The sequence below is a fragment of the Ranitomeya imitator genome, chromosome 2 (assembly GCF_032444005.1).
Source record: "Ranitomeya imitator isolate aRanImi1 chromosome 2, aRanImi1.pri, whole genome shotgun sequence".
NCBI classification, from domain to species: Eukaryota; Metazoa; Chordata; class Amphibia; order Anura; family Dendrobatidae; genus Ranitomeya; species Ranitomeya imitator.
The window spans coordinates 518,608,104-518,680,192 of record NC_091283.1 but is presented as its reverse complement, the minus strand read 5'-3'; positions in this window follow the sequence as shown (position 1 = coordinate 518,680,192).

Sequence of the window (72,089 nt, the reverse complement as noted above, 5' to 3'; positions counted from 1 at the left end):
ATAAGTAAGTGTCCCCCCGTCCTGAGTGTGATAAGTGCCCCCATTCTGTGTGTAATAACTAAGTGCCCCCCGTCCTGTGTGTAATAAGTAAGTGCCTCCCATCCTCTGTGTGACAAGTAAGTGCCCCCCCGTCCTGTGTGTGAAAAGTAAGTGCCCCCCGGTCCTATGTGGGAAAAGTAAGTGCCCCCCGGTCCTATGTGTGAAAAATAAGTGCCCCCCTGTCCTGTGTGTGAAAAGTAAGTGCCCCCCATCCTGTGTGTGATAAGTAAGTGTCCCCCCGTCCTGAGTGTGATAAGTGCCCCCATTCTGTGTGTAATAAGTAAGTGCCCCCCATCCTGTGTGTGATAAGTAAGTGCCCCCCGTCCTGTGTGTGATAAGTAAGTTCCCCCCATTCTGTGTGTGACAAGTAAGTGCACCCCCATTCTGTGTGTGAAAAGTAAGTGCCCCCCGGTCCTGTGTGTGAAAAATAAGTGCCCCCCGTCCTGTGTGTGAAAAGTAAGTGCCCCCCGTCCTGTGTGTGATAAGTGCCTCCCATCCTCTGTGTGACAAGTAAGTGCCCCCCGTCCTGTGTGTGAAAAGTAAGTGCCCCCCGGTCCTATGTGGGAAAAGTAAGTGCCCCCCGGTCCTGTGAGTGAAAAATAAGTGCCCCCCGTCCTGTGTGTGAAAAGTAAGTGCCCCCATCCTGTGTGTGACAAGTAAGTGCCCCCCGTCCTGTATGTAATAAGTGCCCCCCATCCTGTGTGTGACAAGTAAGTGCCCCCCATCCTGTGTGTGAAAAGTAAGTGCCCCCCGGTCCTGTGTGTGAAAAGTAAGTGCCCCCCGATCCTGTGTGTGAAAAGTAAGTGCTCTCCCGGTCCTGTGTGTGAAAAGTAAGTGCTCTCCCGGTCTTATGTGTGAAAATTAAGCGCCCCCCGGTCCTGTGTGTGAAAAGTAAGTGCCCCCCGATCCTGTGTGTGAAAAGTAAGTGCCCCCATCCTGTGTGTGAAAAATAAGTGCCCCCAGTCCTGTGTGTGAAAAGTAAGTGCCCCCGTCCTGTGTGTGATAAGTGCCCCCGTCCTGTGTGTGATAAGTAAGTGCCCCCCGTCCTGTGTGTGATAAGTAAGTGCCCCCCGTCCTGTGTGTGATAAGTGCCCCCCATCCTGTGTGTGATAAGTGACCCCCGTCCTGTGTGTGATAAGTAAGTGTCCCCCTGTCCTGTGTGTGTTAAGTGCCCCCCGTCCTGTGTGTGATAAGTAAGTGACCCCTCATCCTGTGTGTGGTAAGTGCCCTCCGGTCCTGTGTGTGATAAGTAAGTGCCCCCCTGTCCTGTGTGTGTTAAGTAAGTGCCCCCCATCCTGTGTGATAAGTAAGTGCCCCCGTCTTGAGTGTGATAAGTGCCCTCCAGTCCTGTGTGTGAAAAGTAAGTGCCCCCCGTCCTGAGTGTGATAAGTGCCCCCGTTCTGTGTGTGCTAAGTAAGTGCCCCCCGTCCTGTGTGTGATAAGTAAGTGTCCTCCGGTCCTATGTGTGAAATGTAAGTGCCCCACCAGTCCTGTGTGTGAAAAGTAAGTGCCCCCATCCTGTGTGTGAAAAGTAAGTGCCCCCCATCCTGTGTGTGAAAAGCAAGTGCCCCCGGTCCTGTGTGTGAAAAGTAAGCGCCCCCTGGTCCTGTGTGTGAAAAGTAAGTGCCCCCCGGTCCTGTGTGTGAAAAGTAAGTGCCCCCCGTCCTGTGTATGAAAAGTAAGTGTCCCCCGTCCTGTGTGTGAAAAGTAAGTGCCCCCCGTCCTGTGTGTGATAATTAAGTGTCCCCCTGTCCTGTGTGTGTTAAGTGCCCCCGTCCTGTGTGTGATAAGTAAGTGACCCCTCGTCCTGTGTGTGATAAGTGCCCTCCAGTCCTGTGTGTGATAAGTAAGTGCCCCCCGTCCTGTGTGTGAAAAGTAAGTGCCCTCCGGTCCTATGTGTGAAATGTAAGTGCCCCACCAGTCCTGTGTGTGAAAAGTAAGTGCCCCCATCCTGTGTGTGAAAAGTAAGTGCCCCCCCATCCTGTGTGTGAAAAACAAGTGCCCCCGGTCCTGTGTGTGAAAAGTAAGCGCCCCCCGGTCCTGTGTGTGAAAAGTAAGCGCCCCCGGTCCTGTGTGTGAAAAGTAAGTGCCCCCCGGTCCTGTGTGTGAAAAGTAAGTGCCCCCCGTCCTGTGTGTGAAAAGTAAGTGTCCCCCGTCCTGTGTGTGAAAAGTAAGTGTCCCCCGTCCTGAGTGTGAAAAGTAAGTGCCCCCCGTCCTGTGTGTGAAAAATAAGTGCCCCCCGTCCTGTGTGTGAAAAGTGCTGCTATAGCTGGCAGCGCTGTTCAAGCACCATGTATTTGCTTCAGGAAATGCCCATCTAGTTGAAAAGTGAGATCCAAGGTGGAATTTGGATTGCAAGTGTCTGTACTGGTCTTACATTGAGAATGTCACCTGAAGAGACAAGGTAGCACAGTGCTTTCCTAAATCTTCTTCATGGCTGCCTCTTGATTCAGACCAATGACCTTTCACTTGGGAATCAACCTAATAACCAACTGTGCTGTTAGGGAATGTGAGAAAGGTTGTGTTTTGTAGTATTCAGGAAGAAACGTATTTTTTCCACCACCAGGAGCAGAACAGTAACAATGCAATGACATGACAAGACTCTACAGAACTAGTCATATACTAAATAGTTGTAAGTCAAATTTATGTATAATTGTCTATAAAATGATGGCAGTTTCACATTGAAGCAGCAGTGGATGGTGAGATATGGAGCCTGAAAGTAAAAAGTTCAAAATATTGTTATCCGTTTGCTCCTCAGTACACATGACATCTCATGACATCCTGGGGCCTTAAGACAACCCCTTGAAACACTTTGGGTTAATCTGCATTGGTTTTTTTTTCTTGATTTTTCCATAATACAATGCTTAATCTCTCTGTTATTATAAGATGCTCTAGTGTCACAGTCAGGACATCGCTTAATGTATATTATGCCTGAATCCTATAAGAAGTTCTTGTATTTACCAAATGTAGTGTTTTTTTTTTGCAAAAGAAACCCTCTTCTATCAATATCAGGACACTGGTTACATAACCTTTGCTCTCTTGAAAATCCATCTGCCAGCGAGTGTTTGTAACTTAGAGGAAGCCTTTCTCTGAATTCTCCTCTCAGTTTAAGGTTTGAAGAAAGGCATCTTTGTAATACATTATATCAGGGTTATGTCCATGTGTGAATCTCCTCAACACAACTCCAGGAATTCCAAAAATGAATAGATAAAGAGTAGAATTGTCAGGGAGCTAAAATCCCAGTGTCTCCTACCTCCAGCCAGTGTTGAAAAATAATAATATATATAATCCAAACTGTTAGTAGACCTTACCAAGGTTAGTAAAAGGAGTGAGTGAGTGAACATACAAGGTGGTGCAATAATAAAGGCACCAGTTTATTGGATATTAAGGTATTTTAGCTATTCAGAGAGTGTATATTTTATTTTACACACTAGACTAATAATTACTAATGTACATATTTTCAGCTTCTCCCAAGTGAGCTGCCAAAATGTGTAAATGTGTAGGCTGTTTTATGATGTATATTATTCATGGAGATTATACACATGCATGGCATCCAAAATAAAGTGCAATAAGTATTGAACTCATAATGGAGCATTTCAGGTACTTGTAAGCACTGCTATTGGGTGGGTCCTCAGAACAGTGATGGGCCCATGGCATACTAATCTGACCAACTGGGAATTCTGAAGAGACAAGGTGAGCATCACTCTCTATCCAGGATCCAAAGTCGCTCTTGAAGAATGGAAAAAAATAGATGTTGCAATATGAACATGAAAGCGGTCATACAAGGTGCATTCATTTTTACATCAACTAATTTCAGTAAAACTAAAGATTTGGTAATGAAAGTCTTTATTAACCTTACTTTCATGCTATGGGTTACATGGTTATATAGGTTGAAAGAAGACCTACTGTAGGTCCATCAAGTTCAACCTTTCTCCACCAATTATACATTTCGTCACCAAGGCTGGTTTCACATTTGCGTTTTTTGCCGCTGCGTTTGTACCGCATATAAACGCATGCGTCGTGTTTTCCTATATTTAACATTAAAAACGCATGCGTTTTGTTTGTTCGCGTTTGGCCGCGTTTGACGACGCGTGTGTCGTTTCAATGCTTGCGTCTTGGCACGGAAATGCAACATGTAGTAATTTCTAGAGGCATCTATTTGCCGCCAGGAAACGCATGCGTTCGATTGCGCAAGGTTTGCGTAAAAAAAACGCATTGCTGTCTTTGTAAACGCATGCGTTTTTAAGCACATGCGGTTGGTTGCGTTTTTGAACGCATGCGTTTCAATTGAGAAAACCATGTCTAGACACTGATAAGCCACCCCCCACCATCAAGGTGATAAAAGGGAGGGTGTGGACAGTTGCAGGTCACTTCTCACCAGACTCTGAGACACAGACAGGCTACATCTTGGAGGATAACAAGACCCTGAACAATGTGAGTATATCCTAGCCAATGCCTTTATTTTCTATTTTCTGTCTCTACATGTCCTAATTTCTGCCATTTCTTTCTTTCTACATGCATCAGAATGTCTTCTTCGGATTCTTCATCTGGTGAGAAGTTTTGGCCACGACAGTCAGAAGTGGAGCATGTCAGTGAGGTGAGTATTTGCCTCGTCAGATTGGTAAGTATTCACTGTCACATCGACACATGTGACAATTTGATTTTTCCTTTTTTTTAGAGCTCTTCTACTGAGGCACAGACAGGGCAGGAGCAGTGGAGTCAAGGTCCGGTGGGAAGACGGCAGCGGGTACGTATACAAGGCTGACTGTCCTCAGTGTAATATTCTTGAATCTTCCTTTCTTTCCACTCATATTTCTTAACTTTTTTCTTCTGGAATCCTTTTGTATGTTGACTTTCCTATTCATGCCATTTCTCAGCATCTTTTTTCTTTCTTTTCCTTATGTAATTGAGCAAACTTTAATGACTTTCTTTAATTTTTAGGTTTCACAACGGGACGATGACCTGATAGACAATCACCTCCTTATCACCCTGGTCCAGGAGCGAGTCCCATTGTGGAACAGCAGGGATCCACTGCACTCGAACAACACCACGATCTGGCGGTTATGGAATGAGGTGGCCCAAGCGATGTGGGATGGCTGGGACAACACCCCGACACGGGTCCGAAGTGCATTTGGTAAGTATTGCACTGCAGTGTGAAGCAGCAGAGACCTTGGCCGTGCTCACTCGACTGTGTGTGATGAAAGAAACTCTCCGGAGTTTCAACAAAGGTCAACAAAGACCTGCGTCAAGAGAGTCGTGTTCCCAGTGGTTCAGGAGCAAGGATCCGAACGTACAAATACCATCGCGTTCTGGCATTTTTAAGACCGGTCCTTGCCCAGAGAACGTAAGTATTTATCACATGCTTTAGGTTGTATTGTATTGCCATAATCTGTATTTTTAAATTCCACAGGATCTTGCGTCTGGTAAATTTTTGATAATAATTTTATTTTTCCTTTTTTCCCAGCACATACAGCATGACTATCGGCCCAGGTTCTGGAGCGGTCCTTCACCCGACAGCCATGGACCCGTCCCAGCCATCCAGCAGCGCAGCAGCAAGTGGGCCTTCCACACTAACTGGAGACCAGGGAGCTGGTCCATCAGGTCTTCCCCATTCGCAGTCCTCTTCCACTGCCTCCTTTTTTTTGGGCTCATCCCGGCAGCGGCAGAGGGCTTCGGACAGGTCACTCATGCCCGAGTTTTTGCACTTGAGCACGGTTTTACACGAAGCAATCAAGGCTTTAGGTGACCGAATGGATGTTTCACATAACCTCTTGAATGCACGTATCCAGGAGGTCACCAAAAGCCTTGATCAAGTGAAAGCCGACCTCCAGAGGCCAGCTCATCATATTTTTAACCAAATTGAGCAGGGCATGTCGGAACACCTTACTCCTGATCTCCACCTGAGTGTCATGCAGGCCTGCAATGCTGCTTACGTGCAGGCTATGCAGCAGAGTTGGTATTTCCAGCAGACAGTGGGGGCATATCCACCTGTGCCTTCACTGTCACGATGGTCCTCAATGCTGACCTCTGCTGCATCCCACTGCACGGCCACCTCAATTCCTTCCACAGCCGGACACCACTACAGCACCACCATGCCGAGTGCAGTTGGACATCCCACCGCCACCACCATGACATCCGCTGCTCCTGCTTGGACCTCCTCCACTGACACCACGATGCAGCAGGACCCTGGCATGGCCTTCCGTACCGCCACCTCCACGATACAGCAGGACCCTGGCATGGCCTTCCGTACCGCCACCACCACGATGCAGCAGGACCCTGGCATGGCCTTCCGTACCGCCACCTCCACGATGCAGCAGGACCCTGGCATGGCCTTCCGTACCACCACCACCACGATGCAGCAGGACCCTGGCATGGCCTTCGGCTCTACAAGCGCTATGGACTCTGGCATGGTTGCACGCTCTACGAGCACTATGGACTCTGGCATAGCTGCACGCTCTACGAGCACTATGGACTCTGACACAGTGCAGCTGGACCCTGACAGGTCACCCGCCACCACGCCACGGCATATGAGCCCATCAAGACCTCCCCCAACCAGGCAAACAAAAAAAAAAAACAGAAAAAAAACCCAGAAAAAAAAACAGAGGACTCTTAGCATTCCTCCCCCTTCACCTACCAATGTGGTCAGTCAGTCTGTAGTTAAAGATCCTTCTAGTGTGGTTCAAGTCCCGACTGGAATATGGCTTCAGTAGGTTTTCACACATCTGGAAGGCCTCATCCCCAACCATAACAAATGGCATCGGTGGACCTTGAGTGTTGGGGAGAGGTTGTGGAAAATTGAAATTGTTGCCATACACACGTGGCCTATATCTGAGTTCTTGAAAGTCTGGGAATCGTTGCCACGGCCAAAAGCTCCAATGTCCACGGCGATGAAGCGACAGTTCGCATCGGCTATTGCCATGAGCACCACAGAAAAATATTTTTTGTAATTGAAGTACTCCGATCCTGTCCTGGCTGGTTTGATAATGCGAATGTGCTTTCCATCCACCGCTCCTAAACAGTTGGGGAAATCACACACATTCCAGAATTTTTCCGCAATTTCAAGCTACATGTCCAAGGTGGGTAGGGGTATAAACTCATCCCGGAGTACATTCCACAAAGCCCGGCAGGTGTCCACAACTATTCCGGACAGGGTGGATATTCCAAGCCGGTATTGGAAGTGGAGGGATGATAAACTCTCTACGGTAGCCAGAAATCTGGAAGAAAAACAAACACAAAAAAATTAATCTATTCTTTTTATGGTAAAGAAAGAAAGGAAAATACCCCAAAAATACATGTCAGAAAACACTAAATTTGGACTGTCATTGGTTTAGATTTTGAACGTACCTTAATGTAACCAGCAGACGTTCCTCGGGTGGAATCGCTCTCTGGAGCTGGGTGTCCTGTCGCTGTATGGCTCCTTGGACACGAGAAAGCAAATCCCAGAACGAGTCTTGTGACATTCGTGTGTATTCCTGGAATTTCTCCGGGTTGGCATTAAGCTCGGCATAGAGCGTGTGATAGGCTCCACGGCTCTCATGTAGCTCGATAATGGGGTGCCTCCAAAAACGCATACATTATCTCCTTCGCCATCTTTCGCGATTTCTGTCTTGCTCCCAAGCAAAAGCCCAGGCAAGAAGCAGCTTGAAGCTGAAATCCAGGTTGAAATAAAAGCTCTTCATGCGAAGATCCATGACACAGGATACAGTAGCAAACTGTTAACATTTCAGTAGCCCTAGGGTCTATATATAGAGATCCCATCATACACGCCCTCTGTAGTCCCATTGGCGGTGTCTGGTTATCTTGATTTTTCTCTTGTGAAATTTCTCATCATGCCCACCAAAAACGCAAACGCAGGAAAAAATGCATGTAAACGCATACAAACGCGGCATTTTTTAACCGCATGCGACAAAGCATGCGTTTTCCACAACTTGCGGATGCGTTTTAAACGCTGCGGATTTAAACGCAAATGTGAAACCAGCCTAAATTAACTATAACCCACAATGGCTAAAGAAACATTCTATGTCGTTCTTGTCAACATTTTGGGAAATTGTTCTTGTGTTCAGGGGGATATTGCTTAAAATCTTACTTTATAAAGGGGGTGTACACATTTATGTCTCCACTAGTGATGAGCGAATGTGCTCAGATAACGCTGGTTTCACACTTGTGTAGGGCAGAGCTGCGGAGGGTTGCGTAGTTCATCCGTTAAGCCCCGCCCACTGCCACACCTCTTCCATTCAGCTTCACCTACGTCGGCATGCATTCTGCGTACCTATCTTTAACATTGGGTGCGCAGGCCATGCGAATGTATGCGGATGCCTCTGTCAAAACTATGCATGCAAAGGCATCCGCATGCATTCTCATGGCTTGCGTACCCAATGTTAAAGATAGGTACGCAGGATGCATGCCGACGTAGGTGGAGCTGAATGGAAGAGGTGCAGCAGTAGATGGGGCTTAATGGAGGAACTACGCAGCCCTCCCCTACGTAAGTGTGAAACCACCCTAACATGTTATCTGAGCATGCCCAAGTGTTATCCGAGTATCTTGGGCATGTTCAGATAATATATTTGTGTCCCTACAGCATATTACATCACTGCCATGCACACTGAGGTCAGCTGCTGGCCAGTGGCCATTTTAACTGTGGTGCAGGAAGCTGGTGAAGCCAGTGCAGTTACTGGTGGGCCCCACTCTACATAGCTCCGCCTACTGCAAAGGATTCTGGGTAAACCTGCTATTCTTTGTATTATGCTGCTTGCAAGTACTTTCCGTTTCAGGAAAGCATCCACTATGTATTTCCTTTAAGTAGAGGGCTTTTCGGTCTCTTTCGTCCAGCTACATTTAGCCCAACTTGGGTCTCTCCCTAAGGTGGCTAGCATATATGTATTGGTGTATTCCAGTGCCTTCACTCCTGCATTCCAAAGATTCCTTCCAGGACAGTTTCAAGGACTTCCACGACAGTTTCAAGGACACAATCGCCTTCTTGCTACACCATATTTGAACTGACTTATATAATGTTTAATAATTGATTTCATTAGCCATTCTCTAAGGGGAATGAGGAAAATGCACCCCATGGTACCCGCATTGCAGGCAGGGGTTGCCATAATGGCACTGGCTGGAGAGGCCAAAGATTCAGTGATGTTGAGACCCCTCTGACAGTGTGACATGTTTGACAAGGTCCTGCTTATATTAGAGGAGACATATGGGGACACCACAGATGTAGGAGAGTTGAGGTCACGTCTGTTCAGTCGAATGCAAAGGGAGAAAGAGACAGTGAGTCAATACATGAATGTGTTGCAGGAAATCTACACGGCCGTGACCAAAAAAGCGGGGTGGGAATAGGCCCAATTGACGTAGTACTCTGAGATCAGTTGCTTACTAGACTGAGAGATGCCCTACAAGAGCGCTTGCGAGTGAACCTAAACATGACTTTTGCTGACATTGGGGCAGAGGCATGCATAGGCGAGCAGGAGCAGGGGGTTACAGCCTTGATGGGGATGGTTCGGTGTTGCAGAGTACCCACCACCAATGAGGAAGAGCCCAAGTAGTCCTGCAAACTGCATCAAGGAATGCAAGAAATGAGAGAAGAAGTTGACAGCCTGAGGAGAGCCTTTGCTGCCGTCTTGAGGCCCAACATCATACCTCGAGGTACTTCACGGTGGAGGAAGGAAGAAGTTAGTGGCGAGGTGCAGAGCATCAGAGGTACCCAGCGGTTGCTCCAAAATTTGCTTCCAGGTCGAGGAGTAAAGAAAATTCGCAGATAGGATACGCTTCCCGCAGAGGCCGAAGATCCGTACGAAAGCATCCACCAGACAGATGCAGATGTGAGTGCTGGCCATGCGGAAGAGTGGGACACCTGTCCAGAAATTGCCCTACCTGAGTGAAACAATGGCAAAGATTTGCTCAACCCTCTGAAGGTCCTGGTAATTGGAGGGAACATCACCCCTGGAGAGAATGGTACGGCGTGTGGAGAGGAGCCCCACTCAGAGCAAGACAGTGGCACGACATAGGATGCTGAGAAGAGATAGAGAGTGTGTCATCTGCCTATGGTAAAATGTCTGCGCAGTCCCAACGTGTGGAGGCAAGTCTGGCAGTACTCCAAACTGGGTCTAGAGGTCCCGACGGTAAGATTCGACCCGAAGAGGAGAAAGGGATAACTGCCCGAGCGGTTCATCTGAGTAAATTGCCATCATGCTTACCACAAGCTCTCGACAAAGGGGAGAAGGTGACAAGTGTTTCCGAGACGCCCGCTCCTACGGTTCTTATCGATGAGATGGAAGAGCCACTGGTATAGTCCCCTGAGGAGGAAAGTTTGCCAGCCGTCAACTCACAAGATCCTGCCTGCTACAGCGGGGATGACGATTCCAGTCCTGTCGGGAATGCACCTGTCAAAGAGAGAGGGGAGTTATGGAGCTGAGGAGCTCGAGCAAGAAGTCCCTGCAGTTTCCGCTGATAATGGAGGGAAAGGCGAACCATTGGCTCAAACGTCTGCTAGCAGCAAAGCTAAGAAGAAGAAAAAGAAGAAGACAGTAGATTCTGTTGGAAAATTTATTGTAACAACCCAAAATTCATCTGAGGAATTTTCTTCTACGGCTGCCATTGAAGAAGAGGAAGAATTTCTCAACCTGGCTGATGAGCAACTCTTAGACCGTTTCTTTTGGCAGATGGTAGAAGAAGGAAGGCAAGAGAGGACATGAAAATTGTGGGGATCTGTTCCTCCTGAGAAGGGCAAAGAGGAACACGAAGAGTCCTCACTCGTGGAATGGTGAGATAAAAGAGAGATCACATATAGGACTGACACTCGCACCCTGACGTGGAGACACAAGAGTTGTCCTGACCATCTGACAGCTAAAATTGTTAAAGAGCCACGTTGGGCTTGCACCGGACTGTAGCCCATGCCTATAAAAGCCACATTAGTATATGGACAAGGGGCAGTGGGAGGTACCGGAGACCGACCACTGCCACCAGAAGATGGAATCAGCAACTACAATACCATCTAAGAGGAGGCACTACGCCCACCATTGCCAGTGCTATTTAATGTGCAGCAGGAGCTGCAGTGTGAGGGCTACCTTATACTCTTGCCATTTAATTATTACACAACATTTCGTGTACCTGCTTGATACCTTTCACACCCCTGAATACAATCATACTTGGTTTTGGTCACCAATGGTGGTTTGTTGCTTCTCCATATTTTACAATGAAATGATTCTAGCCACATGGGTGCAGCAGGGTTATAGCATCCATAAAAAAAGACTATTATTTACAGTGGTAATATAACATATGTAACTGTGATCAAAAGATTGCATATTAATACCCCTGATGCAGGAGAGACAAAGAATCCCATACAGTACAGAACAAGAGTCTATTTCACAGACTTCCTCCCCAGAGGTCAGGATTTTCAATTAGCAGCTTGAGGCTGACCATGTCACAGGCAGTGTTTTGTAGATTGGTGTGCACAGAGATGAATAATAAGAAAATCGCTTATAAAGAAATAATAAAATGTATTGTGAAATTAGAACATATTTGACACTAAAAATAAAAACAAATATGACATTCAAAATATGTAAGCAGACTAATTTTAATATAGCTTTCAAGCCCTTGTAAAAAGTCTTGCTTAAAAACATTCTACCGTTTGTTATACAGCTCCTATGCAGCTCTATGTGTTTCAATGGTTACAGAGTAGGCACAAACTTTGAGCAACACATGACTCCAGAACCTGAGTGCACAGACAGGGCATGTTTGCTCTGTATCCATGAAGACACATAGATCTACAAAGGATCACAAAAAGGGAATCTGTCACGTGAAAAAAATTCTGTCAATCTGCAGATATGGGCTTAATCTGCAGGTTAATAGCATTAATACCCTGCTTGGTGCCTGCACATAGACCCCAGCTGCCAGAAGGAGATGAACTTTATTTGTCCCGGTAGTGTTCCAGTTTCAGTCATAGGTGTGGCGCCGGTGCAGGTCAATCACCGCTCTGTGTATAGAGAGCAGCGGCTGCAACTACGCCCCTGGCACTGACTGACAGTTTGCTCAGCATTAGATCTGGTTGGCAGTCAGTGTCGGGGCGCAATTAGAGCCGCCATTTTCTATACACAGAGCGGAGAGGTGCCTGAACCTGTGACGGCGCCACACCTATGACTGAAACCGAAATGTTACCGGGAGGAATAAAGTTCATATTTAGTGATGAGCGAATATACTCGTTACTTGAGATTTCTCCAGCATGCTCGGGGGTCCTCCGAGTAGTTTTTAGTGCTCAGTGATTTAGTTTTTCTTGCCGCAGCTGAATGATTTACATCTGTTAGCCAGCATAAGTACATGTGGGGATTGGCTGGTTGCTAGGGAATCCCCACATGTACTTATGCTGGCTAACAGATGTAAATCATTCAGTTGCGGCAAGAAAAACTAAATCTCCGAGCACTAAAAAATACTCGGAGGACCCCCGAGCATGCTCGAGAAATCTCGAGTAACGAGTATATTTGCTCATCACTATTCATATTCTTTCGATAGTGGAAGTCTAAGGGCCAGCGCTGAGCAGGTTCATAATGCTATTAATCTACAGATTGACCCATATCTGCAGGCTAATAGAGATTTTTCATGTTACCGCTTCTCTTTAAACACAAAGTGGTAGGATATTTTCAAAACTAATATCAGGGAAAGTGGCTACAATTTTTTTTGCTTTGTTTTGTTTTTCCTTTTCAATGATTTTACAAAAGAAAAAAATTCTAGACACTAGTCTAAACATGGCAAGAAAACTAAACATGTAGGAACACTTGGCAAAGGTATAATACAATTATATTGAATGAAAGCTGGAAAAACCATGCAAAGAGCAATTTTTTTTATATCATTTATTTTCTTACACGGCATTCTATTTCCTATGGTTAGCCACTAACATATAATACATAATACACACAGCACTGCTGTGGTATTGCAGCATAAAGAACCCAAAAACAAAAAGAGTTACAAAATGAGAATGAAAATAATGAAAGAAGATAAATGTAGTTGGTCAACGGTCTCAACTTTACCGTAGCCCCCCTCCTATCACACACTTACTGGTCATTTACTCACATTCTTGTTATGGAAACTCTGACTTGACTTATATACACTGCTTAAAAAAATAAAGGGAACACTAAAATACCACATCCTAGGTATCACTGAATGAAATATTTCAGTTGCAAATCTTTATTCATTACATAGTGGAATGTGTTGAGAACAATAAAACATAAAAATGATCAATGTAAATCAAAATGAATGTCCCATGGAGGTCTAGATTTGGAATGATACTCAAAATCAGAGTGGGAAATCAAATTACAGGCTGGTCCAACATCAGTGGAAATGCCTCAAGACAAGGAAATTATGTTCTGTTGTGTGTGTGGCCTCCACGTGCCTGTATGACTTCCCTACAACACCTGGGCATGCTCCTGATGAGGCAGCGGATAGTCTCCTGAGGGATCTCCTCCCAGACCTGGACTAAAGCATCCGCCAACTCCTGGACAGTCTGTGGTGCAAAGTGACGTTGGTGGATGGTGCGAGACATGATGTCCCAGATATGCTCAATTGGATTCCGGTCTGGGGAACGGGAGGGCCAGTCCATAGCTTAATTGCCTTCATCTTGCAGGAACTGCTGACACACTCCAGCCACATGAGGTCTGGCATTGCCCTGCATTAGGAGGAACCCAGGGCCAACCGCACCAGCTTATGGTCTCACAATGGGTCTGAGAATCTCATCTTGGTACCTAATAGCAGTCAGGCTACCTATGGCGAGCACATTGAGGGCTGTGCGGCCCTCCAAAGAAATGCCACCCCACACCGTTACTGACCCACTGCCAAATCAGTCATGCTGAAGAATGTTGCAGGCAGCAGATCGCTCTCCACGGCGTCTCCAGACTCTGTCACGTCTGTCACATGTGCTCAGTGTGAACCTGCTTTCATCTGTGAAGAGCACAGGGCGCCAGTGGCGAATTTGCCAATCCTGATGTTCTGTGGCAAATGCCAAGCATCCTGCACGGTGTTGGCAGAAAGAGAGAAAACTAATTATAATTGAGTAAAGGAAAAAAAACTAATTAAAGAAAGGGAAGTAAGAGAGAGATCTAGGCACTGTGTCTCTGGTGTTCAGTGATGAATATTGGGGTTTTCATCAATCTGATATTTATGGGAGATATATTTTCGCTATCGTTGAGTAGGGACGGAAGGAAAGCGTTCGCTCAGATCACTTTAACCCCTTCATGACCCAGCCAATTTGGACCTTAATAACCTGGCCATTTTTTGCAATTCTGACCAGTGTCCCTTTATGAGGTAATCACTCAAGAACGCTTCAATAAATCCTAGCGATTCTGAGATTTTTTTTTCGTGACATATTGAGCTTCATGTTAGTGATAAATTTAGGTCGATAATTTTTGCATTTATTTGTGAAAAAAATGGAAATTTGGTGAAAATTTTGCAATTTTCAAATTTTGAATTTTTATTCTGTTAAACCACAGTTATGTGACACAAAATAGTTAATAAATAACATTTATCACATGTCTATTTTACATCAGCATAATTTTGGAAACAAATTTTTTTTTTTTGCTAGGAAGTTATAAGGGTTAAAATTTGACCAGCGAGTTCACATTTTTACATCAAAATTTTTTTAGGGACCACCTCACATTTGAAGTCACTTTGAGGGGTCTATATGACTGAAAATACCCAAAAGTGACACCATTCTAAAAACTGCACCCCTCAAGGTGCTCAAAACCACATTCAAGAAGTTTATTAACCCTTCAGATGCTTCACAGCAGCAGAAGCAACATGGAAGGAAAAAATTAACATTTAACTTTTTAGTCACAAAAATGAAGTTTTAGCAACAATTTTTTTTATTTTCCCAAGGGTAAAAGGATAAACTGGACCACGAAAGTTGTTGTACAATTTGTCCTGAGTATGCCGATACCCCATCTGTGGGGGGGAATCACTGTTTGGGTGCACAACAGGGCTCGGAAGGGAAGGAGGGCCATTTTATTTTTTTGAATGAAAAATTGGCTCCAATTGTTAGCGGACACCATGTCGTGTTTGGAGAGCCCCTGTGTGCCTAAAGATTGGAGCTCCCCCACAAGTGATCCCATTTTGGAAACTAATCCCCCCAAGGAACTAATCTAGATGTGTGATGAGCACTTTGAACCCCCAAGTGCTCCACAGAAAATTATAACGCAGAGCCATGAAAATAAAAAATCATTTTTCTTTCCTCAAAAATTATTTTTTAGCCCACAATTTTTTATTTTCTCAAGGGTAACAGGAGAAATTGGACCCAAAATATTGTTGTCCAGTTTGTCCTGAGTGCGCTCATACCCCATATGTGGGGGTAAACCACTATTTGGGTGCATGGCAGAGCTCGGAAGGGAAGTAGTGATGTTTTGGAATGCAGACTTTGATGGAATGGTCTGCGGCATCATGTTATGTTTGCAGAGCCCCTGATGTGCCTAAATAGTAGAAACCCCCCACAAGTGACCGCATTTTGGAAACTAGACCCCCCACGGAACTTATCTAGATGTGTGGTGAGCACTTTGAACCCCCAAGTGCTTCACAGAAGTTTATAACGCAGAGCCGTGAAAATAAAAAATAATTTTTCTTTCCTCAAAAATTATTATTTAGCCCGCAATTTTTTATTTTTACAAGGGTATCAGGAGAAATTGGACCCCAAAAGTTGTTGTACAGTTTGGCCTGAGTATGCTGATACCCCATATGTGGGGGTAAACCACTGCTTGGGTGCATTGCAGAGCACAGAAGGGAAGTAGTGACTTTTTGAAATGCAGACTTTGATGGAATGCTCTGCGGGTGTCATGTTATGTTTGCAGAGCCCCTGATGTGCCTAAATAGTAGAAACCCCCCACAAGTGACCGCATTTTGGAAACTAGACCCCCCACGGAACTTATCTAGATGTGTGGTGAGCACTTTGAACCCCCAAGTGCTTCACAGAAGTTTATAACGCAGAGCCATGAAAATAAAAAATCCTTTTTTTTTCCTCAAAAATTATTTTTTAGCCCGCAATTTTCTATTTTCACAAGGGTAACATGAGAAACTGAATGCCAATATTTGTTGTCCAGTTTGCCCTAAGTATGCTGATGTCCAATATGTGGGGCAAACCACTGTTTGTGCACACGTCAGGGCTCGGAAAGGAAGTAGTGACGCTTTGAAATGCAGACTTTGATGGAATGGTCTGCAGGCATCACGTTGCATTTGCAGAGCCCCTGATGTTCCTAAACAGTAGAAACCCACCACAAGTGACCCCATTTTGGAAACTAGACCCCCCAAGGAACTAATCTAGATTTGTGGTGAGCACTTTGAACCCCCAAGTGCTTTGCCGAATTTTATAACGCAGAGCCGTGAAAATAAAAAATCTTTTTTTCCCCACAAAAATAATTATTTAGCCCACATTTTTTTACTTTTCCAAAGGTAACAGGAGAAATTAGACCCCCAAAATTGTTGTACAATTTTTCCTGAGTACGCTTATGCCCCATATGTTTGGGTAAACCACTGTTTGGGCACACGTCGGGGCTCGGAAGGGAGGGAGCACCATTTGACTTTTTGAATGCAAGATTGGCTGGAATCAATGGTGGCGCCATGTCGTGATTGGAGACCCCCTGATGTGCCTAAACAATGGAAACCCCTCAATTCTAACTCCAACACTAACCCCAACACACCCCTAACTCTAATCCCAACTCTAACCATAACCGTAATCACAACCCTAACCCCAACACACCCCTAACCACAACCCTAACCCCAACATACCCCTAACCCTAATCCCAATCCTAACCCTAATCCCAACCCTAACCCCAACACACAACCAACCCTAATCCCAACCCTAACCACAAGCCTAACCCTAACCTCAACACACCACTAACCCTAATCTTAACTCTAATTCCAACCCTAACCCTAATTCCAAGCCTAACTCTAGTTCCAGCCCTAACCGTAAGGCTATGTGCCCACGTTGTGGATTCATGTGCGGATTTTCCACACCGTTTTTGAAAAATTTGCATGAGAATGCAGTGAGTGAAGGACCTTCGATGACATCGCGGTCACGTGAGCGGTCAGTTGGCCGGTCACCTGACCGCGACGTCATCGAAGGTCCTTCACTTACTGCATTCTTAGGAACGGAGGCAGACGTTTGCAACGCTGAGAGCCAGGGTCCGTCGGAGGGGCAAGTATATCCATATTTTTTATTTTTATTCTTTATTTTTTACATGAATATGGATCTCAAGGCCTGAAGGAGAGTCTCCTCTCCTTCAGACCCTGGGAACCATCCAGGATCGCTCCGTGCACCCGTACCCAGCGTATAAGACGACCCCTGACTTTTGGGACAATTTTTAGGGGTTAAAAAGTCATCTTATATGCCGGAAAATACGGTAGTTCGTGCTGCCACAATAATACAGATTCAAATGTAATGAAAAACTCTGGTGGCTTATTCAATGCGTTTCAAGGTTTATCTGACCCCTTCATCAGGAAATACCACATGGACATTTATTTGTATAATTTTAATAAAATAAGATATAATTAATTTTTATTAAATGAATATAATAATAATTTTAAAATGATCACATTTTTATTAATAAAATGGTGGAATTTATTCAGTAAAAAAAAAAAAGATGTATTTGTGGTATTTTCCTGATGAAGGGGTCAGATAGACCTTGAAACACGTTGAATTTACCTCCAGAGTTTTTTATTACATTTGAATCTGTATTATTGTGGCAGCGCGGACTAAATCCACAAACTATCCTATCTCTGAGAAGGTCGCGTGGGCGGCCCGTGGATCAGCAGCAGCCGATACGCACATGCTTTTGCTCTACACCATCAGGTGAGCAGCTCCCTGTTAAAAAAACACATTTAATCTCAGGATAAGACCCTATATGCACTTTTTGTATCGCTAATTTACTAGCAATGTGGACTTGGGAGACAATCTGTGAATTGGTCTCCCATGCCACGTCTAAAAGGAGAAGGAGTAATAAAGAAAAATTAAAATCCATACATCTCCAGGAAGGGGGCATGTCCCCCTCACATTGAACAAATGAGGAAGAGAGAAACCTAATTATAACTGAGTGTGATGACACCATTTAATCTTAATTATGCCAGACGTATATTTTCAGTAGGCCTGGAGACATAAGTTATTGTTAGATAAGTCTGAACGTTGACTCTTGAATTGATGTTTGCGAATTGTTAAATGCTGATGTTTACCTATTATATCAGATCCTACAGCTATTTGTGTTGCTATCTTTGGAGGATAGAAATGCAGCTGTGGTCATTGAACAATCGATGTTTGCTAATATGTTGATTACCCATTGTAAAAGTCCATGTAGCTTGCTTACCTGCAAACAGTGAAGAACAAACTATGCAGATTGATTAAATATGCAAACAATGAGAGTTAACCTTATCCCACTTTCCTCCTGACCTGTGGATGCTGGTCTGGAGTACAGCTGTGAGTATAAAAAGTGATCTCTATCTTTCTGCAATGAAAGTCTACAGAACAAAAGCTAAGGCATAATAGCTCTATCAAGAGGAATGCAGATTTGACATTCTACAGGATGCCAGCTTAAAGAACTACTAATCTAGCTGGAAGAATACAGATCTGCTCCATTTACCATCACTGAACTCATGGAGATGTTCAGAGAAACCAGGTTGGGACCCTCTGGTCACCTGGTCCTATAGAGACATTCAGAGAAGGCAGGTTGGGACCATCAGTCACCTGGCTCCATGGAGATGTTCGGAAAAGCCATTTTGGGATTATCAGGTCACCTGGTCACGTGCCTCAAAGGACTGTCATTTTCCTAAGCTTGTCATTACTTTCTCTTTGTGGGTGCCTGCCAAAATTGAGGTGCCACTGGTAGGGGTTGTCGACCCTGAAAGCCCCGAAGTTGCAGCTGCTCAGTCCCTGTGAGCCAGCCTATTTGCTGGGACTGTTCTATATATTATTGTCTGTTGGTGGTTCAAAAAATTATTTTCACACTGTTTTATCCTCACCCTGTGTTGTCTGAATGGTATTCTTCCCACAGGAAGGGAGTGCGAGTTTTCAGTGAGATGAGCCCTGGTCCATGTGGTCTTTCTAAAGACAGCCGGGACAGTGGACGGGAGCACCGACTGCCCCCCGTGTCTCCACACTGAGGAAAGGAAAAAACAAATTAAAGCAAGGAAAGTATGAGAGAGAGATCTGACACTGTCATCTGCATGGAAGTAAAAGCCCCCTGCAGTGGCCAAGTAATTACAACAGAAAGAGACAACCTGTCTTAAAATCATTTACGCAGTGGAGTAGAACGTCTTTCCAAGGCATAACCTTCCTCTCATTAAAGTATCTTTCATAGACACTCTTTCTCCGATGTCCAGTGATGATTATTGGGGTTTGCATCAATTCAATATTTATGGGAGATATATTTTCAGTGTCATTGTGAGGAGATGAACAGAATGCATTCACTCACATCACTCTAATGCCATTCTAACCCCTCCAACTTAATAATGTCCGATAGATGATGCTATCCAGGACATATTTGATCTTTAAAGGGAATCTGTCACCCCATTTTTGGCCTATAAGCCACCACCGCCATCAGGGGCTTATCTAAAGCATTCTGTAATGCTGTAGATAAGCCCCTGATGTAACCTGAAGGATAAGAAAAACAACTTAGATTATACTCATTCAGGGGCGGTCCGGTGAGGTCCGGTCCGATGGGCATCGCAAGTCCGGGTCCGGCGTCTCCCATCTTCATATGATGGCATCTGTTGTGAATTCTGTGGCAGAGTTCACTCCTGTGGTCACAAGTGGTACTTCGGCTGATTCTCTCTGGGATCTTCCGTTTGTGGAGGAAAGTGGTACTGTAGCTTCTGAGTTTTCTCCCTCAGGTGATCTGGTGAGCTCGTTAGCTTCTTCTCTACTTAACTCCACCTTATGCTTTGATCCATGCTTCCTGTCAATGTTCCAGTGTTGGACTGGTTTTTTCCCTGGATCATTCCTGTGGCCTGCTGCTCTGCAAAGCTAAGTTTTGCTTTTGTGATTTTGTTGCTATTTTTCAGTCCAGCTTGCTTTATTGGTTTTTTCTCGCCTGCTGGAAGCTCTGAGACGCAGAGGGACGACCTCCGTACCGTTAGTCGGTGCGGAGGGTCTTTTTGTCCCCTCTGCGTGGTTATTTATAGGTTTTTGTGCTGACCGCAAAGTTATCTTCCCTATCCTCGTTCTATTCAGCTAGTCGGGCCTCACTTTGCTAAATCTGTTTCATCTCTATGTTTGTGTTTTCATCTTACTCACAGTCATTATATGTGGGGGGCTGCCTTTTCCTTTGGGGAATTTCTCTGAGGCAAGGTAGGCTTATTTTTCTATCTTCAGGAATAGCTAGTTTCTCAGGCTGTGACGAGACGCCTAGGTTCTGGTCAGGAGCGCTCCACGGCTACTGTTAGTGTGGTTTGATAGGATCAGGGATTGCGGTCTGCAGAGTTCCCACGTCTCAGAGCTCGTTCTTAAATTTTGGGTGTTTGTCAGATCACTGTATGTGTTCTGACCGCTATGTCCATTGTGTTACTGAATTGGTTAACATAACAGTACAGGAAGCCATAAGTGCTAATGATTCTCAATACTGGGAAAAAAGAAGTTCTGAGACCATTTTTTTTTCTTTGCACTGTGTTTTGTCTTTTTTTTCCCCTAGACATTTGGGTGGTTCAGGACACAGGTGTGGACATGGAGATTCAGGGTCTGTGCTCTTCAATGGATAATCTCGTTATAAATGTGCAAAAGATTCAAGATTTGGTGGTTCAGAAGCCTATTTTTGAACCAAGAATTCCTATTCCTGATTTGTTTTATGGTGATAGAGTCAAGTTTGTGAATTTCAAAAATAATTGCAAACTGTTTTTGGCCTTGAAACCTCACTCCTCTGGTGAATTATTATTTCTTTTTTGCGTGGCGACCCTCAGGATTGGGCATTTTCTCTTGCGCCAGGAGATCCTGCATTAAGTAATATTGATGCGTTTTTCCTGGCGCTCGGATTGCTGTACGATGAGCCTAATTCAGTGGATCAGGCAGAGAAAAATTTGCTGGCTTTGTGTCAGGGGCAGGATGAGATAGAGGTATACTGTCAAAAATTTAGAAAGTGGTCTGTACTCACTCAATGGAATGAAGCTGCGCTCGCAACGATTTTCAGAAAGGGTCTCTCTGAAGCCCTTAAAGATGTCATGGTGGGATTTCTTATGCCTGATGGTCTGAATGAATCTATGTCTTTGGCCATTCAGATCGGTCGACGCTTGCGTGAGCGTAAATCTGTGCACCATTTGGCGGTATTAACTGAGCTTAAACCTGAGCCTATGCAGTGCGATAGGACTTTATCCAGAGTTGAACGGCATGAACACAGACATCTGAATGGTCTGTGTTTCTACTGTGGTGATTCCACTCATGCCATCTCTGATTGTCCTAAGCGCTCTAAGCGGTTCGCTAGGTCTGCCACCATTGGTACGGTACAGTCAAAATTTCTTCTGTCCGTTACCTTGATCTGCTCTTTGTCATCGTATTCTGTCATGGCATTTGTGGATTCAGGCGCTGCCCTGAATTTGATGGACTTAGAGTATGCTAAGCGTTGTGGGTTTTTCTTGGAGCCCTTGCAGTGTCCTATTCCATTGAGAGGAATTGATGCTACACCTTTGGCCAAGAATAAGCCTCAGTACTGGACCCAGCTGACCATGTGCATGGCTCCTGCACATCAGGAGGATATTCGCTTTCTGGTGTTGCATGGTCTGCATGATGTGGTCGTTTTGGGGTTGCCATGGCTACAGGTCCATAATCCAGTGTTAGATTGGAAATCCATGTCGGTTTCCAGCTGGGGTTGTCAGGGGGTACATGGTGATGTTCCATTTCTGTCAATTTCGTCATCCACCCCTTCTGAGGTCCCAGAGTTCTTGTCTGATTACCGGGATGTATTTGATGAGCCCAAGTCCGATACCCTACCTCCGCATAGGGATTGTGATTGTGCTATCAATTTGATTCATGGTAGTAAATTCCCAAAAGGTCGATTGTTTAATTTGTCCGTGCCTGAGCACACCGCTATGCGCAGTTATGTGAAGGAATCCCTGGAGAAGGGGCATATTCGCCCGTCATCGTCGCCATTAGGAGCAGGGTTCTTTTTTGTAGCCAAGAAGGATGGTTCGCTGAGACCTTGTATAGATTACCGCCTTCTAAATAAGATCACGGTTAAATTTCAGTACCCCTTGCCATTGTTATCTGATCTGTTTGCTCGGATTAAGGGGGTTAGTTGGTTCACAAAGATAGATCTTCGTGGTGCGTATAATCTGGTGCGAATTAAGCAGGGCGATGAATGGAAAACTGCATTTAATACGCCCGAGGGTCATTTTGAGTATCTCGTGATGCCGTTCGGACTTGCCAATGCTCCATCAGTGTTTCAGTCCTTTATGCATGACATCTTCCGAGAGTACCTGGATAAATTCCTGATTGTGTACTTGGATGACATTTTGATCTTCTCGGATGATTGGGAGTCTCATGTGAAGCAGGTCAGAACGGTTTTTCAGGTCCTGCGTGCTAATTCTTTGTTTGTGAAGGGATCAAAGTGTCTCTTTGGTGTGCAGAAGGTTTCATTTTTGGGGTTCATCTTTTCCCCTTCTACTATCGAGATGGATCCTGTTAAGGTCCAAGCCATCCATGATTGGACTCAGCCGACATCTCTGAAAAGTCTGCAAAAGTTCCTGGGCTTTGCTAATTTTTATCGTCGCTTCATCTGCAATTTTTCTAGTATTGCTAAACCATTGACCGATTTGACCAAGAAGGGTGCTGATGTGGTCAATTGGTCTTCTGCTGCTGTGGAGGCTTTTCAAGAGTTGAAGCGTCGTTTTTCTTCTGCCCCTGTGTTGTGTCAACCAGATGTTTCTCTTCCGTTCCAGGTCGAGGTTGATGCTTCTGAGATTGGAGCAGGGGCTGTTTTGTCACAGAGAGGTTCAGGTTGCTCAGTGATGAAACCATGCGCTTTCTTTTCCAGGAAGTTGTCGCCTGCTGAGCGAAATTATGATGTGGGCAACCGAGAGTTGCTGGCCATGAAGTGGGCATTCGAGGAGTGGCGTCATTGGCTTGAAGGAGCTAAGCATCGCGTGGTGGTATTGACTGATCATAAGAACTTGACTTATCTCGAGTCTGCCAAGCGCTTGAATCCTAGACAAGCTCGTTGGTCGTTGTTTTTTGCCCGTTTTGACTTTGTGATTTCGTACCTTCCGGGCTCTAAAAATGTGAAGGCGGATGCTCTGTCTAGGAGTTTTGTACCCGACTCTCCGGGCTTATCTGAGCCGGCGGGTATCCACAAGGAAGGAGTAATTGTGTCTTGCCATCTCCCCTGATTTGCGGCGGGTGCTGCAAAAATTTCAGGCTAATAAACCTGATCGTTGCCCAGCGGAGAAACTGTTTGTCCCTGATAGGTGGACGAATAGAGTTATCTCTGAACTTCATTGTTCGGTGTTGGCTGGTCATCCTGGAATCTTTGGTACCAGAGAGTTAGTGGCTAGATCCTTTTGGTGGCCCTCTCTGTCGCGGGATGTGCGTACTTTTGTGCAGTCCTGTGGGATTTGTGCTCGGGCTAAGCCCTGCTGTTCTCGTGCCAGTGGGTTGCTTTTGCCCTTGCCGGTCCCGAAGAGGCCTTGGACACATATCTCTATGGATTTTATTTCTGACCTTCCCGTTTCTCAAAAGATGTCAGTCATTTGGGTGGTCTGTGATCGCTTTTCTAAGACGGTCCATATGGTACCCTTGTCTAAATTGCCTTCCTCCTCTGATTTGGTGCCTTTGTTCTTCCAGCATGTGGTTCGTTTGCATGGCATTCCAGAGAATATTGTTTCTGACAGAGGTTCCCAGTTTGTTTCGAGGTTTTGGCGAGCCTTTTGTGGTAGGATGGGCACTGACTTGTCTTTTTCCTCGGCTTTCCATCCTCAGACTAATGGCCAGACCGAGCGAACCAATCAGACCTTGGAAACATATCTGAGGTGCTTTGTTTCTGCTGATCAGGATGACTGGGTGTCCTTTTTGCCTTTGGCTGAGTTCGCCCTTAATAATCGGGCCAGCTCGGCTACCTTGGTTTCACCGTTTTTCTGCAATTCTGGGTTCCATCCTCGTTTCTCTTCTGGACAGGTTGAGTCTTCGGACTGTCCTGGTGTGGATACTGTGGTGGACAGGTTGCAGCAGATTTGGACTCAGGTAGTGGACAATTTGACCTTGTCCCAGGAGAAGGCTCAACGTTTCGCTAATCGCAGACGCCGTGTGGGTCCCCGACTTCGTGTTGGGGATCTGGTTTGGTTATCTTCTCGTCATATTCCTATGAAGGTTTCCTCTCCTAAGTTTAAACCTTGTTTTATTGGTCCGTATAGGATTTCTGAGGTTCTTAATCCTGTGTCTTTTCGTCTGACCCTTCCAGATTCTTTTTCCATACATAACGTATTCCATAGGTCATTGTTGCGGAGATACGTGGCACCTATGGTTCCATCTGTTGAGCCTCCTGCCCCGGTTTTGGTGGAGGGGGAATTGGAGTATATTGTGGAGAAGATTTTGGATTCTCGTGTTTCAAGACGGAAACTCCAGTATCTGGTTAAATGGAAGGGTTATGCTCAGGAAGATAATTCCTGGGTTTTTGCCTCTGATGTCCATGCTCCCGATCTTGTTCGTGCCTTTCATGTGGCTCATCCTGGTCGGCCTGGGGGCTCTGGTGAGGGTTCGGTGACCCCTCCTCAAGGGGGGGGTACTGTTGTGAATTCTGTGGCAGAGTTCACTCCTGTGGTCACAAGTGGTACTTCGGCTGATTCTCTCTGGGATCTTCCGTTTGTGGAGGAAAGTGGTACTGCAGCTTCTGAGTTTTCTCCCTCAGGTGATCTGGTGAGCTCGTTAGCTTCTTCTCTACTTAACTCCACCTGATGCTTTGATCCATGCTTCCTGTCAATGTTCCAGTGTTGGACTGGTTTTTTCCCTGGATCATTCCTGTGGCCTGCTGCTCTGCAAAGCTAAGTTTTGCTTTTGTTATTTTGTTGCTATTTTTCAGTCCAGCTTGCTTTATTGGTTTTTTCTCGCCTGCTGGAAGCTCTGAGATGCAGAGGGATGACCTCCATACCGTTAGTCGGTGCGGAGGGTCTTTTTGTCCCCTCTGCGTGGTTATTTATAGGTTTTTGTGCTGACCGCAAAGTTATCTTCCCTATCCTCGTTCTATTCAGCTAGTCGGGCCTCACTTTGCTAAATCTGTTTCATCTCTATGTTTGTGTTTTCATCTTACTCACAGTCATTATATGTGGGGGGCTGCCTTTTCCTTTGGGGAATTTCTCTGAGGCAAGGTAGGCTTATTTTTCTATCTTCAGGAATAGCTAGTTTCTCAGGCTGTGACGAGGCGCCTAGGTTCTGGTCAGGAGCGCTCCACGGCTACCTTTAGTGTGGTTTGATAGGATCAGGGATTGCGGTCTGCAGAGTTCCCACGTCTCAGAGCTCGTTCTTAAATTTTGGGTGTTTGTCAGATCACTGTATGTGTTCTGACCGCTATGTCCATTGTGTTACTGAATTGGTTAACATAACAGGCATCCTCATCTTTGCTTCCTGTTGCGGCTCCTGTGCAGGCATACTTTGTCTGCCCTGTAGAAATATGAAGACAATATCTACTGCCTGGGATCTCCAGGGGTGAAGATATCCTGTAAATTGTGGAGCTCTTAAAATTCTAACAGACCTAATACATCCTATAACCAGCCCGCACATTAGGTAATCAAAGTGAGGTATGTGGGCGTAGCATTGATTTAGTAAAAAGCAGTATTTAGGTTTGGGTGATTGTTCAAGCTGGAAGTTATAGCTCACAGTGAGGGTGGCCCATGTTCCCAATCGGAGTTCTTCCCTCCGCGAAGCTCTGAGCTATTTCCATGACATCAGTTTTTGTAATTTTCTTTCATTTTTTCTTATGCTATGTTATTATATATGTTTTGTTTCCATTTTGTAACATCTTTGTATATTTTTTATAAACACTGAATACCTTTTTGTATTAAATACATAAAAATTATTAGCTCTGTTAACCACACCCCTGAAGCCATACGCTACCGGGAATGGGTGTCCAATTGGCTTGTATTATTATTATTATTATAATTTATTGTTATAGCGCCATTTATTCCATGGCGCTTTACATGTGAGGAGGGGTATACATAATAAAAACAAGTACAATAATCTTAAACAATACAAGTCATAACTGGTACAGGAGGAGTGAGGACCCTGCCCGCGAAGGCTCACAATCTACAAGGGATGGGTGAGAATAAATGATTAAAGATGGCAGCTAGTAGTGGTTCAGTTCTTTTTGTTATTGTTGAGCTGGTAGTGACCGTACCAGGGTATAAGTTCACTGTGAGTTACTCAATAACTGGTTGTTACGACAAAGCAAGGAAATGCCAAGTGTGTGACGCAAGGGTGGGAAACAAGGTAAAAGGGAGCCCTGACAACACCGAAAGGTGAAAAGGGACTAAACTAAACAATCACCTGAGACTCCACCCTGAGCTCCCTATCCTCCCTTACTTGTCATTCAATTGTGTAATTGCTCTGACAATTTGAGACAGTGGAGTTGCATTTTCTTGACAACCAGTAGCAGCGTTGGGATCTGGGTGATCACTCCAATGTCATCTGTGGCAAACTAGTAACAGTGGTGGGATTTGCGTGACTACCCCGGCTGTTATCCTTGACAAAAATGTGAACACATAACAGGTCATATTGAAATATAACTATTGCATGAGATTTACTCTCTATTGAGACTAGTTCTCATTGAATTCCAGTAAAGACATTGACATACGTTTGCAATTTTACGGTAATTTCCTTGATTAATGATAATAACTGAGTATACCGATATGTGATCCATAGCGGTTATCATATGAAAACACACTAGCGATTGAACAGGTATGGAGAATTATGTGGAGTGCGACCCATGATATGCTCAGTCAAGATGGTTCTAATTTGCCTTTTTATTCTGTCTAGAAGTAAAGACGGTAGCAGACAGAGTCACATTATAAGCATATGAAAGTAATACAATCCAAAGCTAAGATATTTCTAATCAAAATGCCACAGTTCAAAATGTAATATACAGTTAGGGCCAGAAATATTTGGACAGTGACACAAGTTTTGTTATTTTAGCTGTTTACAAAAACATGTTCAGAAATACAATTATATATATAATATGGGCTGAAAGTGCACACTCCCAGCTGCAATATGATAGTTTCCACATCCAAATCGGAGAAAGGGTTTAGGAATCATAGGTCGGTAATGCATAGCGTCCTCTTTTTCAAGGGACCAAAAGTAATTGGACAATGGACTCTAAGGGCTGCAATTAACTCTGAAGGCGTCTCCCTCGTTAACCTGTAATCAATGAAGTAGTTAAAAGGTCAGGGGTGGATTCCAGGTGTGTGGTTTTGCATTTGGAAGCTGTTGCTGTGAGCAGACAACATGCGGTCAAAGGAACTCTCAATTGAGGTGAAGCAGAACATCCTGAGGCTGAAAAAAAAGAAAAAATCCATCAGAGAGATAGCAGACATGCTTGGAGTAGCAAAATCAACAGTTGGGTACATTCTGAGAAAAAAGGAATTGACTGGTGAGCTTGGGAACTCAAAAAGGCCTGGGCGTCCACGGATGACAACAGTGGTGGATGATCGCCGCATACTTAATTTGGTGAAGAAGAACCCGTTCACAACATCAACTGAAGTCCAGAACACTCTCAGTGAAGTAGGTGTATCTGTCTCTAAGTCAACAGTAAAGAGAAGACTCCATGACAGTAAATACAAAGGGTTCACATCTAGATGCAAACCATTCATCAATACCAAAAATAGACAGGCCAGAGTTAAATTTGCAGAAAAACACCTCAAGAAGCCAGCTCAGTTCTGGAAAAGTATTCTATGGACAGATGAGACAAAGATCAACTTGTACCAGAATGATGGGAAGAAAAAAGTTTGGAGAAGAAAGGGAACGGCACATGATCCAAGGCACACCACATCCTCTGTAAAACATGGTGGAGGCAACGTGATGGCATGGGCATGCATGGCTTTCAATGGCACTGGGTCACTTGTGTTTATTGATGACATAAGAGCAGACAAGAGTAGCCGGATGAATTCTGAAGTGTACCGGGATATACTTTCAGCCCAGATTCAGCCAAATGCTGCAAAGTTGATTGGACGGCGCTTCATAGTACAGATGGACAATGACCCCAAGCATACAGCCAAAGCTACCCAGGAGTTCATGAGTGCCAAAAAGTGGAACATTCTGCAATGGCCAAGTCAATCTCCAGATCTAAACCCAATTGAGCATGCATTTCACTTGCTCAAATCCAGACTTAAGACGGAAAGACCCACAAACAAGCAAGACCTGAAGGCTGCGGCTTTAAAGGCCTGGCAAAGCATTAAGAAGGAGGAAACCCAGCGTTTGGTGATGTCCATGGGTTCCAGACTTAAGGCAGTGATTGCCACCAAAGGATTTGCAACAAAATATTGAAAATAAAAATATTTTGTTTGGGTTATGTTTATTTGTCCAATTACTTTTGACCTCCTAAAATGTGGAGTGTTTGTAAAGAAATGTGTACAATTCCTACATTTTCTATCAGATATTTTTGTTCAACCCTTCAAATTAAACGTTACAATCTGCACTTGAATTCTGTTGTAGAGGTTTCATTTCAAATCCAATGTGGTGGCATGCAGAGCCCAACTCGCGAAAATTGTGTCACTGTCCAAATATTTCTGGCCCTAACTGTATGTAGCTCATGACCTTTAAAATATTCATGATATAGTTATACAGTAGCTATGTCTCTTAGATCTGCTTGGATAGAGTCAAGGATTGGATTCCACAGACTGTAAGGGTAGAGACTCAGTATTAAAAAATACATTTTGAACCAAGGGCTCCACAAGAAATCATATGGAGACTATCACTTTGGGTATAACTGTATCCAGGCATGTATTTTCAGTTAGGTTAAGACTGAAAAAGGACCTTTCACTAAATTTTTCCTGCATGCGGAATTGGTCATAAGATGTAATATTGATGTAATGTGACACAGCTAAACTAAGCTGCATTGCCCCTCCCCCACACTAACTCATACAGGAGGCTACACCAGGATTTCAGGGCACTATCATTACATCTCACACACTGAAAAACCCACACTAAGCTAAATAGAGAAGGTGTCTAGGACTGCGAGGGGTTAAAAGAAGAGGGTTCAAAAAGATACTGCAAAATTGCTACTTGGGTCCTGCAGACCTGCATGACACTGGATTGAAGGAGACGTTTTAGAGGGAGGGTCAATGGGGTATAAGAGGAAAGGTACAGTCAAATATGCACTGTACTTCATCGTTTGGAAGAATAAGCTGGAGCCGCGATGTCAGACCCTCTGGAGATGATGGTGGTGGTGCGAGTGCAGCTGCAAGGAGCGTAGTGGCTGCAAGGGATGCTGGCAAGGTGGCAGCACACAGTAATTCCAGAGGAACTCCCACAGTTGTCACAGGCCTAGCATGACCAGCTGCAGTGCAGAACCAGCCAGTCAGATCGCCTGTCAATGAGTCTTACGCCGCAGACAAATAGGAGATCTGGGCCAGCCAGCATAAGGGATCACAGCGACCACCCTGCCATCATGTGGGAGAGTAATCGCAACCCAGAAGTGACACATGCGGTTGGCGTCACCAGAAAGAATGGGGCTTCGCAGAGCAGCACACAACCGGGGGCGAGCATGATGGATTCGGGTCCCATCACCGCCGGTGACGGCGATAGTAGTCTGAGTCTGGCTCTGGTGGATTGCATGAGCAGATATGGGCAGATATGGCATGCATTATCGGATACCCTAATATCCCCAGGGGCCACATTTGGCGGGGACAGGAGGTTGTCCTCTTACATAAGGAAGGGCACTGGTGGTGCAGGCTCTGAGCTGGTTTCCTCACTAATTTTTGTTTCAGATGGTGTAAGAGGCCAGCCCCCCCATACCCCCAGCACAGATGGCATCATGGTCACTATGGTTGCAGTCACCATGCAAGTCCCAGAAGATTCACATCAAGAGGGCACTCCAACAGCATCCGTCAAAAATCTTGTCCTGGAGCTACTTATTTGTCATCCAAAGATTCATCTTCCCATATCAACATGAAGGATCTTGAAAGAGTCGGAGCCATCAGGGTGTCCACCACCATGGCCCAGGACATAGTCGGTTATCCTCAGATTATCGTTGCCGCCCGTTATTTGCCACTTCACATCCTGTGACACCAGCATCACCACCACGGCCCGGGGTTTTCATTCACACAGCTGCAACACCTGCTGGGGATGAGTTGACCTGCAGTGGTGCTTGGCCCTTGGTAGCCAGCGATAAAGTGGTTAATGCTAATGATGATTTTATGAAAACATTGAAAGGAGCAAAAGGACAGTAACCTGAGGATTTCAGATCCTACAGGAGAGACTTCTGCTCCACTTGGTCGGGCTGAATTTTCTGCTAATTTTGCTTTTAGGTATTCCATGTTCTGTACGGTTGCGTCGCTCAGCACTCACATGTCTACGGAAATGAGGGAGAAAATTATCCGTCACGAGTTTGTGGATATTTGGTCTCTTGTTTCAGTGGATCACGTGACGATTGATAAACAAAGAAATTTTGAGCGTAATTCAGAAAAGAAGGCTATGGTAGCAAAAACTTTTGGGAACTGGACACAATGTTTTTCTAGTTTAGCATTTGTCAGCATTTTCATGAAAATGGTTCTGACTTCTGAGCTCTTTGTGTATCTGGATACAATTCATAGTGCCCACAAGCTGCATGGGGGTTCGGCTTGGTGGTATTACGATGAAGAGTTCCGGCGTTAGCTGGCTTTGTCGCCCTTGGCTGCTGGGGCGGCCACATGAACTGACTTTGGATTCAATTAATGTTGCCCTAAAACCTCCCGGCATCGCCTCCCTTTCAGGCAGGAGCAGTCTAGGTTGCATCAACATCCTTCACAACGGCTCAGAGACCCACAGGAGCCTACTGGCTCTTTAATGAAGGCCATTGTAGATTCCTCACCGCATGTAAATTCCGCCACAAATGCACAGTCAGTGGCCTTCTGTCATTTCAGGCATATTAGTCAGCACGAAAAAATTGTGTTGCCTGGTGGGGAAGAGAACGCTGGTACACATCAGAGCAATGCAGCATTTCCTTTTCCAGTATCCCAGGACAGAGGAGGCAAACCTTCTAGTTGAAGGTTTTTCCTTTTGTTTTTGGATACCTTTCAAGCATTCATCAGTTTTGCAATTGTCGGATAATTTAAAATCTGTTAATGAGCGACCTGATGTAGGTTGAAAGAGGTATCGTCGTTACAGGTGGCTGCTCCCTCTTTGGATCCACCATTCACGAATTTAGGGGTATCCCCTCTTGGCTTCGTCCCCAAAAAAGAACAAGGAAAGTTTTGGCTTATACGGCATTTATCTTATCCATCTAGGGATTCTGTCAATGACAGGAAACCAAAAGAATATACTACAGTATTTGATACAATTTTTAGCGTAGCAGTTCAGTGGGTCCGTGGGCATGGGAAAAGGGAATTGCTGCAAAATCGGATATCGAATTTGCTTTTTGCTTGTTACCTGTACATCCTTTGTGTTATCATTTGCTGTGTTTTCGGTTAGACGATTTCTTTTTTGTTGACATGTGCATACCGATGGGCTGTTCAATTTCGTGTTACTGTTTTGAGGTTTTTGCATTTTTTTTTAATGAATGGTGAGGTTTTAGTCGGGTTTGCTGGCTGTCGTTCATTACTTGGATAATATTCTTTTTATCGGCCCTAGTAATGATAGCTTGTGCGCTTACTTGTTGCATGTCTTCAAATGGTTGATGGGTCATATCAGTGTTCTTATAGCAGAGGATAAAACTGAAGGCCAAAAAACTAAGCTCTCATTTTGGGTATTGAGCTTGACACGATGGATATGGCTTTTTGCATCCGAGATGAGAAATTGCAGAGATTGGCATCGTTTATTGATCAAGTGGCTGCTACTAAGAAGGTTAGGCTTAGGCACTCACTATTGGGACTGTGGTTTTCACGTGTCACCTGATATCCATGGTGCGCTTTTTTATCTAGACGCCTGTCACTGATGAACTGTGGTATTCAGAAGCCATATAATTTTATTAAAATTATGAGAGCTAATGTCGATAAAAACATTTTTTTATTATGTGTTCCCCTTACGTTCTTGGACAGTGGAGCGTACTATTGCAGCATATCGCTAAGTTTGGGAGCACTACCGGTAGTGTCTTATTCTGGACTGTGTGTTCCAAGCCGTGGAATGCATTTTTTAGTATTAAAGATGTTACATCCGTCTACCAGTATCTACAGTTGCGATATGCATTCTCTAGACAGTGGAGAAGGTCACTGATAGTGATACAGAGTGACAGTATGTTGAATATACTTGGTCCACAGAGGGGTACTATGGGTCTTATATCGCTAATTTACAGGGGATTGCTGGATACGTTTTTGGACACCCATTGATGGCTAGATCCAAATGGACAAGGGATTTGGGAGACATATCGGATGATCAGTGGGAGTCGATTTTACAATATGTCCCTAGAATATCTATAAGTGAATCTGGGAGGGTGTCTCAGTTATTCACTATGCATAGGGTATACAGGACACCTGTGTGGATGAAAAAAGCTGGACTAAGGACGGACTCTGGATGCCCGAGATGTTCAATGGATGAAGCTGATATTCTTCATATGCTATGGTCTTGTCCAAGATTACATGCATTTTGGATTGTGGTCCTAAATTTAGTGGAAAGTGTGACGGAAGCAACTATTACTCGAGAACCATTGACATGTATTTTAGGACATGTAGAGGAGGTGGCGTCGGATGAATGGGGTAGGCTAGCAATAGCCATACTGCTTATGTTGCAAGGAAGACTATCACATTGCACTGGTTAGATGAAAATCCTCCCACTAGGAAGGAATTTGTAAATAGAGTTTATTTTGTAATCCTTATGGAGCAAAGCGTATACATGAAAAGAGGCAAGATGAACCACTACGAGGATATCTGGGGGGGCTGGTTGGACTTTCTCGGATTGGCTTCCGCAGAACTCGTGAAAAATAGGATATTAGGGTTATAAAAGAGTGTACAACATTGTAATGTATGGATAAGGATTGCAGAAGCGTGGCGGGGGGGGGGGGGGGGATGTTCTTGTTATGGGAGGGGTGAGGGATGTGTTTGGTGTATTTAAATTTATAAAAAAATGGGGAAAGTATAATTTGTACTCTAATGCATGCTTATGTATGTAATGTTACTCTTTCTGCTTTCTTCAATAAAAAGTATTTTATTTAAAAAAAGATGCTACATCCGTACATGCGCAACAACGTGAAGCACACGCCAGTGGAACACATAGTATTATATACATCCGCACCTGTGCAGTGGTTTTAAGCATAAGCCGATGGAACACAATTAGTCTTGTGCCGATTATGGAGGTTTCAGGGATTCCGGACATGCGCACTATCGTGGAACGCACGCCTGGATGGTGAGGACCTGTCATTTGTATATCTACATGTTGTAATGGACTTTGTTTTATCTGGTTGTTATTCCGCTGATGATTGGGTGGGCGGAGCTCATTGGGGCTGTGCTATGCAACAGGGGTTATTTAAGTCCACCTGTCTATGGCTGCCAGCTATGTGTTAGGGCTAGCGGAACGCACCAAATAATAAGATAGAATAAGGTGCGTTCGCAGCCCGGGGTCCACCATGCAGAGATGGAACCTGCTGCCAAGTAATGACCGACTATATGGCGGTACAATGTGAATACACACACGGGTTAACTTCACCCTGTGTGAAGGAAGCGAACCCTGTTGCGTCACAGGGCCGCAGTACCGCACGTAACAAAACTAATAATTAAATAGCACGAGAGTGCTATCTGTGCTGTACTGGCGGACGCCACAAACCACCCAGACTTGGGCTAAAGAAGCGCTCTAATGGTGCATGGTGCCGTACTGGCGGTCACAGCAGTAGGCGCTGTTTCGTGAGTTCAGCTGGGCGCTAAATTGCAGCCATACACCTTACTCGAACAGTCATACACAAGGGATGGGTTTTTTAAGGAACGACTTGCACTCATCAACACACACATGATTACAATTGTATACTAGCGCATGGCCGTGCGGTCATGCAAACCTTATATAGCTGCAGCATGTACATGACCTTCCTAGAAGGACCAATGGGAGGCTGCCACAGAAGTTGAGCACCTTCAGGACCTTCCTGGAGGACCAATGGGATCTGCTGCAGTATCTGTGCATGTGACCCTCGATCTCCAACGGGAGATCTTGCCCTGGGCATGCTCAGAAGGGGAAAAGCAGGACTTAGTCCCAAAAGCGTCTGCTCGCCGCTGCCCATCACTGGCTTCAATGGCAGAAGCAGGAAAAGCAGCAGTAACCCTATTCACAGAGTGAGACTGAGCAAGACGCTGGGACCGACGTCTCCGCTGAGCAGACTCCACCGCGGCTGGACAAGAATGGGAAACTGCAGCAGAGATGGTTCGAGATTCCCCCTGTGCAGAGGCAGGAACTCGACACCTAACACTATGTCTTCCATTCATCATGACATCTGGCTTCTTCTAGCATCTTTATCATCTTTTTGGCCTCCTGACAAACCGTAACAGTGGGGAAACGCGTTGAGGCATACACTATACATGATAAGTGTACCTTTTGTTATAGTCAGTCACCTATGTTAATACATTGATTAATTAATATTTTACATGGCCCATCTAACAGGGGTATATCTTTACTCTGGGTGGTTATATAAATGCTTATCACTGTATGGGCTGTATATTGTAATCAATTGCATGATATTTGCTACTATTTTGTGTCTACAACACACCTCCAGGGATCTTTAGGCATGTTTTAGCAGCCTTTCTTCATCTCTTTTCTATTTTTAACATTGTTTTCTCTCCTGCATGATAGGTCTTGTATACGGGAGATAGGGATAGCCTACGTTGAGTGGGGCACCAAATAATCGTACTATTAGGGTGCCAACCCCCACAGCAAGGCGGGTATTCAGTAAAGCCTATTGCAGGGTTTTCTAGGTTGCTTGTTAGGTCATTTCTTATTTCAGTATAAAACTAATATTTCATCTGTGAAGAGCACAGGGTGCCAGTGGCAAATTTGCCAATCCTGGTGTTCTGTGGCAAATGCCAAGCTTCCTGCACGGTGTTGGGCTATGAGCACAACCCCCATCTATGGACGTTGGGCACTCAGACCATCCTCATGGAGTCGGTTTCTAACCGTTTGTGCAGACACATGCACATTTTTGGCCTGCTGGAGGTCATTTTGCAGGGCTTTGGGAGTGCTCCTCCTGTTCCTCCTTGCACAAAAGTGGAGGTAGCGGTCCTGCTACTGGGTTGTTGCCCTCCTACAGCCACCTCCATGTCTCCTGGTGTACTGAGCTGTCTCCGGGTAGCGCCTCCAGCCTCTGGACACTACGCTAACAGACACAGCAAACCTTCTTGCCACAGCTCGCATTGATGTGCCATCCTGGATGAGCTGCACTACCTGAGCCACTTGTGTGGGTTGTGGAGTCCGTCTCATGCTACCATGAGTGTGAAAGCACAACCAACATTCAAAAGTGACCAAAACATCAGCCAGAAAGCATTGGTACTGAGATGTGGTCTGTGGCCCCCACCGCAGAACCACTCCTTTATTGAGGATGTCTTGATAATTGCCAATAATTTCCATCTGTTGTTTATTCCATTTGCACAACAGCATGTGAAATTGATTGTCAATCAGTGTTGCTTCCTAAGTGGACAGTTTGATTTCACAGACGATTCATTTACTTGGAGTTATATTCTTTTGTTTAAGTGTTCCCTTTATTTTTTGATAGCACAACAAACGGGAAGAGAGGACGATCAATAGGCCAAACATTATGTAAAACCGTAGAAAAACTTTATTAGAATTAAATACAAAAAACAGGTAGAGCAATGGATACACTCACAGTGCATATATACAATTAACAAACGTGGGACGTGGAGACCCTTGCTAATACACTCAGGAATAATATGGTTTCCATTGTTTAGAATAACAGACCATCTGTAAATATAAAATATAAAATGTATTTTTATAACCCCCTAGAGGCTATGTATAGATCCTTTATCATAAATGAGTCACACAGATACCTAATTGGCAATCAATTATAGGCGCTATACATATAGAGCCACAGTATTGAAAAGATCAATTTAGAGCAGTAAAAGCGTCCAAAGTTAGCATACCCAAATCAACGTCCAGTATGCCACCAAGGAAACAGAAGGGGGAGTGCCAGAAGTCCCCACGTCACCCCGACGCGCGTTTCAGCGGAGCCTTCATCAGGGGTCATAGATAGAGTCAAAGTGCGCTGCTTAAAAATGAAACCGGAACCAATCGGTGTGCACCTGGAAGTAGTATTCCATTGTCTGGACAACGTACCGTGCCACATATCATCCAGTATCAGGGATGAGGGAGTCATCCAGGCTGCAGACGGCCTGGAAATACTTACAGAGCAGGCTGGAATTCTGCGCTGATGGTGACGCATGCGCAACCAAAGCCCCGTCCCTGTCAGTAGGCATCAGTGTCAAAAGGAGGCGGAGCCAAGACACAGACATGTGACGCGGCATCATGTCTCCCAGGAGACGCCAAAAACCAACATACACGGCAGGACATGGCTCACATGCGTACACGGCCGCAGGACGCCGCAAACCAAGCCTATTGAAAGAATCAACTGCTAACAATTCAAATTCAATACAGAATGAGACTATTTGATGCAGCAATATAGATATTAATAAACCAATATTGGAACCCATTAAACCAAACTATACAATATATAGCATAGTAATAAATCGAAGAGGATAATAGGAGAGAAAATACAAAGACAAAAATATTTTAGCATAGTGGTTGGGCATTTCTGGCAAATGCCAGAACGGCCAGTCCCTGTAATGGGCCGCTCGATCTTTTGCCTCCTTCATGCTATCAGCTCCTGTAGTCAGAAGCGATCGCGCTGCTCTATTGAAATCACTGCCGCCACACAGGATGAAGTTGGCGGCTGTGCTGTGATATCCTGATCACCAGCTGCGGAAAGGTAACATAGAGACAGGCAAGGGGAGGCGCGTTCTGCTCTTCTGTGCTGCTCCGACCCTGCCACTTACTGCAGCTGGTGGTCAGGACATCAGACCGCCCACTTCCTCCGGTCCAGCGCGGCGGTAGGGACAGAAAAGATTTAGGAGCTTTACCTAGGAGAAAAGAAGCTGTTGAAAGGCAAGCATTAAAAGAATTAAGAAGAAATAAAAAGCTGTGTCCACTCTGCTCCCATGCCATTAAGGGTGTGTTTCCATGGTCGGTATTAGCAGCGCTTTGGATGCAGCTCCGTCCTAAGCGCTGCCGGCTTTTGTACGTGCAATGATTTCACAAAATCCCCTCCACTGTGCTGTGTAACATCTGGAAGCTGCGGACTGGACGCTGCGGCTGTACACAGCATCCAATCCACAGCGTTTACTGACCGTGGAAACATACCCAAACTCAAAAGAAAATCACCTCTCCTGTGGTGAACTAGAACTCCCAGCATGCCATAAGAGCTTCTGTACATGCTGGGAGTTATAGTTCTCCTCAAAGGGATAAGGATAATAGTCAACGATCTAATATAATAATCGCCTGTTGAGACTTCCGGCCGTTGTCCCCAAACCTCATAAGGCACCGCGGCAGTGTCACTCTGGCCTGGGCCCAACACCCCACACTGCAGTCCCCACTCACCTCACAGCCTTCTCTGCTGCCTGCTCGGATAAGGAGCCTGCGACACCTCTCCGTCAGCCTCCTAGTGAAGCCAACTTGGTCCAGCTGGGGGAGGGGGACAAGCATCGCCTCTGCTGCCCCAACCCGGCAATCTCCCCGCCACCTCCCCCCCTCAGCCACACTGCAAAGTCCCGGCCTCAAAATTAGTCCAGAATGTCCCCGCTTCGCCAGTGGAACCAAGCGCCTCTGACGTCACAGGTCTCGGAATGTAACAGTCCCTCCTTTAGCTGCAGTTCTGTCTATGACTCCTCTGCTTCCAGGCAGGAGACAAAACCAAAATACTAGCAGGGCAAAATATGGCGGACGAGATCCCAGCGAGATCCCACGAGAGGATGCTGTGCTGATGAGATTGTCTCAGTGCTGTGCTGCCGCCTGTGCAAGTGACATACACATCTGCGCTATTCCCACTGTGTCATTACTACGCATGCTCGGGAATAGCGGTGATGTGTATGTCACTTGCGCAGGTGCTTTTCATGGTCGTAAGGCCACAAACTGCGCCTGCGCAAAAATGCAGAGGGATCATATAAAACCGATATGTTGGAAAGTGCAAACGGTGTGAGACATGTCCGCTGCTCCTGTCAGCACCACTAAGCATCCACAGATGTAAATTTCACCGTACTCCCAATGCGATAGCACCTATGGAATCTTAAAGGGAATCTGATGTCTGATACATGCTGCTGGTTCCACAGGCCGCATGTGTCAGACATTGGCTGTATGATTCCAGAAAGGTATGGTTGTGTCTGAAATGCTGCTGAAAAACATACTTTAACAGCCACCGAGGACCAAGGCCACATGGGTGACTAGTCAGATAGGTGGGTCCGTGGTGGCTTCTCCCCATCCGCTCCCACTGAGGGACAAGTTTCTTCCTGCGTGCGAGTACAGAAACACACCAGTCATTGGCAGCCGGAGGGGTGAAGTCTGACATGTTTTTCTCTGTGATGCCGCAGCGTTTCAGAGACAATCATACCTGGCTTAGATCGTACAAACGGTGCGGGACACATGCTGCCCATGGGTCATAGAGCAGATATCAAAGGTCAGGTTCACTTTAAGGGTATGTGTAAACGTTCAGTATTAGGTAGTGCTTTGGACGCAGTGCATGTCTTCCGTGTCCAAAACACTGCCGGCTTCTGAATGCAGGTGAATCCACATGTGTTCACTGAACTGTGTGGAATCACCACGTCCAATACATTGTATGGGTGACATTTATCTTGTGGAGACTCGCGTCTTGGCAAGAGAAATTGACATGCTGCAGTCTGGAGAGACACGCCACATGTCCGTCTCCATAGGGAAGCCGCAGGCGCCGATGCACGCATAGTGGACATGAGATTTCTTGAAATCCCCTCCACTATGCTGCAACATCTGCACGCTGCGGGTTGGACGCTGCAGGTATACGCAGCGTCCAACCCGCAGCGTTTACTGACCATGGGAACATACCCTAAAGTGTTTGTTCAGCGCTGCTTACTTCTGCATTGGGAGGCGAGCAGCGGTGAAGACATAGTCTACAGATACCTGACAGCACAGATGCATGAATGGCAGCTATCATGGCAGTGTCTTGTGGGTATGGTTTCACACAGGATATCAGGACCACTCAGTTCCCAATGTGGAAATAAACAATGCTGGAGAAACCCTTTAACCCAACCGTATAACAATAGCAACTCTAAACAGCAAAATTACAGTTAGTGGTCAATGATTTTTTTTTTTTCATTTCTTTTTTGTAGAAACGAAAAATGTAAAAAAATATATATATATAAATTTTATATCCTTGTAATCGTATGAAAAGCCAGAATTAAGTTAACTAGTCATTTATACTTCACAGTCAGCTTAAAAAACAAATATATATATATATACATATATATATATATATAATGCATATATATTATATTACACATACATATATACAATTGAAAACTTACCCCTCTGCAGTTTATTGTATAAGAATACAAATACAATACAAACTTCTGCTGCGCCGGTGTCTATTATTGTCTGCATCTCTGACATCACGTCAGTAGTGCTACAGAGGATTAGCTGCTGAGCTCCCTGATTGGCTGCAGCACTATTGACGTGACATCAGAACTGTAGACACTGGATCTGCGGAGTGAGAATAAAGTGCAGTTTGTTTGGGGTGTAGTGCTATGTGATATTTTATCGTATAGCACTTGGCCCAGTGTTATTCTATGGGGCAGAGCAGTTCAGCGATTTTCTCATGCTGAATCGGCATGAGAGAACAATGGCAGCATATTGCGATTGGCAGCGCACAAATATATATTCACCATGCGGCAAGTGGGCCTGTGTAACTTCAAATGCCAGGGCTGAATTTTAGCCCCAGTCCGGTCCTGGCCGGGGACACCGAAATGGAGCTAGAAGTCCTACATCTAAAACAAAGAATGTTAAAATTACATGACACAAAATTTAAAAACAGAAGAAAATTGATATAGCACAGATGGAAAGGTAGACTATGCAGGCGTCTATTTTCAAAGAAAAGGAACAAAGCTAATTTGCCCATTCAGCCCACTAGGATGTAATGTATTGAGAGTCCATATCCAGCGGGATTCAAGCTGTGCCAACCTCTGCGATACTTTACCACCACGGATAGTGACATCTAAGGAGTCAATGCCCCTTATTCTAAGTACGGTAGCATTGCAGCCATAGCACAGCCAGAAATGCCTAGGGATGGTTTTGAGGGTAGATGTATCAGTGTGGTCAGCAGCCGCCAAAATGCCCAAGACATGTTCCCTGATGAAGACAATAAAAGGATGTGTGGTTAAACCAAGGACATGTGGTGAAATACATTACACTAGCTGTTTCCAGCCAGCTAACGCTCGGCACGCTCATTGCTATCTAATTAGCGCTGCTGGTGACTAAACTAAAGTAAATAATGACAACATTCAATAGCGCTTACGCAGGTGGTAATGGAGCGCCCCCAGACACAGGGCCACACAGGGTTCTGAGGCTGTCACGGTGGCTAGACCCGGTCCACGACCCTGCTAAGGGGCGTCCAATAAAAGGCGATAGGAGTCTGTCAAGGTTTCGTGACGCCACCTGTGGTGTTCGGTCAGGGTGACCGACGCTGCTATGGGGTCCGCTGGGGTGATGGAATGGCAGCTGGATGGTATACCTTCCCACAGGTGAAGCATGTCCCCAGGGCTTCCCAGTAAGGTGGATGTTGATGGTGTGAGGTGCAGTCAATAACGAGGACACAAGGTTGCAGTCTCTTTACCTCTTTACTGAAGACTTCAGGATCCTCAATCCAGAGCACGCTTAACAGGGCTGAGACCGGCCAGTCCGATGGGCACATCCAGAGTTCCCTTTGCAGGTGGAAATCAGTGCCTACCACTAGCGCCTGTGTGTTGTAGTGCTACCCTGCTGAGCATTCGGAATAGTCCTCACAACTGCTGTTCTCGTTCGTTCTTTCTAATTCTTTCTCTCTTGTTCCAGATGTTACTAGTTTCTCGTCCCCCAGTATGTTATGGCTAGGACGCACCCTTATGACGGGAAGGCTCGGAGCTCTTCCGGGACCCTAGAGACGCCCCTCTCCACGCGTTGCCCCCTATGTCTTCGTAGGAAATTTAAGATAGACAGCCAACCTATAATTAACTGTCCTGCGGAGTTCGAAGTAAGGCCTAGAGTCAGTTACTCCCGCGGTGTTCCGGCCACCGGCTATGCGCCTCAGTAGGATGTTGCCTCGGTCTCACGGCACGACTCCTACTGGTTCTCCTTTGTGCTTGATCTCGTTTCTCACTGTTCCACAATATCCTTCCCTTCGTGTCTCTCTCTCAGGATACCGCCGCGGGGTGTGCAGGCGCGGTTCCGTTACGTTCTGCACTGTTCGCTAGGCACCTGCCAGGTTCCCACGCCTGACAGGGACCCCCCTGTGTCTTCTCCCTGCAACACCCCCTGCCACGGGATGTTGCCTGAATCCAACCCAGTCAGCTTCTGACTAACTTCCTATCCAACCCCTAGTTTTACCAGTGTGAAGAGTGGCCCAATAAATAAATAAAGCCTTTTTCTCCCCCTAGTGGCCGGAGTGTGAAGTGTAATGTGTGCTGGTGATACCTGGTCAGTAGAATTCCTTCAGTGCCATCAGACGTACCATCACACCCCTTAGTGGCAGAGTGTCATACTGCAATGACCAGATCTCTGGGGCGCTGCAGTAAATTAACTTAAAATGAAGTTAATAACAATAATAATCATTAAAAATCTGAATAATACTAATAATGCATTTTATTCACAGTGTAAAATCAAAAACAAGCGGAGCCTCGTGTGGTAATGTGTGGGGACGGAGCCTCGTGTGGTAATGTGGGGGGACGGAGACTCATGTGGTAATGTGTGGGGACAGAGCATCGTGTGGTAATGTGTGGGGACAGAGTCTCATGTGGTAACGTGTGGGGACGGAGCCTCGTGTGGTAATGTGTGGGGACAGAGCCTTGTGTGGTAATGTGGGGCGGCGGGATTATGTGTGGTAACGTGGTGGGGGATGGATTATGTGTGGTAATGTGCTGGGGGCGGGATTATGTGTGGTAATGTGGTGGGGGCGGGATTATGTGTGGTAATGTGGTAGGGGGCGGGACTATGTATGGTAATGTGGTGAGGGGGCAGGATTATCTGTGGTAATGTGGTGGGGGGGCGGGATAATCTGTGGTGTTGTGGTGGGGGGGCGGGATTATCTGTGGTAATGTGGTGGGGGCGGGATTATGTATGGTAATGTGGTGAGGGGGCGGGATTAGCTGTGTTAATGTGGTGGGGGGCAGGATTATCTGTGGTGTTGTGGTGGGGGACAGGATTATGTGTGGTGATGTGGTGGGGGGCGGGATTATGTGTGGTGATGTAGTAGGGGGCAGGATTATGTGTGGTGATGTGGTGGGGGGATTATGTGTTGTAATGTGGTGGGGGGCAGGATTATGTGCGGTAATGTGGTGGGGGGGCAGGATTATGTGTGGTAATGTGGGGGGGCGGGATTATCTGTGGTAATGTGGTGGGGGGGCGGGATTATCTGTGGTAATGTGGTGGGGGCGGGATTATGTGTGGTAATGTGGTGAGGGTGGGATTATATATGGTAATGTGGTGGGGGGTGGGATTATCTGTGGTGTTGTGGTGGGGGGGTGAGATTATGTGTGGTGATGTGGTGGGGGGCAGGATTATGTGTGGTGATGTGGTGGGGGTGGGATTATGTGTGGTAATGTGGTGGCGGGTGGGATTATGTGTGGTAATGTGGTGGGGGGGCGGGATTATGTGTGGTAATGTGGTGGGGGCGGGATTATGTGTGGTAATGGGGTGGGGGGGCGGGATTATGTGTGGTAATGGGGTGGGGGGGCGGGATTATGTGTGGTAATGGGGTGGGGAGGCAGGATTATGTGTGGTGATGTGGTGGTGGAGGGGTCGGATTATCTGTGGGGATGTGGTGGGGGGGCGGGATTATGTGTGGTGATGTGGTGGAGGGTGGGATTATGTGTGGTGATGTGGTGGGGGGGCAGGATTATGTGTGGTGATGTGGTGGGGGGATTATGTGTTGTAATATGGTGGGGGCAGGATTATGTGCGGTAATGTGGTGGGGGGGCAGGATTATGTGTGGTAATGTGGGGGGGCGGGATTATCTGTGGTAATGTGGTGGGGGGGCGGGATTATCTGTGGTAATGTGGTGGAGGGCGGGATTATGTGTGGTAATGTGGTGGGGGTGGGATTATATATGGTAATGTGGTGGGGAGTGGGATTATCTGTGGTGTTGTGGTGGGGGGTGAGATTATGTGTGGTGATGTGGTGGGGGGCAGGATTATGTGTGGTGATGTGGTGGGGGTGGGATTATGTGTGGTAATGTGGTGGCGGGCGGGATTATGTGTGGTAATGTGGTGGGGGGGCGGGGTTATGTGTGGTAATGTGGTGGGGGGCGGGGTTATGTGTGGTAATGTGGTGGGGGGGCGGGATTATGTGTTATAATGGGGTGGGGGCGGGATTATGTGTGGTGATGTGGTGGGGGCGGGATTATGTGCGGTAATGTGGTGGAGTGGCGGGATTATGTGTGGTAATATGGTGGGGGGGCGGGATTATGTGTGGTGATGTGGTGGGGGTGGAATAATGTGTGGTAATGTGGTGGGGGTGGGATTATGTGTGGTGGGGGGGCTGGATTATGTGTGGTGATGTGGTGGGGGGCAAGATTATGTGTGGTAATGGGGTGGGGGGCGGGTTTTTATGTGTGGTAATGTGGTGGGGGGCAGGATTATGTGTGGTAATGTGGTGGGGGCGGGGTTATGTGTGGTAATGTGGTGGGGGGCAGGATTGTCTGTTGTAATGTGGTGGGGGAGCGGGATTGTGTGTGGTGATGTGCTGGGGGGCAGGATTATGTGTGGTGATGTGGTGGGGGCGGGATTGTGTGAGGCGATGTGGTGCAGATTGTGTGTGGTAATGTGGTGGGGGGCGGGATTGTGTGTGGTAATGTGGTGGGGGGCGGAATTATGTGTGGTGATATGTGGGGGGCAGAGCAACTGTGGTGATGTGGTGGGGGCGGAGCTACTCTGCAGGGGGCAGGATTAGTGAGTAATCACGATGCCTCTTATATATATATAGATACCTAGTGGTACAGGTAATATGCTTCCTAATCTCAAAATTTTTTTATTTATCTGCGTTAAAGAAAGTATCACAATTTTAGGGCAAGCTACACAACGTCAACAAGAGACACATCCCCGCTTCTTAGGATATGAATCGAAGAATGTGGGTTTGTTATTACCAGTGTAGTGACTATGCACCAAGAGGTCTTGAAGGTTTCTTGAACATCTGGTAGTGATCGCAGGTCTCTTCGGTATATCCTCAGAAATAACCAGATCTGCTTGGAGAATAGGCCGAGACCTAGTGAGAGCCTCCTTCACTGATGCAAAGCGATTATGATAATCAGTGACAAATCTCACCTTTTCATTGGGTAATTTCTTTTCAGATTTAAATACAATATACTAATATCGTACACCTAATCCTGTGTACATACACTGCACAGTACCACTCCTTATGTCCTGTATATATACAGTACAGACCAAAAGTTTGGACACACCTTCTCATTTAAAGATTTTTCTGTGTTTTCATGACTATGAATATTGTACATTCACACTGAAGGCATCTAAACTATGAATTAACACATGTGGAATTATATACCTAACAAAAAAGTGTGAAACAACTGAAATTATGTCCTATATTCTAGGTTCTTCAAAGTAGCCACCTTTTGCTTTGATGACTGCTTTGCACACTCTTAGGTAGTCACCAGGAATGGTTTTCACTTCACAGGTGTGCCCTGTCAGGTTTAATAAGTGGGGTTTCTTGCCTTATAAATGGGGTTCGAACCATCAGTTGTGTTGTGCAGAAGTCTGGTGGATACACAGCTGATAGTCCTACTGAATAGACTGTTAGAATTTGTATTATGGCAAGAAAAAATCAGCTAAGTAAAGAAAAACGAGTGGCCATCATTACTTTAAGAAATGAAGGTCAGTCAGTCTGAAAAATTGGGAAAACTGTGAAAGTGTCCCCAAGTGCAGTGGCAAAAACCATCAAAGAAACTGACTCACATGAGGACCGCCCCAGGAAAGGAAGACCAAGAGTCACCTCTGCTTCTGAGGATAAGTTTATCCGAGTCACCAGCCTCAGAAATCGCAGGTTAACAGCAGCTCAGATTAGAGACCAGGTCAATGCCACACATAGTTCTAGCAGCAGACACATCTCTACAACAACTTTTAAGAGTACACTTTGTGCAGCAGGCCTTCATGGTAAAATAGCTGCTAGGAAACCACTGCTAAGGACAGGCAACAAGCAGAAGAGACTTGTTTGAGCTAAAGAACACAAGGAATGGACATTAGACCAGTGGAAATCTGTGCTGTGGTCTGATGAGTCCAAATTTGAGATCTTTGGTTCCAACCACCATGTCTTTGTGCAATGCAGAAAAGGTGAATGGATGGACTCTACATGCCTGGTTCCCACCATGAAGCATGGAGGAGGAGATGTGAGGGTGTGGGAGTGCTTTGCTGGTGACACTGTTGGGGATTTATTCAAACTTGAAGACAATTGAACCAGCATGGCTACCACAGCATCTTGCAGCGGCATGCTATTCCATCCGGTTTGTGTTTAGTTGGACCACCATTTATTTTTCAACAGGACAATGATCCCAAACACACCTCCAGGCTGTGTAAGGGCTATTTGACCAAGAAGGAGAATGATGGGGTGCTGCGCCAGATGACCTGGCCTTCACAGTCACCAGACCTGAACCCAATCGAGATGGTTTGGGGTGAGCTGGACCGCAGAGTGGAAGTATATACAGTAATTCCACTGCACATAATTTTGATGCCTTCAGTGTTGAATGTACAATTTTCATAGCCATGAAAATAAGAAAAAATCTTTAAATGAGAAGGTGTGTCCAAATTTTTGGTCTGTACTGTACACTGCACAGTACCACTCCTCCTGTCCTGTATATATACACTGCACAGTACCACTCCTCCTGTCCTGTATATATACACTGCCCAGGTACACTCCTCCTGTCTTGTAATATTTGCAATGTGGGAGGAAATTGGAGAACCCTGAGGAAACCCACGCAAACACAAGGAGAACATGCAAACTCCTTCCAGGTGTTGTCCTTGGTGGGATTTGGACCCAGGACGCCAGCACTGCAAGACTGCAGTGCTAACCACTAAGCCACCATGCCACCCACAGTAATTTCTGCCATACATATATGCTGGATGCTGGGAGAAGTGGAGAAGTGGGCAGATACTAGGCAGTCATGTGTGCCAATCACCAAAGTGACTCATCAAACTCAAGGTTCCCATAACAGCTGCCTGATTTGGGACGATCAGCCACATGCTACTGATTCTAGTACAGCTCCCTTCTGTGCATGCTCAGTGACGTCAGCAGTAGTCAGCCCCGTCTGACCTGAGGTGAACTTGACAGCATGGGAAAATGTTCAGAAACTTTCCCACGCTTATGAGTTCATGTCCGGTCAGGTGGGGAGGCTGCGCAGGCAGCTTTTCATTCATTCCTCTGAGGTTTACAGAGCAGCTGGTAGCATCAGCACCACTCTCAATTGTAAACTATTTAACCCCTTGAGATGGATTGCAGCGTGGGACTTGACTGTACGGTGGACAAGTATGGGATATTGTTGCTTTTTTATTTTGGACTTTTTTATTTACAGTGGAACGAGGGTTTCACTTGGATTGAGAGTGTAATAAAGATGGAAAACCTGTGTGTTTAATTATTTCATTAAAATACTTTATTCTTAATGTGTGTGTATTTTTTTAACCCATTCATACTATTGTATTAATAATTATTAGGTGTCTTATTGTCACCTTTCCATTATTAACCGGGCTTAATGTCACCTTACAATAGCAAGGTGACATTAACCCCTTATTACCCCATATGCTACCGCTACAGGTCAGTGCGAAGAGAGAGGCTAAGTGCCGGAATAGGCGCATCTTACAGATGCGCCTTTTCTGGGGTGGCTGGGGCAAATGTTTTTAGCCGGGGAGGGGGCAATAACCATGGTCCCTCTCTAGGCTATTAATATCTGCTCTCAGTCACTGGCTTTCCCTCTCTGGCAGAGAAAATTGCGCCGGAGCCCACGCTAGTTTGTTCCCTTGAATTAATCCTTTAATTTAACACCTACAGTTCCAAAATTTTGCATACACATACATCTAACATTATTAGTGAGGAACATATAAAAATCTAACTGTTCTGCAATGGTTTACTCTATCTAAACCATGTCTCATATCCTGTCAGCTTCTGCAATGATTATGCAGAAGCCGACAAATGAATTATCGGCTATTCTGCTATCTATCTCTCTATGAAATATTAAGATATATATATGTTTGTGTCACTAACGTGTAGATATATATATATATACAGTATATATACTGTATATTCTATGTGTATATATCTATTCTATTATAACCTGTCAGTGTGATTTTACTGTACGCCGGACATGAATTGCCGGCTTTTCAAAGAACACCGCATAGTGCGAGTGCTGTGCAATTAATTTCTTGCACCCATTGACTTACATTGGCAATTTTCGTCCGAGAATCACAGCAATACGCAGCATGCTGCGATTTTTTTCTCAGTCCGATCTTGGCTGAGAAAAAACTCACAAATGAGATGTCACCTATTGAATAACATTGATCCGAGTGCAATCCGATTTTTTTATAGGATTGCACTCATCCGTTTCTTGCACAAATGGGTATAAGCCCTAAAGCTAGGTCCCACAATGAGCTTTGCTGCATTTTTGAAGTTGCATATTTTTGCTGCTTCAAAACCGCAGAGTCATACAGTTCCTGCAAAGTGGATGGGATTTATAGAAATCTCATGCCCACTGTACTTCTTTATAACACAGCGTAAACTCACCTGCGGTACATGTTTCAAATCTGCAACATGTCAATTTCTCTTGCAGGTACGCTGAGTTTTCTGTGTGGTTTTTCCCTATAGACTAGCAATAAATTTGGAAAGTCCACAGATAAAAATCACACGTGCGTTTTAAGTGCATTTCTGCAACAGAAACGCATCTAAAACATTTGTTATCTCCACCTAGGTATGTCAAGGTTTTGTCAAAGCCAAATACCAGTAAGTATTAAAAACAAAGCAGCTTTATTTAAAGCATAACACACCAACAAGAGACAAAAACCACATAATCAAAACCATGATAAAAAGGCATGTCCTCCCATCTCTCTTCTTGCTCCCTCTTTGACCGCTTACAATCTGGCTTCTGGTCACACCATTCCACTGAAACTGCCCTAACTAAGGTCACCAATGACCTCTTAACCGCCAAGAGCAAGAGACACTACTCTGTCCCCTTCCTCCTCGACCTGTTGGCTGCCTTTGACACAGTGGACCATTCCCTATTATTACAGACCCTTTCATCCCTTGGCATCACAGATTGGCCCTATCCTGGATCTCATCATACCTAACAGACCAGACATTCAGCGTCTCCCACTCACACACCACTTCCTCACCTCGCCCACTATCTGACGGAGTCCCACAAGGTTCAGTCCTAGGGCCCCTGCTCTTCTCCATTTACACCTTTGGCCTGAGACAGCTCATAGAATCTCATGGCTTTCAGTATTACCTCTATGCTGATGACACACAGATCTACATCTCTGGACCAGATATCACCTCTCTACTAACCAGAATCCCTCAATGTCTGTCCACTATTTCATCCTTCATCTCCGCTAGATTTCTGAAACTTAACATGGACAAAACAGAATTCATCATCTTTCCCCCATCTCATGCGACCCCCCCCAACGAACCTATCCATTACAGTAAATGGCTGCCCACTCTCCCTAGTCCCACAAGCTCACTGCCTCGGGGTAATCCTTTTCGCTGATCTCTCCTTCAAACCACATATCCAAGCCCTTTCCACTTCCTGCCGACTACAACTCAAAAATATTTCATGAATCCGTACATTCCTCAACCAAGAATCTGCAAAAACCCTAGTGCATGCCCTCATCATCTCTCGCCTTGACTACTGCAACCTCCTGCTCTGTGGCCTCCTCTCTAACACTCTCGCACCCCTCCAGTCTATTCTAAACTCTGATGCCCGACTAATCCACCTGTCCCCCCGCTATTCCCTGGCCTCTCCCCTCTGTCAATCCCTTCACTGGCTCCCCATTGCCCAGATACTCCAGTACAAAACCCTAACCATGATGTACAAAGCCATCCACAACCTTTCTCCTCCATACATCTGTGATCTCGTCTCCCGGTATTTACCTACAAGCAACCTACGATCCTCACAAGATCTCCTTCTCTACTCCCCTCTTATCTTCTCTTCCCACAATCGTATACAAGATTTCTCTCGCGTATCACCCCTACTCTGGAACCCTCTACCACAACACATCAGACTCTCGCCTACCATCGAAACCTTCAAAAAGAGCCTGAAGACCCACCTCTTCCGACAAGCCTACAACCTGCAGTAACCACCGATCGACCAAACCGCTGCATGACCAGCTCTATCCTCACCTACTGTATCCTCACCCATCCCTTGTAGATTGTGAGCCTTCGCGAGCAGTGTCCTCTCTCCTCCTGTACCAGTTATGACTTGTATTGTTTAAGATTATTGTACTTGTTTTTATTATGTATACCTCTCCTCACATGTAAAGCACCATGGAATAAATGGCACTATAACAATAAATAATAATAATAATAATGTTAAGAAGCCACACAAAAAATGCAATAAAAAAAGCAAGAAAACTAATTTAGATAATAGGTGCAGAAAATCTGCAAAATAAAGGTCATTGTGAGAATGTAGCCTAAAAGCGCCCATAAAAAACACTCAAAAACAGAAAGAAAAAATCTAAAGTAACCTAATTTCCCAAATTAGTGCAGAAGTGCTGCAGAAAATTTGTCACATCAAAAACTCACCAAGTACTCATCATGGGAGTGTAGCATTAGACTGTCTATAATAAGGGCCCTTCTAAATCATGCACCTTGCCCAGCAAAGCAAAAAGTGTCTAAAACACTTCTACATGTTGTGTAAGGCATGTTTGCCAGGTGAGACAGAATTCAGGTGTAGTTAGCTTAGTAAGGGTAGGTGTAGACAGCCGTAGATTCTCTAATCCGAGACACTCAGGCCAATTATGCTTATTCTACAACTCTAAACGGAGCATAGTGTGACCAGATTCTCTCAAGTTAGGAGAAGATGAAGAAAAAAAGTCTTAATTTTCTACATTTTGTAAGGCTATGGAAATTGCACTACACTCAGATGTCATCCGAGTACAGTCTAATGTTCCCCATGCACTCATTGACTTGCATGGCCAAGTGCAATCCAAATATCGGATCAAACTTGTACGTGCAGCTATTTTTATCCTCAAGAATATTCATGGCCCTATAGGGAAGCATTGGATCGTGTGCGATCCAGAGTTTTGTTGGATCGCATTCATACCCAAACCTGCCCTAAAACTCACCAATTTTGCTGGCCCCCTGCAGCTGCCACCAGTGAGCTTAGGTAATACTAACTGTAAGCTCCTGAGCTTCCTCTTGCTATTATTTTGGATGATTAGTTTCACTAAGCATAATGTAAGATGGCCACCGGACGAGTCCTTGAGGGGAGATATGTGACATTGTGGCTATTAGCTGCGGTGATGTGAGCTCGGAAGCATGCTCCAGCACGTATAGTGCTGAGAGAGTTATTTGAGTCATTTCAGGGCCGGGTTTTGTGAGCGGTCATAAGACATGGGTGGGAATGACCGCTCACATATCCCAACCCCAGGGGCATGGTTTGACTAATAAAATGGAGGCCAAATGTCTCATTCATTGTCTTTGGCAGGAGGTGTGGAGACCTCCCATGTACGTGTGCTAAAGACACTGACCAGAGTGGGCGGACTCGCATTATTATATGGACTGTTTATTTTTCCTGTTTGATTTTCACCTTGTGCCTGAAAAGGCTGTTCACTTGTTTTAAATATCTAGGGCGGTTTATGCAATTTTAATAAACTTGCTTGGACATTCCCGCAATGCCGCTTCCTGTGCCTTCCTCAACCGCAGCCGAGTGAGTACAGATTCCTACAATAACCACTCACTAGGACACCGCTTGGGACTGAGCTACAGCTTGAAGCACCATATATTCTTGTACAACTCATGAAAGCCTGGATCCCAAATGACAAAAATATTACTCAAACAACATTGCTAGACCCATCTTTGTTTTTTTTCTTCTACCAAACACATATTTCATTATATTAAAATTCCTAAAAACTTGTCAATTATGGATATTCAATAAAAACTGTGACACGTTCCTGTTATCCTAACGTGAACAGATCTTCTTTATATGTCTAGCATGCACGACTTCTTTGTATGTACATATTCACTGTGTCGCAATGTAAAGAATAGTACAATCATACACTGATCTTGTGAAATAGGATTTCATTCCAAGAAAAGTTATGTTTGGTGCCCTTGAATGACTCAGTTCTGCCATCATATAATACACCTTTAAAAGCGGCCTGTGACAAATAAACCATACCTTTAAGTTAATGGCCATCTATAACTCATAGCGTACCACTGTGTATGTCTCATGCTTGCTGTGCCTTCACATTACTCTGTATTTGCAGTGGTTCCTTGTATATTTTGTAATACAGTGTAAAAACCATGCATGGTTGGTCCACACCATAAAGTTTAAGAATAACAGTAACTCGGGGGATTTCTAAATAAATCAAAATCACATTGTACGTCTCTGACATCCGTAAGAGTAGCCAACAAAAACATAATATACTAACTTGCTTTCATAATGCCAAAATGATTTGACTGAGCACTGGGCAATATTTGTGGTAGGTCCCTTACCAACCAGCCAACATACTTTTAATACACTTGATCCTAGTCATTAAAAATGCCTTTGAGTAATATTCATTTTATGTTTCTCTTGTTTTTCTGTTCTTCTTTTCTTCTATTATAGACTTTTTAATGAGTGGGACTTGTGGGTCTCTTTTAGCCATAAGTGCTCCACAAGTGGTTCCCATAAGCATTCAAGAAAAGTTTGCTAAACCTGATGATTCTGACAGATGTGGACCTCACCCCCACAGATGGTGTTAGGGGAAAGGAAAATCAGGCACATTGAATTTCAGCAGACTAATTTTTCATTCTCCTGGAAGATGAGACCTTGCAAGAGATTTTTGAAAGTAGCTTACTCCCCTCTACCACTTAACAAAATATCACACATTCGGCCATGAAAGAATTAAAGGTTGTCGGAATGAGCATTCAGTCACCAGGTAACGCTGGTTTCACATTTGCGTTTTTTGCCGCTGCGTTTTAGTGCAAAAAAACGCATGCTTTTTTCCCCTATACTTAACATTAAAAACACATGCGTTTTTTTGCATGTGTTTTGCCGCTTTTGACGACGCATGCGTTGTTTCTATGCATGCGTTTTGTTGCAGAAATGCAACATGTAGTAATTTCTATCTGCGTTTTTTTGCGGCAAAAAAACGTATTGCTGTCTATGTAAACGCATGCGTTTTTAAGCACATGCGTTTGCATGCATTTTTAAACGCATGCGTTTTAATAGAAAAACACAAGAATACACACTGGTAAGCCACCCCCCAACCCTAACCCTAACCCTAAGGGATCCTAACCCTAACCCTAAGGGATCCTAACCCTAACCCTAACCCTAAGGTTAGGGTTAGGATCCCTAGGGTTAGGGTTAGGATCCCTAGGGTTAGGGTTAGGGTTAGGATCCCTAGGGTTACTAGGGATCCTAACCCTAACCCTAACCCTAACCCTAGCTATTTCCGTTTATAGTGGATTTTCTAGTCGATTTTGATGATTGGCAGCTGTCACACACTTCTCATCATGCGTTTCAAATACACAAACGCAGGAAAAACGCATGTAAACGCGTCAAAACGCCGCGTTTGTTATAACACATGCAAAAACACATGCAAAAACGCATGCGTCTAAAAAACGCAGCGTTTAAACACGTTTAAATGTGTTTTTTCACCACATGCGTTTGCGTTTAAAACGTTGCGTTTTTAAACGCAAATGTGAAACCAGCCTTAGGTGGGCACTTATAGACCAAAGACAGCAAGCCTGACTGCTGCACTATTTTAGTGATACAGATCCAGTTTGTATGAAACTTCCACAAACTTCTATGGGGTCCTACTGTTCCTTCACATTCCTCCAGTTTTACAGAATCAATCATATCCCACTGCACTAAGGAATAACATTATGATAGAACTGGAAATAGAACCGTCAAAAAAAACTTTTTCATGGCAGCCATTATATATGAATAATTGCTGTCCAGTATTACATGTGCAACGCGTTTCAATGAATTTGCCTATATTTACACAAAAAAATCAAATTAGGGGGCAAGGTTATTGCCTAAGCAGCAAACTGATATACTGTGTACATACCAGATAATAGTCAAAAAGAGATATATTTTATAAATGTTGCATACATAAGAAATTTCAATTGATGTATGCAACATTTATAAAATTCCCCTGTGTTTTGAGCTAATATTTGAAATGTACACCATTATGTTGCTTGGGGGTTTACCCTGCCTCTCTTAAGAAATAGGCATATTTACTTTTGCTGTAATCTTGCTTTATGAAGCCGAAATGTGTTGCACATTTAATCTTTGACATCATTCTTTCACATATAAGAGTGCCTACCTTGAAAAAGTTTTTACTTCGCAGTGCCTTTTTCGATCCTATTGTAAGGCTTTCTCTTAGTCCAACCTTAGAATATCATTGGGAGTCTCAGCACGACACAAGTTGCAGTTGAAGAACTTCCATTAATTCCATGTCTTCTATGCAGTTGCGCACAACTATTTGCAGAAAAGTACAAGGTGAGCAGAAAGCCCCTAGATCTGTGGAATTTTTACATCATTACTACTAATTAATACGCTTAGATAACACCCCCATATTTTTAATTATTTCCATTTCTCTTTCTGAGAGTCTGGGCATTACAGCTGCTGCTGTACAGGTTCTGTGCACATGGCTATACACATCAGCTTCTAATGAACATAATTCATGCTCATTCACACAACCTTGTTTTTGGTCCAAGTGCTGTTTGTAAAAAAACGGATGGCACTCAGACCAATCTTATTCACGGGACAGTGCAGAAGAGCGATTTTTTTTTACTGACCGAATCTGCATGTGACAAAAATCGCCACAGCATCCTCTAGTGAAGACTTGACCATTCAGGTCTATAGGTGTGTTAAAAAAATTGGACGGTATAAGAAGCCACAGTATGACATCCAATTTTTACAGATACACTGCAATTCTATAACATAGGAAACTGTAAATGGTTTTGTAAATGATTAATAGCTGCTGCTGTAAAAAAAAAAATGGATTGTGTATGGATGACAAGTGAGAATTAAAATCGTACCCCGTTTCTGGATGAAACTCTGAATTATTTTTTATAAGCTCTTGTGAACCTACTCTAATAAATAATCTATTGTTTATTTGTTATTATATAATATATATGTGTTAGTTCCACCTTACACTACGACTGAGGCCGGCGTCACACTAGCGAGTTTTACGGACGTATGAGAGGTGCAGAAAATACGGATTGCATACGGTACAATGATTCTCTATGGCCAAGCTCCTATCTGCCGTATTTTACTGATCCGTATTATACGGTCTTCTACGGCCGTAGAAAATCGCAGCATGCTGCGCTTGTCACCGTATTGCGCAAAAAATACGCCAATGAAAGTCTATGGGGGCCAGAAAAATACGGATTACACACGGACCAGCAGTGTGACTTGCGAGAAATACGCAGCGGTGTTAAAGAGAAAAGCCGGCAATTCAGTGCGGTGTACAGTAAAATCACACTGACAGCTTACAATAGAATAGGTAGAATAAATGTGTACACATAGAATAGGTATATATAGAGTGGGGCAAAAAAGTATTTAGTCAGTCAACAATAGTGCAAGTTCCACCACTTAAAAAGATGAGAGGCGTCTGTAATTTACATCATAGGTAGACCTCAACTATGGGAGACAAACTGAGAAAAAAAAATCCAGAAAATCACATTGTCTGTTTTTTTAACATTTTATTTGCATATTATGGTGGAAAATAAGTATTTGGTCAGAAACAAACAATCAAATTTCTTGCTCTCACAGACTTGTAACTTCTTCTTTAAGAGTCTCCTCTTTCCTCCACTCATTACCTGTAGTAATGGCACCTGTTTAAACTTGTTATCAGTATAAAAAGACACCTGTGCACACCCTCAAACAGTCTGACTCCAAACTCCACTATGGTGAAGACCAAAGAGCTGTCAAAGGACACCAGAAACAAAATTGTAGCCCTGCACCAGGCTGGGAAGACTGAATCTGCAATAGCCAACCAGCTTGGAGTGAAGAAATCAACAGTGGGAGCAATAATTAGAAAATGGAAGACATACAAGACCACTGATAATCTCCCTCGATCTGGGGCTCCACGCAAAATCCCACCCTGTGGGGTCAGAATGATCACAATAACGGTGAGCAAAAATCCCAGAACCACGCGGGGGGACCTAGTGAATGAACTGCAGAGAGCTGGGACCAATGTAACAAGGCCTACCATAAGTAACACACTACGCCACCATGGACTCAGATCCTGCAGTGCCAGACGTGTCCCACTGCTTAAGCCAGTACATGTCCGGGCCCGTCTGAAGTTTGCTAGAGAGCATTTGGATGATCCAGAGGAGTTTTGGGAGAATGTCCTATGGTCTGATGAAACCAAACTGGAACTGTTTGGTAGAAACACAACTTGACGTGTTTGGAGGAAAAAGAATACTGAGTTGCATCCATCAAACACCATACCTACTGTAAAGCATGGTGGTGGAAACATCATGCTTTGGGGCTGTTTCTCTGCAAAGGGGCCAGGACGACTGATCCGGGTACATGAAAGAATGAATGGGGCCATGTATCGTGAGATTTTTAGTGCAAACCTCCTTCCATCAGCAAGGGCATTGAAGATGAAATGTGGCTGGGTCTTTCAACATGACAATGATCCAAAGCACACCGCCAGGGCAACGAAGGAGTGGCTTCGTAAGAAGCATTTCAAGGTCCTGGAGTGGCCTAGCCAGTCTCCAGATCTCAACCCTATAGAAAACCTCTGGAGGGAGTTGAAAGTCCGTGTTGCCAAGCGAAAAGCCAAAAACATCACTGCTCTAGAGGAGATCTGCATGGAGGAATGGGCCAACATACCAACAACAGTGTGTGGCAACCTTGTGAAGACTTACAGAAAACGTTTGACCTCTGTCATCGCCAACAAAGGATATATTACAAAGTATTGAGATGAAATTTTGTTTCTGACCAAATACTTATTTTCCACCATAATATGCAAATAAAATGTTAAAAAAACAGACAATGTGATTTTCTGGATTTTTTTTTCTCAGTTTGTCTCCCATAGTTGAGGTCTACCTATGATGTAAATTACAGACGCCTCTCATCTTTTTAAGTGGTGGAACTTGCACTATTGCTGACTGACTAAATAATTTTTTGCCCCACTGTTTGCCCAAGAGGAGGCGATTTGGCCAAGAAATTGGCTCAAGTCGAAAGCAGATGGATCTACCGTCTGGGGACCCTGGCACCTCAGGGCCTCAACGAGAATTTGGGCTTTGGGGCCTTTTTGTGACTTGCATTTTCTCAGTGTCGTTATTATTCATGATTTCACTTCGGTCATTTTTAACATTTAGTTTGTGTGTCTTTTGAGGTTGTTTTTAGTGTTTTTATTGGTTTTTAATTCTATTTTCTTGTTCATAGAGTCTTTCCATCCTATCATGTGGTGTGTGTCCAAGGATTTATCATCTGATTTTTTGTCCTGTGATTGAGGACAGCCAATCTTGGCCTCATCTCATCTCATATGGACCATTGTGGAGTGTTATGTAACCAAGCTGTGGATACTGACGACATGGAATACTTATAATTGCCGGCATCAATTCCCATCAGTGGACAAATAGCGCTGAGCCATGGTTTTTCTGCCCTGGCTCGACCTCTTCTGCCAGAGATGGATATGTTGACATCGGGATTCTTCAGTCACCAAGCATGATTAAGACTTTGTGCATTATTATTCTGAATGAAATACCTGCATGGTTCATATGCTCTGGATGCTCCTACTACAAAAAATATGGACTTGAGGGGCCTCTTCAATATATTTAAATTAAGCGCTAAGGGATGAATATATTTGTTTGACCATGCAGTGTTATATATAGCTATAGTCTCTTCTCAAATTTTGTTCTACAATCGATCAATAACAGAGTTTGTGTATCTAGTGTATTCACAGTAATGAGTTTGTCAGGCTTTATTTAAGAGAGATTGGTTTTGGCTGTTGTTAATACTTTCTCTATCCCTCATACATGCATTGTTCATACTTAGTATTTGTAATTTCATCAATTATCTTTTTTTAAAATAACACATATATTTTTCACACTTAGATATTGGTGGTTTGATATTTTATTTTTTGAGGCTCCTGTGGCCATTACGGTGGCGACTGTGATTCAATTCATTAGTTACATTTCCATTTGTATGAGTTTGTTATTTCACTAGAATATGTTGTTTATAATTGGTAGTTTTGCACTTGGTATTCTACTTTTAGTATACTTACCTGATCGGAAGCTAAGTGTATAGCTGGGTATCTCTACCTGCAGGGGAGCTCCCAGCCGTCTCTTGCCATCCGTGGTGGTTGTTTTTTCACTGGCAATTTTTTTATTTATTTATTTAAATTATTCATTCATAATTTTTGACCATATTTGTATAAGGTTAGTAAATAAATTTATGAATGTAGTAGGTCCACATGCCTCTAGTCCCTGTGGATTATTTAGGTCTTCCAGTGTGGTTGAATCATTTTTTAGCGGTCCATTTATTTGTGCACGGTAATGGGTCTAATAGTTTTGTGAGTACTATACATATGGGTTACAATATTCTGATTTTGGTTCCTTTCTTTACAGTAGGAATAAGGCTTTGTCAGCCCTTGTTGTCTGCTGACTCTTATATGGGTCTGACCTGTATGTATGAGGTTACCAATTTTATCTAAATATGGCTGAAACGGGCTCATTCTTGTTTACCGTTGGGGTTAAGTAACGTATAATTGATGTACCCACTCTGTACGTTCTGCACCGCTATGGGTCTGCCAATTCTAGTATTACCATGTTTAATGCGGTATTCACTGCCGATAACAAGTGCTATCTATCTACAGGTGTGGGTGTAAATAAAGTTGCAGCCAGCCTGATATTGTCATTTTGGACACACTAATGAGTAGGTTGCGATGAGTGAATATCACTACTATGAGGGAGCGTCAGTGTTTTGAAATACGGAGAGAATCCAGCAAGGTTTATACTTACCCACGTAATTCGGCTATTGTGGTTACCATGGAGATATGAACAGACATAGAGTAGACCTGCTGGTGTTACTCCGTATGGATATATAGCCCGTCTTATGTTGTTACTTTTAATTATACTCGGTGCAGCTCGCCTGTTGTTACCATCTTCGTGTGGATATACAGGCGGTTTGCGGGGAGCTATTAGCATGATCAGCTGTTAGCGTTGTGGTTCGGGTTGCCGTGACAACTTGGCGGCGCTCATACTTACCACGTAACCTCGCGTCCCAGTGTTACTATAGAGATGTGTGGGGAGGTAGTGAGAAGTCGGGACCGCCTCTTCATGAATGTGATTGGTCAAGGGTTGGTTAAAGGCTCTGTGATGCCTCTGTATAGACACGCCCCCAGGAGGAAGCTGTCGCGAAACGCGCGTCGGGGTTCTGACAAGGAATAGCGTGCCACGCGGCTGCTAGCAAGGATCACCAATCTTTAGGGTAATATGCATTTGACTGAGATAGTTTTTGACTCCATGTGCACTCTCTATTATGGTTAGCAATATGTGCCTTTAGTGAGGACTATGTGTTAGAGGATACGGCATGCATTTGTTGGTGAGCACGGACACATTGGATTATTTGTTTAATTGATTCGTATGGCTCAGTGTCCGGCTCACCATTCATAGTTACATTTGGTCTCTGCATTGCCTTACAAATGGTATTCTCGGCAACAGCAACACTGATTCATTGTAGGAGGGTATATAAGCGGGTTTGATATTGATCTGGACTAATTTTGGTCTAGTTTAATTCACATCTGTTTGTATTCTGCTTACTTGTTGCCATATAGGAACTGTATTTGTTTATGATATAGTGCCTTGTCTGAGAGAACACGTTTCTCCAGAACTATTACAATATATCTAAATTTTTGTATTGGTGATCCCGCTTGAACAATTGTTGTTTATAACGCTTACCTGTCAGTTATTTGGTTCAGAGGTATTGTTGGATTTTAAATATATGTGTATTTATGTGTTTTCAATAAAGTTATAACTTTTTACAAAAAAGAGCATTAACACTTTTTTCCAGCGCACGGTTTAATAACCGTTTATGTTGGTTGATATGTTGATATGTTTAGAAGAGTGTTGCCCCCCCCGAGTTTGAGGGTATGGGTTTGGGTAATATGTTTACATATTGTATTTCTGTCTGTAGGCAGTATACCCGGTTCCTTACAATGGATTTTTCGGCCAGAGAATCTAGCTGGCGTAAAAAAGCTTCAAGCATTTTTCATTCCAGTACCTCTCAACCTATGACCGAATTTTTAAATACAGAAAAAGAAACTATGAAACAGTATAAAAATTTTGTACATAAAAAAACCAAGGTGTGGTGGACTAAGACGACACTTGAAAATTATGTAAGTCAGAAGATAATTCCACGAGGTTTGCTGGTTCAGTTGTACCCTACATTTGATTTAGGTGAACAACATCTGATAGACCGTTGGATGGCAGCCGCCTCGGCTTGTTCTTTAGAGTTTCTCCAGATAATCATAGAAAGCAATACTATATCTATAAAGAAAATTGAGGATGAGATTAACAAATTAGATCTCTCCCTTAAAAAAGATGTCAAAAAGGAACAATTGGAAACCTTCTTGAACGAGATTGAAGGTGATCTTGAAAAATGGGAAAAGGAAATCTGTACCATAAAAACAAAGAAATATCTGAGAGATGTGACAGATTATGAAAATAATAAGATCTATAAATGGCAGAATCCACGGTCTACTAATGAAAAACGGAAGGCCAGATCAGAATCGTTTAGCTCTATATCCTCTATGTCTGATGCGAGTACATCAAATCAAGGCTCAGACAGTAATCCATGGCACAAACGCACCAGGCATGGTGGGAATTCTAATTCAATTGATTTTTTTAAAAAGAGGACATACCAAAGAAAAGATAAAATGAAGGTGATTAACTTATCTGAACATATATTGTCACATGAGCAGTTGTCAATTCTTGAAAAAGGTCTTACATTTTGTCCTTCCTATTCTTTAGATGCATTTACATCAGTGAAGGATTTGCATCTGTTTTCAAGAAAATTAATTTAAAAAAACTACACTATAAGGGACAAAGGGACGATATATTTGATACTGATTATGAAAGGGAGGCCTTGGCCAATCTGGAGGCTCTTGAACTTGAGAATAATCCTATTCAGGTGAGTGGTTTCCCTGAACATTTGATTGGAAAATCCAAAAAATTCCCATCATTAAATTTGTGTCCGGCGGTGGAGGTTTTTACCAAGCTGGTGACCAGAGATATTGAGGAATTGTCACAAAAAGGTTTTGGGTCCTCCAACATCGGACAGTCTGAAAAACAAGCCTTGCAGTCTCTTAAAGAATGGGATGATGTAATCTACAAAGCAGCTGATAAAGGCGGCAACTTGGTCATTTGGCCTCGTGCACTTTACGAAAAACAAGCCTATAAACTGCTAGACGATAAAAAGTGCTACAAAAAAATAAGCACTAATCCCATCAATTTTTATCAAGATGAATTAATTGGGATTTTGGAAAGGGCCTTCATTGAAGGCATCATTCCTAAGAGATTGCTTGAGCTAATTAGGAATATGCGTCCCCGTATGCCTACACTATACTTAATTCCGAAAATACACAAAGACCCCGTTGACGCTCCGGGTAGACCAATTGTGTCAGGCAACGGGGGTCTTTGTGAGGTAGTGACGCAAGTCCTGGACTATTACCTCAAGCCTCTGGTTAGCCAGTTACCATCGTTTATAAAAGATACTACGGCAGCTCTGCAGAGGCTGGACAGTCTCCATTTGGGCCCTAATAGTGTGATGGTCACTGCGGATGTAGAGGCTCTCTACACTTCAATTAGACATCATGATGGAATTCGAGCAGTGGCATGGTTTCTGGAGACAAGCAATATAGACAGGAACTTGAATTTGCTGTTGTTGGAATTGTTGGAGTTTGTGTTATCACACAACATTTTTTTATTCGGGCAGGGCACGTATCTGCAATTACAGGGTACCGCCATGGGGGCTTGCTGTGCCCCCTCCTATGCAAACCTTTTTCTGGGGGCTTGGGAAAGGGAGATTTTCATCAGCAATCCCATCCCCCAGAATAATCTCATCCAAGGTTGGATGAGATATATAGATGATATCTGGTTTGTATGGGAGGGGAGCACTGGCGAACTCAACACTCTAATGACGGCCCTCAATCACAATGAATTGAATATAAGATTGACTTTTAAATATGGTAGGTCCATTGACTTTCTTGACTTGCAGATACGTGCCCTGCCTGAAGGTGATCTTGTCACCAATGTCTTTCGTAAGCCCACTGCCACAAATTCGCTTCTTCATGCGGATTCTGCCCACCTACCATCTACGATCAAAGGGATACCAGTCGGGCAATTTTTGCGTGTTCGACGCATTTGCTCAAGGGAAGAAGATTTTAACACCCAAGCGGAGGATCTTACTACAAGATTTTTACAACGTGGCTACAATGAAAAAACAATTCGAAGAGGCTTGGTGAGGGCGAAGAAAACCCCTAGAAACATTTTGTTGTACAACAATTCCACCAGGATGAAGAAGGAGAATGACCAAGTTCGCCTTATCACTGGTTATCACAATAAGTGGTTCCAATTTAGGCGGATTATTGAAAAACATTGGTCTGTGTTGCAAACTGATCCGGTCTTAAAACAAATTTTGCCTTTAAAACCTTCTATTGTGGCTAAGAGATCCACGAACATCCAGGACATATTAGTACACAGTCATTACGTGCCAATCAGGAAGAATAAAGGACCAAGCCACGATCTCATTGGATTTTTTCCTTGTGGTAGATGCAAGGCCTGTGCCAACTGTGTCAAAGCCAAAAAATTTTCTAACTTTGATGGGTCAAGAGTTTACGAAATTAGAACATTTCTCTCGTGTGGATCTAAGGGAGTGATATATCACTCGACCTGTCCATGCGGTAAGATCTATATAGGTCTCACGACGAGAGAACTTAAGATACGTGTCCGTGAGCATTGTTTAGACATTATAAAGGCTAAAACAGTAAATGACATTACTAGTCTTAAAACACTCCCAAGGCACTATATGAAATTTCATAATTGTGACCCAAGCCTGATGAAGGTAAAGGCTATTGATACTGTAAACATGGGCCCAAGAGGAGGCGATTTGGCCAAGAAATTGGCTCAAGTCGAAAGCAGATGGATCTACCGTCTGGGGACCCTGGCACCTCAGGGCCTCAACGAGAATTTGGGCTTTGGGGCCTTTTTGTGACTTGCATTTTCTCAGTGTCGTTATTATTCATGGTTTCACTTCGGTCATTTTTAACATTTAGTTTGTGTGTCTTTTGAGGTTGTTTTTAGTGTTTTTATTGGTTTTTAATTCTATTTTCTTGTTCATAGAGTCTTTCCATCCTATCATGTGGTGTGTGTCCAAGGATTTATCATCTGATTTTTTGTCCTGTGATTGAGGACAGCCAATCTTGGCCTCATCTCATCTCATATGGACCATTGTGGAGTGTTATGTAACCAAGCTGTGGATACTGACGACATGGAATACTTATAATTGCCGGCATCAATTCCCATCAGTGGACAAATAGCGCTGAGCCATGGTTTTTCTGCCCTGGCTCGACCTCTTCTGCCAGAGATGGATATGTTGACATCGGGATTCTTCAGTCACCAAGCATGATTAAGACTTTGTGCATTATTATTCTGAATGAAATACCTGCATGGTTCATATGCTCTGGATGCTCCTACTACAAAAATATGGACTTGAGGGGCCTCTTCAATATATTTAAATTAAGCGCTAAGGGATGAATATATTTGTTTGACCATGCAGTGTTATATATAGCTATAGTCTCTTCTCAAATTTTGTTCTACAATCGATCAATAACAGAGTTTGTGTATCTAGTGTATTCACAGTAATGAGTTTGTCAGGCTTTATTTAAGAGAGATTGGTTTTGGCTGTTGTTAATACTTTCTCTATCCCTCATACATGCATTGTTCATACTTAGTATTTGTAATTTCATCAATTATCTTTTTTTAAAATAACACATATATTTTTCACACTTAGATATTGGTGGTTTGATATTTTATTTTTTGAGGCTCCTGTGGCCATTACGGTGGCGACTGTGATTCAATTCATTAGTTACATTTCCATTTGTATGAGTTTGTTATTTCACTAGAATATGTTGTTTATAATTGGTAGTTTTGCACTTGGTATTCTACTTTTAGTATACTTACCTGATCGGAGGCTAAGTGTATAGCTGGGTATCTCTACCTGCAGGGGAGCTCCCAGCCGTCTCTTGCCATCCGTGGTGGTTGTTTTTTCACTGGCAATTTTTTTATTTATTTATTTAAATTATTCATTCATAATTTTTGACCATATTTGTATAAGGTTAGTAAATAAATTTATGAATGTAGTAGGTCCACATGCCTCTAGTCCCTGTGGATTATTTAGGTCTTCCAGTGTGGTTGAATCATTTTTTAGCGGTCCATTTATTTGTGCACGGTAATGGGTCTAATAGTTTTGTGAGTACTATACATATGGGTTACAATATTCTGATTTTGGTTCCTTTCTTTACAGTAGGAATAAGGCTTTGTCAGCCCTTGTTGTCTGCTGACTCTTATATGGGTCTGACCTGTATGTATGAGGTTACCAATTTTATCTAAATATGGCTGAAATGGGCTCATTCTTGTTTACCGTTGGGGTTAAGTAACGTATAATTAATGTACCCACTCTGTACGTTCTGCACCGCTATGGGTCTGCCAATTCTAGTATTACCATGTTTAATGCGGTATTCACTGCCGATAACAAGTGCTATCTATCTACAGGTGTGGGTGTAAATAAAGTTGCAGCCAGCCTGATATTGTCATTTTGGACACACTAATGAGTAGGTTGCGATGAGTGAATATCACTACTATGAGGGAGCGTCAGTGTTTTGAAATACGGAGAGAATCCAGCAAGGTTTATACTTACCCACGTAATTCGGCTATTGTGGTTACCATGGAGATATGAACAGACATAGAGTAGACCTGCTGGTGTTACTCCGTATGGATATATAGCCCGTCTTATGTTGTTACTTTTAATTATACTCGGTGCAGCTCGCCTGTTGTTACCATCTTCGTGTGGATATACAGGCGGTTTGCGGGGAGCTATTAGCATGATCAGCTGTTAGCGTTGTGGTTCGGGTTGCCGTGACAACTTGGCGGCGCTCATACTTACCACGTAACCTCGCGTCCCAGTGTTACTATAGAGATGTGTGGGGAGGTAGTGAGAAGTCGGGACCGCCTCTTCATGAATGTGATTGGTCAAGGGTTGGTTAAAGGCTCTGTGATGCCTCTGTATAGACACGCCCCCAGGAGGAAGCTGTCGCGAAACGCGCGTCGGGGTTCTGACAAGGAATAGCGTGCCACGCGGCTGCTAGCAAGGATCACCAATCTTTAGGGTAATATGCATTTGACTGAGATAGTTTTTGACTCCATGTGCACTCTCTATTATGGTTAGCAATATGTGCCTTTAGTGAGGACTATGTGTTAGAGGATACGGCATGCATTTGTTGGTGAGCACGGACACATTGGATTATTTGTTTAATTGATTCGTATGGCTCAGTGTCCGGCTCACCATTCATAGTTACATTTGGTCTCTGCATTGCCTTACAAATGGTATTCTCGGCAACAGCAACACTGATTCATTGTAGGAGGGTATATAAGCGGGTTTGATATTGATCTGGACTAATTTTGGTCTAGTTTAATTCACATCTGTTTGTATTCTGCTTACTTGTTGCCATATAGGAACTGTATTTGTTTATGATATAGTGCCTTGTCTGAGAGAACACGTTTCTCCAGAACTATTACAATATATCTAAATTTTTGTATTGGTGATCCTGCTTGAACAATTGTTGTTTATAACGCTTACCTGTCAGTTATTTGGTTCAGAGGTATTGTTGGATTTTAAATATATGTGTATTTATGTGTTTTCAATAAAGTTATAACTTTTTACAAAAAAGAGCATTAACACTTTTTTACAGCGCACGGTTTAATAACCGTTTATGTTGGTTGATATGTTGATATGATAACAAGTTTAAACAGGTGCCATTACTACAGGTAATGAGTGGAGGAAAGAGGAGACTCTTAAAGAAGAAGTTACAGGTCTGTGAGAGCCAGAAATCTTGATTGTTTGTTTCTGACCAAATACTTATTTTCCACCATAATATGCAAATAAAATGTTAAAAAAACAGACAATGTGATTTTCTGGATTTTTTTTTCTCAGTTTGTCTCCCATAGTTGAGGTCTACCTATGATGTAAATTACAGACGCCTCTCATCTTTTTAAGTGGTGGAACTTGCACTATTGCTGACTGACTAAATACTTTTTTGCCGCACTGTATATATATATATATATATGTCATTGATACATATATATATATATTAATATTTTTAATATTTCATCCAGCGCGAGATAGCTTAAAAGCCGGTAATTCAAAAATAGATATTCAGAAAAGTTCCCACGCTCGAGGTCATATGAGGACATCCAGCAGAGGGTGCATCACCGCGAATGAAGGTAACTACAGGTCATTGACCTACTTTCCATTCATTCCCCGGGGTTTTACAGGCACGAGCACAGCTGCATTATAGCAGAGTTCCTGCCTGTAAAATAATTTAACGCCTTCAGATGGATTTACATCGTGGGACATATCGACGGAAGGTATGAGATATTGTTGCTTTATTATTTTTAATTTGTTACAGGTCGAGGGTCTTCAGGTGGATTGAGAGTGGAATAAAATATTACAACAACCTGTGTGTTTATTTCATTAAAATACTTTGCAATATTGTGTGTGTTTTTAACCATTTCATGCTATAGGATTAATAATGGATAGGTGTCATAATTGACGCCTCTCCATTATTAATCTGGCTTAATGTCACCTTACAATAGCAAAGTGACATTAACCCTTCATTACCCTATATCCCACTGCTACACGGGAATGGGAAGAGAGTGGCCAAGTGCCAGAATAGGCGCATCTTCCAGATGTGCCTTTTCTGGGGTGGCTGGGGGCAGATGTTTTTAGCCAGGGGGGGGGGCAATAACCATGGACCCTCTCCAGGCTATTAATATCTGCCCTCAGTCACTGGCTTTACCATTCTGGCGGAGAAAATTGCGCGGGAGCCCACGCCAATTTTTTCTGCCTTTTAACCCTTTAATTTAATAGCTACAGCGCCCAAATTTTGCACATACACACTACTAACATTAGTAGTGTGGAATATGCAAAAAAATGGGGATTAGAATGGCCTTAGAACACCGTGAGGGTTCGAAACGTGTCAGAGGAACTCTTTTTATTTGTGTGTGTTTGGAATATTTTATCTGTAAGAATAAAGTCTACACTTTTACGCACATGAGTGCCCAACAAATCCTTGATTACTACTCTAATAAAGCTGTTGCAACATTTCAAAACTCCTTTAATGATTGCCCATTGTGTCTATCTCCTCCTTCTGGTATGATCTGAGCCTTCATTTTTTTTTTATAAAAAGGAAGATAAGGATAACACAAACGCTGATGTATCTATTCCCTACATTAGCCAGTAAATCTATTATGAACCTTCTGTCCACCTAGTTGAGAAGGTTTTTGATCCACATGGTTATATTAACTAACCAACTTGATGAGTAGTATGGTATTCTGACACAGCAATTAAGTTGTATGGAAAGTTGTTACTTCACAGTGGTAGTGTTAGGCCAAGTGGTTTGTGGTTGGAACCTGGATAAACAGTTCAACGCTGGCCATCAATTAGCTTATAGGAGTATAGAGAAAGTCCAAAACAAATATTGAGTTATGAGCAGTTCTTTACATAGATTTCTAGCGGCTACCAATACACACATCAAATACAGACACAAGCTAATTTAATAAATATGTGCAAAAATGCAAATTTTTGACTGGCGGCAATATTTCTATTTTCACTGTTTGGTCAGTGTGTTTTATCAGTCTTAGGATCCAGTACTTTGGTTTAGCACAAAGTTTTATTTTGTTCCATAAACATTCGAGCCTCCAGAAGGTATCTAAATGTAAGACATTAAAACTCAATGAGAGATGGGGCTGCAGAACACAGTAAGGTGTTTATAGGACATTGCAGATCCAATGCAATTTAATAAATGCAGAACATTGCTAAGAATCAGGATGAAGCTCCTTAAAAAGGAACAGCGTTTTCTATTTAGCAAATAAAAAACAGACTTTTTGCGTGGCCATGCGGGCATCCTCATAACGCCCTCAAGCTATGATATTCCACGGGATTATCATATCTTGTACAGTGGTGGTCAGTGCCAAGGCGATCACAGATCAGCAGTTCCCAGTGGAGCACAATTTATATGGCAGAGTTGTTTTACAGCTCCAGTGTTACTGGATAAGGCTACTTTTACACATCCGTTTTTTGCTGTCAGGCAGGATCTGGCAAATTTTTGAAAAAACGGATCCCTTGCAAATTGTGAAAAACTGATGGAACGGATCCATTTTTTTGCTGGATCTGTTTTTCTTTTTTTTTTTTTTAAACCCGGGGATAGAGTTTGAACTTCTTGCTCCAGAGAGAGAGAGAGAGGAAAAAACCCAGAATGGAAAAATACCATTTCTGGGCATGTGCAGTTGAAAAAAACGGAATCAGTCGCAGGAATTCATCATTGACAGATTCCAGCGCCATAGGCTTCCATTATAGGAAAAGCCGGACAGTGCCGAATTGTGCCTGACGGCAAAAAACGGATGTGTGAAAGTAACCTAAATCTCTTTTTTTCTGTAGAGTGTATGCTCTTATCTTTAGTGGTGTCTTCTGTCTTTTTCTCTCCTGTAGACTACAAGCTCTTATCATCAGTGGGGTCCTCTCTCTCTCTCTTTCTCCTGTAGAGTGTAAGCTCTTACGATCAGTGGGGTCTTCTCTCCTGTAGAGTGTGAGAAATTCTGGTCGGTGAGCTCCTCTCTCTTTCTCTCACCTGTACAGTGTAATCTCCTATGATCAGCGTGATCCTCTCTCGTTCTCTCCCTCTTGTAGAGTTTAACTTCTTATGATCAGTGGGGTCCCCTTTTTTTGTAGTATTCAAGCTTTTATGTTTGGTGGGATCCTTTTTTGCTCTCCCTCCTGTAGAGTGTAAGTGTGTCGCTTGTCACTACTCAATGTGACACTAGTCACTACTCAAGGACTTACCATGAGGCAGGATAGTCAAGAGGTCTGCGGTCAGTATCAAGAGGGGTCATGATTGACAAAGTAAAACGACAAAAGCATAGTCAGGTAACAGTCTGAGGTCAGAGTATCAGGAAGGTAGCAGGTCAAGACAAAAGGGTAAGTCAAATGGATGGTCAAAGGTAAATCCAAGGTTGACAATGATCAGAATACAACTCAGAGCACATAGTAAACACACACACCACTGAGCGAGCAAAACTGCAATTGGCTATGGTCTGACCATTGACAAAGTGCTAAACAACCCTTTACTCACCCAGAATGGATGACACCTGGAAGAGATCCCACAGACCCAGCCAGATAGGACTGCTGAGCTGTCAATCACAATACTCACACCTGTGCTTCAAAGTGGGTGGTAAAGCTGTCACTCACTCAGCAGTGTAGTCATTCACAGCGTCCGTGAGTGGTGGAATTGTGACAGTAAGCTCTAATGGTTAGCGTCATTTTCTCTCTCTCTCTCCACTCCTCCATGTGTTTTTTCTAAGCATTGAAAATCTATCCAGTATCAAGATTTGGGCACATTTATTATCTGCACATCAAATTTTGGGGGAAAATGTAATGAAGTCACTGAATTCGAATTTCAAAAAATTTACTCATCTTTAGTAGGGTTGAGCGAAATGGGTCGGCCATTTTCAGAAGTCGCCGACCTTTGGTAAAGTCGGGTTTCATGAAACCTGACCCGATCCCTGTATGGGGTCGGCCATGAGGTCGGCGATCTTCACGCAAAAGTCGCGTTTCATTCCGATACCGCAAGTATCGGATATCGGCCGATATTTGCGGTATCGGAATCCATATTTATGTGTAAAATAAAGAATAAAAATAAAAAATAGGGATATACTCACCCTCGGACGCGCCCTGGTACTAACCGCTGTAACCGGCAGCTTCCATTCCAAAGAATGAGCGCGTGAAGGACCTTCGATGACGTCGCGGCTTGTCATTGGTCGCGTGAGTGGTCACATGAGCGGTTACGCGACCAAATACAAGCCGCGACATCATCGAAGGTCCTTCATGCGCTCATTCTTAGGAAGGAAGGCTGCCGGTTAGTACCAGGGCGCGTCCGAGGGTGAGTATATCCCTATTTTTTATTTTTATTCTTTATTTTACACATAAATATGGATCCCAGGGCCTGAAGGAGAGTTTCCTCTCCTTCAGACCCTGGGAACCATTAGTATCCCATTGCACTGCATTGGGTTTCATGTTTCGGCCGACCCCGACCCCGACTTTTTAATAGGATTGGCCGATTTCACTCGACCCGACTTTTGAGAAAGTCGGGTTTCGTGAAACCCGACCCGACCCTAAAAAAACAAAAGTCGCTCAACCCTAATCTTTAGTTATTTGATTTGGATTGCACTTTTTATGTACTCCATTATTGCATGGTAAGTGGGAGTCCTCTCTCTCAGAGCGAAGTATGTCTGCATAGAAGCGCAATTGGGGGATGCTGTGTCGATGATATAGGACGTGTTATCCACATGAAGCAGGAAAGGAAGAAGGAGTTTGAGACCAGAGAGAAGGCACCGGATCAAGACCAGAGATGCCCATTGGGCTTAACCACACCACATGGAGGCAGATAGAGGAGGTTGGGGACTCTTATACGTCTTCCTAGAATACTGCAAAAGAGGTAATAAAGGTGTTGGCCTTACTTTATATTGGGAAAACCCATTGACAGGTTTCTTTTAATCTTGCTAAGTTCAGAATGGGAGCGCAAGGTAGATACATAACACACCGAGCTGTCAATTGAGCCATTGAGAGCTGGGCTGCTGGTGTGTGATATACAAATATCAAAGACTGATCGTCACTTCCAAACAGAGAACATACAGTGGGTACAGAAAGTATTCAGAAAGTATTCAGACCCCTTTAAATTTTTCACTTTTTGCTTCATTGCAGCCATTTGGTAAATTCAAAAAAGTTCATTTTTTTCTCATTAATGTACACTCTGCACCCCATCTTGACTGAAAAAAACAGAAGTGTAGACATTTTTGCATATTTATTAAAAAAGAAAAGCTGAAATATCACATGGTCATAAGTATTCAGACCCTTTGCTCAATATGGAGTAGACGCACCCTTTTGAGCTAGTACAGCCATGAGTCTTCTTGGGAATGATGCAACAAGTTTTTCACACCTAGGTAGGATCCTGATGTGATTTAAACCATCATAGACTGATGGGTGGAGTGTTCAGTCTGAGATTCTATGTATACAAATATCAAAGACTTACCGTCATTTCCAAATAGAGAACAGGTGTGAACAGGTGCTTACTAAGAGTAGCCATCTCCATTCATAACTGACAAATAAAGTTGCACTCTGTAATGCTATTGAGGCAAACATGAAATGTATGAAATTGGAATTGCATTACTGCTATAGAAAATAGGAAAAAACGTAGAGACTTAGTGTATAAATTGGCCAATTGATGTGTGCTCAGCAGTCACAACAAGATGAGCCTCTTTAATGGGAACCTAAACTAATGTGATTACTCTCCTGGGCTAATATCCTACATTTATATGGGTAGATTGGATCCTGGCGGCAGATTCATTTTAATCTAACTAAGCACAGAATGGGAGTCCAAGTAGCTACATCACACACCAATCAATTGTCAATTGAGCTGTTGAGTGCTAGGCTGCTAGTGTGTGATATGGCTGCCTCACTGGTGGACACAGACAGAAAAGGGCCCCTGTGCAAGAACAATATATGAGCCCTTTGCAGCCCGAGAGCTCCTGAAAATGCAAAATTGCACATGCTTTTGCTGTGGAAATGGGCCCCCTTACCTCTTGGGCCCCTGTGCGGCCTCACAGGTTGTACCAATGATATGCCCACCCCTGGGCTGCCTAGCTGCCCCACTCTGAATTTAAGTAATGATGTAACCTATCATGGAGCTGTTGAGCTCAGGTGATGTGCCAATGCAAAATTGGAGTGAGGATGAACTAAATATAGCAGGATATGTTTTGATCTGTTTCAGTCCCTGGTCTAAATTATTTTGGGTTTGAAGTTGAGGGTTGGAATACGCTTTAGGATATTTATCAAAAGTCTGAAAAATTTGTAAGGTCTGAATCTGGAACTGAATTGTGTCTGAGTCTAGAGTCTGATCTTCAGAACTCCCCAAGGGGAAGTTGGTAAGCAGTGAAAAATATTGTTGTTCCCAAACATTTGGAAAATAACACAAATGTTTCAAATCACTTCTTAGCTTAATTCACAAACGACCAGACTGTGTTTAGTGATTTCTGCAAATGTTATAAAATGGCCAAGTTCTTTGTTAAAGACAATTATGCTAAAAAGAACTGAAAGGAGGCAGAGAAGCACCAACTAACAACGAGATGAATAGCTAAAAGAAAATAAATCTTGAACACAAAGCGCATGAGAAGTTCCGGAACGGAATGGAAAACAGGGCAT